Source organism: Salmo trutta, chromosome 17, assembly GCF_901001165.1.
Source record: "Salmo trutta chromosome 17, fSalTru1.1, whole genome shotgun sequence".
NCBI classification, from domain to species: domain Eukaryota; kingdom Metazoa; phylum Chordata; class Actinopteri; order Salmoniformes; family Salmonidae; genus Salmo; species Salmo trutta.
The window spans coordinates 51,873,791-51,945,879 of NC_042973.1; the positions used below are offsets into that span (position 1 = coordinate 51,873,791).

Genomic DNA, 72,089 nt, shown 5'->3' on the forward strand with positions numbered 1-72,089 from the left:
ACAGACCATTTCAAAATGAACAATGTATATGATATCTAACGTGAAAGCAGCAGGACATGATGAACAGGAGTGCCTCACGCCACAAGAGATAATGAAGGTATGAGATAAATGAAGGTGATGACGGTAAGAGTGTTCTAACGTTACCCTTTTTTTGTCTGTAGCAAATGACTCGATCTCTTTACCCTCCTTGACACTTGACATTATTCACTTGGTTCTCTGACAATTTCAAATAGGAAGCAGAGCCAGCCAGTAGGCCTATCTTGTAGTGTGGTTGACAATTGACCACAAAGTTCCAGCAAACAACCCAAATACCTCAATGAAAATATGTGTTGGAAAAGGGAAACTTTTATCAGTTATCAGTTTTATCATTGGAATGTGATACAAAACGACCGAGCGGTCGGGTAAGGTGTTTGGAGTGTTTATCCGACTGAATAAAAACATTTTTATTTCACCCCAACTTCTAAATCTGAAGTTGCGCCACTGTCAACAATACATATTTAGCTATATCCCTCTCAATAGGAAAGAGAGTCATAAATGAGAGTTGAGTGATACAGAATAAACGTGTAATTTTGCTGACAAATGCATGTTGTAACAGCTAATAATATTGGCTCCTGGCTGTCAGTCCATCCAACGATACGCAGGAGGGCAGATTTGAAAGAACACTGGTGGGTCTATGGCACAAAGTTACTTTGACGTTCCTAGGTTGAGCTTCTGAATGAACTGGAATTGTGGGTGTTTTTCATTCAGGAAGGGATATAGCATATTTATCTAGTGCAACACTTGCTTGTTGTACCATACTTCAGGCTTGTCAGCACGCTAGTGCCAGCAGCATGTTGGACACTGTGGATAATAATCACGAAAGCCAGCTCTATCTACTGGTACATGTTTATACAGTAGAGTAACCTACATGCTTGTTGTAGGTTACAAGCAAACGAGAACCAGTTTCTGATACTGACAGATGGAAGGGTGGCTGGCCCAGCAGCTGCTTGAGCACGTTATGACGTCTTGCCTGGGTTTGTTTACATTGTCTTTTCTGGGTTTATTTTGTCGCCCTGACAGTTTAATATTTCATAATCACAAATGACATGAGATTTATTGAGTCTGGCTATAATGTCATAGAAATAACAAATTAGTAGAAAGGCTCTCCATTCAAGTCAGTGGTGGCATAATGGGTGGACTGGCAGCCATTTTGAGTGTACCTATCCCAAGAAGTAAAATCAGGAAATGTACCCTTCAATTTGTGCTGTGATTTCAACTGACATGACAAAAAATGCATTCCATTGCATGAGCCACATCAGTTAGCATCATTTGAATTAACATTCTGCATTACCATGGCAATCCAGCATCAGCTGATAGAATATTCCAAAATTCTATGGCAATTATTGCATCACAATAGCAGGCAGCCATTGTCAGTGTACCCATGAGTTTACCAGTCAATTGCCAGGGTTAGAGCTTCCAAGTCCATTCAATTCATTCTTATTTCTTTTGTTATTGTGCTGTGCATGTTCTCAATCAGGAGGATAGGCCTGTGCTGGGTTTGATACATTTTTCATGAAGATTTCATGCATTTCTATACATAAGCAACAACGTGATACTTGTAACTTCATAGTCTTGTTGTTCTTATGCATTCACATTTTGATTGATACTTGTGTGCTTAGAACTAACTGCAACATGGCGTCTTTCAATGTGACATCAGAAGAATGTGGGGGATTTCGCGCCATGTTGGTTTTCACTGTGGCCGTGTAAACGGTTCACTTTCCACTTGGAGGGTAGGTGCGTCCCAAAGATGCCGACTCTTTCCACTTCATATTTTAGTCATTTAGCAGACGCTCTTATCCAAAGTGACTTTTAGGAGAAATTAGGGTGAAGTGCTTGGTCCAACGCTCTTAACCGCTAGGCTACCTAGTCTTCACCTGAAACACAACACTCTGCCCATGATGCTGTTGCAGACGACAAACAGAGGCATGAATGATGATTTCTATTATGCCGTAGATAGTGAATGCATAGGAAAATATATTGACAGCTAGATAGTTTCAGGCTAACCAAACAATAACAAAGAAGATAGCTAGGTAGCTAGCAAGTTAGCGGCTAACCACAGATAGAGTAATGAGTTATAAATAATGTATATTTGAGCTAAAGTTAGCTGACTTGCCACTGAATGGTGTGTTGTGTTGTTTGACAGGTGACAGCTGATGTTTACAAAATCCTGTATGAATTACATTTTTAGCAAAATTGACATTGTTGCAATCTTGAATGGTTGGTTTAACCAATGAAACCTAGCTATCACAATATTCATGCATTTAAATTTATGTTTTTGTTAGAAATATAGCTAAGCTTATTTTATTTCATAAGTAGCTACATGAAACCACCATTCATGAGTGAGAATGTCACAGGAAAACGATTGTCAGTTTAGCCTCTATCTGGAAAGTGTGGCTGGTCTTTTTGAATGTCAATGCTGCTAAGTGAGATCAGGCCAGCAAGTTTTAACTGACGGGGTGCATTTCTGTGTAGTCAGGTGGAATTACAGTCAGGCTGGCAGCAGCATACTGAGTCCCGGTTAGCAATGAGCAATCGGGAGGCCGGCGTCCCTCCAGAGTGGTCGTGTACCTTGCAATTTTTTTTTATTATTTAACATACATTGATGCCATGTCCATTTGAAAAACGGTTTGTGATTTCCTATAAGTATTTACAAGTACTATAAATTATTGGGTGTACAAAATATATCAGATAACGAGGGCCAGTCCTGGTTCCCCAGATCAACAGGTGACCAGACATAAATTCAGTCAAATCAAATTTAATCAAAGTGACATTGTAAAGCAATCAAATAAGTGACATTGAAAATATACTAAAAATAACACTAAACTAAATCAAGTACAAAATAAACATGCAGATCAAAGAAATAAGATAAAACAAAAATAGCCTAAAGGCATATAGTATGGAAATAGTTTACCAATGTGCAAAATAACTTCAGTGCATTAGCAGGATAGAATTATAAAGTATATCTACATAGTGCTGTTAGGTGACATAACTATTGCACTAAAGTGATTTAAGTGTGTCTATTTATAAATGGTAAGTGTGTAGTAGGGTGCAATAGTCAGCCCAGGGTTGAGCTGTTGGATCAGTCTTGTGGCTTGGGGGTAGAGGCTGGTTTAGAGATAGGTGATCCAAGACTTGATGTTGACCCTCACTGTACATAGAGGTGTTTTGGAAATGTTGAATGGGTTGTGAGTGTGAGGATCTCGTTGTCTACGATACACAGAGAGGTAATAGAAAGTGTCAATCATTGAGCTGCTCTCGCCTGGCACAGATATAGCACACAGTATGTTTTAATATGAAGAACTGCTTTCACGAACCCAGATTAAATCTAGTCCTGGACTAAGGTGCACTTTCAATTGAGATTCTCCAGCGAGACGGATTTAAGTCCAGGACGAGGTTTACTCTGTTTCTACTATGGCAGGGGTTCTCAAAGTGGGGTCCGTGGACCTCTGGGGCCAGATGTCAAAATACATTATTATTTGTTAAAAAAAAATTACATCAGATTTTTTAAATTAATTTGACTAATAACAGATTAAACAAGTTTTGGCCAAGGGATACTTTAAATAAGTTTAGAGGGTTTAATACAATACAATATGATTAATCTCCAATTTAGGTTCTTATCCCTGGGCAGGCTCACAGGGATATTGGTATCCACAATACTCCACCAATTATACATTTCTTCCCTGACCCCTGCTGCAGTGTCTTTCTCTGGGGCTGATGACACCATTCTGCTGTTCGAGGGACGCTTCGAGTGTGGCAACTTGCTGAAAGCAACAAGAGTGTAAGTACATAACATCCATAAGTATTGTCTAACCTCTCACGCTGTCATTCAAAGTTCTGAGTGATTTACAATTTCTATTCTGTGTTGTGTGATTTCATTTCAATCCTCTAATATTGTCACTCATCCTAGTCATGAGTGAATGAATGCCCACAGCCATTTACGTTCTGTCTAATCTTATTTAATTTAATTTCAGTGGTGAATTTGATTACGAGCTCTCTCTGCGCACCAACTTGTACACTCGGTGGTTCTACTTCCAGGTGAGGAACACCAGCGTGTAGGTGCGTTACCGCTTCAACATCACCAAACTGCTGAAGGTAGGTTGTTATTGCCATTTTTACTGTGACTCTTTTCCCTCTCCCCTTTTGATTTTTGTTGTTGTTGTGTTTTACCAGATTTTCATGTGATATAGCTAAGACTTTAAATACATTTTGATTTGAAGGTGACCAGCCTGTATGAGGAGGGGAAGCTGCCCCTGCTCTACTCTGAGGAGAAGGCCCATGTCCAGGGGATGGGCTGGCATCTTGTGGGTCAACAGGCCTCCTACCAATGTAACGGGCGCAAGCATACCAACCTGCCCTGCTACACCCTCTTCTGGATCTTCTGCTTCTCCTACTACCAAGTAAAGAACATGAGAGAACGTGCTCCAGCGTGGCTTCCGGGTTGGATGTGAAATGTGTGAAAAGAAGCAGTGAGGCTTGGTTGGGTTGTGTTTCGGAGGACGCATGGCTCTCGACCTTCGCCTCTCCCGTCTAGTTGCAGCGATGAGACAGGACTGTAACTACTACCAATTTGATACCACAACATTGGGGAGGAAAAAAAAGACTGCATGTTATTTCAGCCTGTTTTGGTGGGATGGAGTTTTAGCCTGCCTGGTGACATCACCAGGAGGTACAGTATATTAGTTAATAGACCCTAAACACGGTACTTAATTGTTACCCAGAAATTATATGATATTGAGATAAAACAGCTGCATTGGACCTTTAAATTAATTGTCTTTATCTTATTCAAGCAACATGTCTTAGAAGACATGTCTTTACTACCCAAAAATGTGTATACATTTCCCCTTACAACCAGGATACCTGCTACCTTTCCCACTGCTACCCCTACACCAACCTGTGGGCTGGCATCTTGTGGGTCAACACACCCTAGGTTGTGTGAGGAGCGAAAGTTGCTGCTGTACTTTGATCTCCATGGACACATCCGTAAACACAATGTCTTCACCTACGGCTGTGAGAACCCCCGGCCCGCTGACAGACACCCTGAGATAGTACAGCACTCCTCCTCATTGTCTCTGTGTTTTATCCCCCTCAGTCAAGGCCAGGGCGCATATCCACAAAGCATCTCAGAGTAGGCGTGCTGATCTAGGATAAGATCGTCCCTGTCCATATAATCGTATACATTATGATCTAAAAGGCAAAACTGATCCTAGATCAGCACTGCTACTCTAAGATGCTTTGTAAATACCAGCCCAGTTGAGATGAAACAGCCAACAGAAGATCAGACAGTTAAGCAGTTTGAGAATTAGTTTTCCTTGATTTGAACTGCCTAGCTTCTTCTCATGTTGGCTGCTGGGGTTTCCAAGATTCAACTAATCTTAGCAAAAGACTGGTCTCTCAAACATCCGATCTTTGTTTGTCCTCCCCACATGAAAAAATATTATAGCATACTATGGTATAAATACTATAGTACTAACTGTAGTGTTTATGCAGACTTTACTGTAGTATCCACTGTATTCCACTGTATTATACTGTAGTATTTACAGTTAACTATAGTAAAAAAAACTGTACAGTTGAAGTCGAAAGTTTACATACACGTTAGCCAAATACATTTAAACTCAGTTTTTCACAATTCCTGACATTTAATCCTAGTAAAAATTCCCTGTCTTCCCAGTTAGGATCACCACTTTATTTTAAGAATGTGAAATGTCAGAATAATAGTAGCGAGAATGATATATTTCAGCTTTTATTTCTTTCATCACATTCCCAGTGGGTCAGAAGTTTAAATACACTCAATTATTACTTGGTTGCATTGCCTTTAAATTGTTTAACTTGGGTCAAACTTTTCAGGTAGCCTTCCACAAGCTTCCCACAATAAGTTGGGTGAATTTTGGCCCATTCCTCCTGACAGAGCTGGTGTAACTGAGTCAGGTTTGTAGGCCTCCTTGCTCGCACACGTTTTTTAGTGCTGTCCACAAAATTTCTATAGGATTAAGGTCAGGGCTTTGTGATGGCCACTCCAATACCTTGACTTTGTTGTCCTTAAGCCATTTTGCCACAACTTTGGAAGTATGCTTGGGGTCATTGTCCAATTGGAAGACCCATTTGTGACCAAGCTTTAACTTCCTGACTGATGTCTTGAGATGTTGCTTCAATACATTCACGTAATTTTCCTACCTCATGATGCCATATATTTTGTGAAGTGCACCAGTCCCTCTTGCAACAAAGTGTTACGCCCCTGAAAAAGGGGAGAAATAATCACGAGAGTGATACGGTATTGTTTCCTCAATGAGAACTTTTACTGTAACACATTTTACAAAAGTAACACATTTTACAGAACAACAGATCTACAGGAAAGAGCTAGTGTTGTAGGGTACAAGGCTTATTCAAGTCACAACAGTATACTCTGTAATTCACTGAAACATACACTCATTTCAATATAACTGTCAAGCACAAAGCTTTAACTCAGTAAACCATAACTCAATTTATCAACAGTCAATAAAGTGTTTGAAAAACCATTACACAAATAACACCGCAAAATATCGTATTAGCAACGCACATGTTCATTCACGATCGACATAAAATGGCAGCTACTCTCAGAACGAAGCTAGCCTTAGCTGCAACCGAGCAGGGCTCATATTACTCTGCAAACGTAACTCTAACTTTCTCAAGATGTTACCAAGACACACCTTAAACACTCTTGACATGTTAGCGAGTTATTACATTTAAATGACTCTGTTTTATCATCAATAACGTACCTGAAGAAGGGGAGAAATAATCACGAGAGTGATACGGTATTGTTTCCTCAATGAGAACTTTTACTGTAATGAGGAAAAGACCGCGATTTCCCCGCGAACTTGGGTGGAGACCAGAGCAATCGATCTCAGGCTCATGGATTAAAGAGCATTTAGTTGATCACAGATTAACACTTTTCCCCTTCAATTAGGCACCACAAAATAAAGTAATCAATATAACGTTTACACATTCCTTTTACAATTCTTACCCTTTGTACACTTGATGGATTTTAACTTTTTAACACAATTATATGAATGTTATCCATCTCTATCAACTAATACAGAATGCATGATCTTTTTAACCTTAGATGTTTTAAGATCCTCACATACTATGAACTTACTAATACTTTTTAATGTATAACAGGCTATGAGTATTTCCTTTAACCTGTCACACTCTCCCCGACAAAATAAATGTTGTCCCAACATTACCAACATTGTCTTCTTCAACAGTCTGTATGCACTGGACCTAGGAAATCCTCTTCTGTAAGGTAGTACTTGAGCAGAGGTCAAGGGTCACAGTTAAAATATAACTAACAAGTTATTTTCACAGTCCATATCTGTTGACCAGCTGTATAAACAGTCCTTAAGCAGTCTTTTCTCATACTATTGATCAACAGTCCATCAATTTTAATGATCTATATGCATAGTCTGCAAATTGTCTCTTGTGACAGTCTGAAATCAGTCAGTAGTCCATGGTCAAACATGTCAACTCTGTAGCTTCATGTTTGCTGAAGCCCATACATGTAAGGTGGCTGAAAGTAACATTGCTGTAGTGATGGCAGCCATGGAACCATTCCTGGTGCAGAGTAGACAGGGAACAACTGTGGCTGTGGCTGGATACTGTAGCAGGAAGGGATACCAAGATGATCATAGGTGATACGTCTTGGAGGGTGTCTCTCTCTTTGTGGCAGCTGGTAGGCTGGTTCCTCAGGTTCAGCAGCAGTTAATGAAGGAAAGGCACTTGGTGGACGATCATCAGGCAAATTTTCAGCAGGCAAGTTCATCTCCTCAGCAGGCAGGTCTTTAACTGTTGTTGTCTCCTCCAGCCGCTTTTCAACAAGAGGCTGTGCTGGTAGCGTATCAGGGACTGGCAGTGCAACTGTCTGTTTCACTGGCGGGGGCCTGTGTTCCCACTCTCTCGCTGGTTCAGCATCCCTCTCCTCAGGTACTGTAGGAGATGTGGGAACCTGTAGCGGCTCATGATGGAGGTCATATTCATCCCCGCTGTCGTCATCAGAATCTAGAGGCTCTGATTCAGGCTGATGTCTCCTTTTTTTCTGACTTTTGTCATCTTTGGTCATTTCTGGTTGCGTCTCAAAAGGTAAGTGGTCACAGGACATGAGCAGGTTTCTGTGCAGGACCCTGGAGCGTCCCCTACCCTTTTCTGGTCTCAATTCATAAATCGGCAGGTCTGAACCCATTTGTCTCACTACTGTGTGAATTGTATCTTCCCAATAGTTACGGAGTTTTCCTGGTCCTCCTCTTGGTGTCAGGTTTTTAATCAGAACTTGCTCGCCAGGCTGTAGCACTGAACTCCTAACTTTAGCGTCATAGTACTTCTTACTTCTTTCAGCGGCTTTCTGAGCATTTTCATTTGCAATGGCATATGCTTCTTCCATCCCTCGTTTCCAGTTCTCCACATAGTCTCGCTGGTTACTGGAACCTGCCTCTGTGCACAATCCAAAGAGCATATCAACTGGAAGCCTGGGTGATCTCCCAAACAGAAGATAAAATGGTGAATAGCCAGTCACTTCGCAACGGGTGCAGTTATAGGCATAAACCAGTTTGTTCAGAGACTCCTTCCAGTTTGACTTTTGTCTCTCATTTAGTGTCTTTAACATTTGCAACACTGTTCTGTTCATGCGTTCCACTTGACCGTTCCCCATCGGGTGATAGGGTGTTGTTCTGGACCCCGCCATGCCACTGAGTTTCTTTAACTGATGGAACAACTGATTTTCAAATTCTCCCCCTTGGTCATGGTGGATGCGGGACGGGAACCCGAACTTCAGGGCAAAGTCATTGAAGATGAGATTTGCAGCAGTTTTACCTGACTTTGATGTGGTGGCATAGGCTTGAGTGAAACGTGTAAAATGATCAACAATCACAAGGATGTACTCATATCTCCCTTTGCATCTGTCGAGATGAAGGAAGTCTATACATACCAGTTCAAATGGCTGTGTTGTCACAATGTTCGTCAGAGGAGCTCTTGTTTCATGGGCTGGCTTTTTCTGCTTGACACAGCAACAAGTTTTAGTCACATAGTGCTCGATGTCAGATTGCATATATGGCCAGAAGAAGCGGTCACGTACTAGTGATACAGTGCGGTCAGTACCTTGGTGTCCCATGTAATTGTGCAACTCTTCCATCACCTTACCTTTGTACTGCTCTGGTAGAACTAACTGCTTGCGGGCTGTAGTGATTCTGTACAGAATGCCATCACTGTCTATTGTCAATTTGTCCCATTCCCTGAATAGGCATTTTGTCTTTGGACTGTGTCGTGTCTTTGGCTATGCCGGATTAAGTGATATGACATGCTAACTTATAAAATTATTTCTCTGTAATTGATATTACCTGATTAAGCTAATCATGTAAATGTAATTAACTAGAAAGTCGGGGCACCACAGAAGAACGTTTATAGAGCTGTTATCCTCTGAATAAACTCTTAAAATACTTAGTAATATTTTACATCGATAGCAGTCAATCTTAACCCGTATGTTGTTTCAGTCTCATCATGAAAGTTGTAATTCTTGGTTATCTGCACGAACCCAGTCTTTACTAAAATCATCCATACATCAATTGTCTTAAAATCATTTATTTACTACACTAAGTAATTAACAGAAAACATACAAACAGTAATTATCGTCACCAATGATGGGTAGAGGAATGTGCCCTACTGGCTAACAAGCATGGCTGGTCTGTTAGACAATGGGTCATAAAACGGTAAGCTGAGAAGTTACACAGAGTTCATTAATATTAACAATTGCCAATTGAAGGCTCACTCATTCGGGAACCTTTGCAATCAATATATATTTACGCTCATGTGTCGTCGGGATTCTTGTTGGAGAGTTTTGTTCTGATGGAGAGTTTGTCAGCGTTCTCTCTCTCTCTCGGTTAGAATGGATCTGTCAGAGCGACATTCATGAATGTCGTCATAGAATGGATGTGGTTGGTCTTCGCGTTCGATGATATAATTTACTTAGCTGCAGACTAATAATTAATATCAAAGACTTGTTCTTATTCTGTCGATATCGATAGTCTAAAAGTTAACCACGTGGTATGGTTCACTTTCAGTAGAATACTTGGCTGGTCAAACCTCTGGGCCAAACTCACGATGGAGTGGAGGCCTGGTCTGTAGAAATGTAAATCAGGGGGTGTTTTATAGGGCCCAGAGAACAGGCTTGTCAAATGACGCCTGGTCCTGTATGTGTCCCTGGGGGCGTGCCTATGACTGAGCTAGACTTGGTTACAGAAATATAATTCTATCACATTAACATCAGTACATAGCATCTCAATGTATTACAAATAGCTTTATCCTTAATAATACATTGTATACAACCATGTGGATTCAGTCTCATCGCTGAGGCTATCATGTAGACCGTTTTAGGGTAATATGGCTATATTGTCTCTTCTGAGTATCACAAAATTGTACCAAGCGGATCAGTTCGTAGCTGGAGTCTTCATCAATCTTCCATATCTTCTCCAGAACACACATGTCGCTAGGTTCTCCAATTCTATGAGTTGGAAGAATTTCCGTTGTCTCTCTATGAAACATGTTGTAGTAGATTCTCCTCTTGGAATTTTTACAACCCTGGGTTGGGGGGGAAGGTAGGTTGGGTGATGGTACAAAGGGGAGGGGGTCAACTGTCCTTCCTGTACCCAAAGAGGCCAACGTCATGACAACTGCATTCCTTTTGCTCTTTAACTGGTGGTTTGGAACCAGACAGTTTGAAATTGAGCACAGGACGGATGACCGGATCAGATTCTTGTGCTCCTCTTATCCCATCTTTTGGGATCGAGCTGATTGTTGCAGTGGTTGTCTCACCTTCAGCTGATACTGACATAGATGCAGCTGAAAGTGACCAAGGTACAACAGCCTCTTTCTGTACCTCAACTGTTTGTATCGTGGCGGCAATGGTGTCTGGTGGAAGCTCCTCAGAACATTCTTCCATCAGTGACTCTACATCCAGTGGCATCCTTGACAAAGCATCTGCATCACCGTTCTCTCTGCCTGGCCTGTACTTTATTGTAAAGTGGAAATCAGCCAATTCTGCAACCCACCTGGAAGTGGTTGCGTTCAGTTTTGCAGTAGACAGAATGTAGCTGAGCGGGTTGTTATCGCTGTATACAGTGAAGGTCGGAGCATAGTACAAATAATCACGGAACTTATCAGTGATTGCCCATTTCAGAGCTAGAAATTCTAGCTTGCCCGAGTGGTAGTGATAGTTCTTCTCAGCGGCTGTTAAGGTTCGAGAGCCATAAGCAATGACCCTAAGCTTCCCATCTTGCTTTTGATACAGAACTGCTCCCAAGCCTTGGTGTGACGCATCAGTGTGTACAACAAATGGCTGAGTGAAATCAGGGAAACCTAAGACTGGTGGGTGAAGCAAACACTCAATCAGCTGTTCAAGTGCCTGTTGATGCTGGTCAGTCCACAGGATTGGCTTGTTTGAGGGCACCACATGACTTGCTTTCTTTGTTTTTGTTTTCCGTGGGTGGTGAGGTAATTTCTCTGAATCTGCTTTCAGGAGGTCATACAGGCAGCTGGCCCTCCTAGAAAAGTCTTTGATGTACTGTCTGTAGTAAGTGAGTAAACCAAGCATTTTTCTGAGCTGGCCCACAGTCTCTGGTCTGATTTCTTTCAATGCTCTTACTGCTTCAAAATCAGCTGGGTCAACTCGGCTGCCCTCTGCAGACACTATTCTTCCCAAATAACGGACCTGGGGTTTAAAGAGATCACACTTACTTGGTTTGAGTTTAATGCCATACTCTCTGAGACGCTGCAAAACTTTTCGCACATCATTCACATGGCTGTCGAAGGTTTTACTGAAAACTAGCGTGTCGTCCAGATAAGGAATGCAGATGTTATCCCGGAGCCCTTCCAAACACTCCTCCATACACCGCTGAAAAGCTGCAGGAGCGTTCATGATGCCGAATGGCATACGTATCCACTCATAGAGTCCCCATGGGGTCACAAATGCTGTCAGTGGTCTGCTTTCTTCAGAGATGAACCCCTGGTGATACGCTTTTCCCTGGTCTAAGAGGGAGAACCAGGAATTACCACCTAAACTGTCCATGATGTCTTGGACCCGAGGGATAGGCTGGCGGTCGGGATGTGTCTTTCTGTTCAGGTCTCTGTAATCTATACACAACCGGAGGGTCCCGTCCTTCTTCCGAACGCACACAACAGGTGAAGAATATGAAGAGTTTGACTTCCTAACCCAGCCCTGGGCTATGAGGTCATAAAGGTAACCCTTCATCTCCTGATACAGTGGCCTGGGCACTGACATGTATGTGCGCTTGACTGGTTCAGAGTCCTTTAGAGAAATAGTCATTTTCAATCGTTCAATGCAGCCAATGTCATTGTCTGATCTGGAGAAGGAGTGGCACTCTTCTCTAAGCATTTGCCTAACAACTTCTCTCTGCTCTTCGGTGAGGTGATTTAAACCTACTGGTGGATCCCACTGTTCAGTAGCAGTACATGGGGTTCGAACGCTTGTGTGATTCACTGTGGCTGGGGTGACAGTTTTTTCAAAGACCTGGGCAGGTAACACAGTCATAATGGTTTGTACTGTACCAATTATTGTGCGTCCTAGCAGGGCAATGTCATGGTCAGTGGGGTTAGAGACATCAAGCATGACAACTGGAAAAACACCTTTCCTGACTCTGACTAGTGTGTCAAAGAACTCAAGGTCGTCTGGCCACTGCGGGTTCAGGTCTGGCTGGAAAAGCATTGTCATGTCCTCTTTGAAAGGCTGGGAAGCTACACGGCACTCAATCTGAATGCTACTGTGTTTTGGTACAGCAACCTTCTCTTTCTTGGTTTTCACTGCATATTCATCTGTCTGTTCTGCGCTAACAGCCTGTATAAAAGCTCTCACCTTGTTTCTTTTGAGGCTTGGGAAAGCTGTTTTTACTGTACTGTATTGTTTAGTCTTTTCAGTCATTGTCAGGATGTGCTCGATAACATTGAAACCTATGATGGGATGAGATAGGTGGTAGCCTTTCATTACCAGCACTGGGATGATCAGTTCCTTTGTTTGGTCAGTTTCAGAGGCTAGCCGAAAAGTTGTTTCAATCCATCCCAGGTACGGCATTTCAGTCCCATTTGCTGCAGTCAACCTTAGATCATCAGGTGAGTCCAGGATTTCTGAAACATCTCTCAGCCTTGCGTTTGGGAGAGATTTCTCTTTCCATCGTTCATCGATGACCGATACCTGAGAGCCTGTGTCCCATAGAGCTTGGAGGTGGTGGTGATTCAGGTGACACTCAATAAGGCACTGTCTGCCGACTAGCGAGGTGACCTTACGGGGGTGGCAACCTTGAGTTAGGGATGGTAAAGAGTGGGCATTTTCCTCTGTGCAGGAAAACCTTTCACTTGTAGAGTCAATTTTCAGGTGAGTGCATTTTTCCCTATGTTTTGTCCAATGTTGGTTTTGACATACTTTGGAACAGTACAGTGTCTCTTTACATGATGAACATTGTTTCAGGTTCTCAAATGAATCTTCTCTGGCACAATTTGCACATTTCTGGGACTTTTTGGTAGCTACGGTTAACACTCGTCCCTCAGCGGTAACCCTTCCCCGTTTAAAGGGGCCTCTCTTGATGGTCTGACTCCCCGGATTTTACATCCAGCTTGAAAATGTTCTCCACTCCCACATCGGAAGCAGTGTGTGCAGCGTGCATCTGTTCTGGCCTGCTGGCAGACAAAACACCTCCTTGGAGCTTGAGCAGAACGGTTGGTATACAGGTTAGGTGCATATTGATGCTGCGCAGGGTCAGGTGCATGGGGCTGACTGTAGTTGCTGTAATACTGCTGATGGGAAACAGGTGGCTAGGGGTCCCTATCTGGCCTCCTAACTGGAGGTGGGGCATAGACACAAGGCGGTGACTGAAACATAGGCTGCTGTAATGTCTCCTTAATCTGAGCAATCTCTGCACTGAGACCTTTTAGAGAAGCTACACCTGTCTTAAGTTCAGCTAACTCTGTTAACAGTTCTGCGGGTATCTTAGCTTTGGCTTCCTTCACAGGACTCTTTGCAGATGGCGTATCTTCTAACTGTACTACACTTACCATTGTAGCAGGCCGTGGGGAATTAAACCGCCTTTTGTTTCGTCTTTCTATCTCATTAGCACAAGCAATGTTAAGCTTCTCTAGCAAAACCTCATCTGATGTTTCGCTATCTAGCAGGAGAGGCTGCATGTCTATCCTGATACTGTCACTCTGGAGACCTGTAAGGACTGTGTGTAAACAAATGCGCTGGACTAGAGCAGGGTCATACTTAAACCCTGATTCTGACTCCTGGGATGCAAACAGTACTTTCTGCCTCAAATCTAAGACGCGCATCAGGAAGCTTTGAGGGGTCTCCTTGCTATGCTGTGCTTCTGAAGCTAGCTGTTTGTAAAGCTCTGTGGCACTCTTCTCTTGGAAGTGGGAACGCAGGATACATCTAAGTGTGGTAAGAGTTAGCTGGGGTTTACCTTCCAAGTAGCTGCGTAGCTGTGAGCCTGGAGAAATAGCCCTGACTACTGCGTCTACTATTTCTACCTCAGGATAGCCTCTGTTAAGTCCATTCTCAATCTGATGGGCAAGGCTGGAAAAAATCAGTTTATCTTTCTGGCCCGGTTCACCTATCTGACCAGAAATTTTAAACTCTTTGCGCCAGTATGAGCTGGGCTGTGCACTGGGTGAGAGCGGCACGCTCACCTGAAGATTAGCATGGGGTTGGGGCTGACGCAGAGAATCACTGGCTTTGGCTGCAGTAATCTGCTCAGTTCCCACCCCTTGTTGTGGGGTTGCAGTTCTCAGTTCCTCTATTCTGTGATGTGTTCCGGCTGTTTCAATATCATGGTCAGTTTGCCCTGTTTTGTTATCTATGCCACTGATCATCTCTGTCATTTTGTCTTTAAGTAGCAACAATTCCGACATGCCGCCATCTTCTAACTCTGCAGCTTCCTCTCTTTCAAGGAACATCATAATGTGAGTCATCAATGATATGCGGGATTTGTCTTGAACATCTCTTCTCTGTTCACCTGAGATGTCAAGGAAATCACATATCTCTAGTAACTTGTCTTTAGTCAGGGTGTGCAATTCTCCTACTACCTCTTCCTGTAGTTCTTCCAAGGCGGTCGTCATGTTGACAGAACAGGAGGAACTTTTACTGTGCAGGAGTTGACTCTGAATTAGATGGTCCTTACTGTCTCTGATGGTCGATCAATGGCCTCAGCTGACACGTACTTAACCACCAACTTCCAGCCCTCCTCGAACAGCAACACTTTCCTCACTGCAGCCTGCCTGAGTTGTTATGTGGAGATTTAGCTGGCTCGGAATTCAGCGACCAGGATGTGGAAACTGGACATCTGAGCAGCAATCTCAGCGGAGCCTCCAAAAATGTTACGCCCCTGAAGAAGGGGAGAAATAATCACGAGAGTGATACGGTATTGTTTCCTCAATGAGAACTTTTACTGTAATGAGGAAAAGACCGCGATTTCCCCACGAACTTGGGTGGAGACCAGAGCAATCGATCTCAGGCTCATGGATTAAAGAGCATTTAGTAGATCACAGATTAACACTTTTCCCCTTCAATTAGGCACCACAAAATAAAGTAATCAATATAACGTTTACACATTCCTTTTACAATTCTTACCCTTTGTACACTTGATGGATTTTAACTTTTTAACACAATTATATGAATGTTATCCATCTCTATCAACTAATACAGAATGCATGATCTTTTTAACCTTAGATGTTTTAAGATCCTCACATACTATGAACTTACTAATACTTTTTAATGTATAACAGGCTATGAGTATTTCCTTTAACCTGTCACAAAAGCACCCCCACAACATGATGCTGCCACCCCCATGCTTCACGGTAGGGATGGTGTTCTTCGGCTTGCAAGCCTCCCCCTTTCTCCTCCAAGCATAACAATGGTCATTATGGCCAAACAATTCTATTTTTGTTTCATCAAACCAGAGGACATGTCTCCAAAAAGTATGATCTTTGTCCCCATGTGCAGCTGCAAACCGTAGTCTGTCTTTTTATGGCGGTTTTGGAGCAGTGGCTTCTTCTTTCCTGAGCAGCCTTTCAGGTTATGTCGATATAGGACTCGTTTTACTGTGGATATAGATACTTTTGTACCTGTTTCCTCCAGCATCTTCACAAGGTCCTTTGCTGTTGTTCTGGGATTGTTTTGCAGTTTTCGCACCAAAGTACGTTCATCTCTAGGAGACAGAATGCGTCTCCTTCCTGAGCGGTATGACGGCTGCATGGTCCCACGGTGTTTATACTTGCGTACTATTGTTTGTACAGATGAACGTGGTACCATCAGGCATTTGGAAATTGCTCCCAAGGATGAACCAGACTTATGGAGGTCTACAATTTTTTTCTGAGGTCTTGGCTGATTTCTTTTCATTTTCCCATGATGTCAAGCAAAGAGGCACTGAGTTTGAAGGTAGGCCTTGAAATACATCCACAGGTACACCTCCAATTGACTCAAATGATGTCAATTAGCCTATCAGAAGCTTCTAAAGCCATGACATCATTTTCTGGAATTTTCCAAGCTGTTTAAAGGCACAGTCAACTTAGTGTATGTAAACTTTTGACCCACTGGAATTGTGATACAGTGAATTAGAAGTGAAATAATCTGTAAACAATTGTTGGAAAAATTACTTGTGTCATGCACAAAGTAGATGTTCTAACCGACTTGCCAAAACTATACTTTGTTAAACAAGAAATTTGTGGAGTGGTTGAAAAACGAGTTTTAATGACTCCAACCTAAGTGTATGTAAACTTCCGACTTCAACTGTATATGTTGTGTTTTGCAGATTGTAGTATACTATAGTATTTACTGTAGGTTTTATGCAGACTGTACTATACTGTAAAAACAGACCAAGGCTCCAGTCTCACCCGTCTGTAATGTTTTTCCTGTACATGTGTGAGAGAGTACGTGTGTGAGAGAGTTGCAGGAGATTATGAGATCGGATGCAGGTCTGCCCATAGACACAGAACCAACTGATTGACCATGAGGCCAGCCACAGGCAGAACTTCCTTTAGGGCCCGATTCAGAGCTGAGTTAATCCCGCGCATTTTGGATTTTGGCATAAATTATTAATTGATGTGAATAGTTGTGTTTCAGCACCAAGTGGATCCAACAGCTTAGAGTCAGATGGACCTCCTCTTCACCTCCAGGCCTTCAACAAGGTAGTAACAGTTGTAGTAAGAACTAACAGTAGTGTTATTGTATCATCAACAAAAAGTCTAGTACTGTATCTAGTCTGATAAAAAGGAAAGCATGTCAGGTGAATCAGGAGCTAGCGGACAAACAAGCTTGCACTGCTCTCCGACCAGGGAGAGATAGAAACGAGTGGTGTCACCTTCACTCCCTCTCTCTCTCTAGCCCCATACACACTTTGCAGACGTTGTTTTACACAAACATTGTGTTGTCCCCACTACAGTTCTGTTAACATTTTTGTGCAAACTCAGCAAATAATATATGTTACCAACCATTGTGTCAAATGCATTGTACAGTTGTAGAACCTGAGAACCTGTTTGTGTTCCAGCTGATGGCTCCTCCAGCAGCACCCAGGAGGGAGCCTCCCAAATGGAGGGAGAGACTACTAGTCCCCCCAGAGCCCAGCCTTCCAAATAAGAAGGTAGTCTGTTGTGGTAGTCTAAAGAGGGTGAGGCTTAGCAAGGCTACATTTCATAATTCTCTTACCTCCCTCAAGTGGTGTAGGAGAATACTGCATCTTCACATGCCCACAATATGATACCATGTTCATTTAAATCCCTGAATGAATTAAATCCCTGCATGAATCTCTGAACATTCCTTGAAGCATTCAGCATGTATCGCTGTTTTCTCCAGGTGTCTGTCCTATACCTGTTCTTCGATACAGAGGGGGGCCATGACATCGAAGGTATATCCTTCATCTAATTACCTCCTCCATGTAGTTATTACTACACAATTCCCTCTATCTCATACTCTTATTCACAGCCAAAGCCAAAAACAAGTATGTTTTACAGTGTAGTAATAACTGTATATATATATATAACAGTATATATATATATATATATATATATATATATATATGTATGTGTTTTCATAACTGCCAAGGAAGGGACATCTCTGTTTTTGCTGAGTATAGAATGTTTTATGTATTGAAGCGAAGAAAGAAGAGAAAAGAGGACAAGCAGACCTACAGAAATGATGTCTACTAAAGGTAATTACTCTACCGTTGAGGGTCGGGCCGAGGGTCAACTGCATCCTGCTGCTCACGTACTCTGCCATCAGATGCTGCTGGTGTTAGCATCGCTACTAAATAAATGTTGTTATTGTGAAAAGGGTTCTTAATTTCAAACCCAGGTTGGGAAATCTGATTATTTGTTTGTCTTGTTTGCAGTCAGAATACCAGCAGCATCTGATGGCAGAGTACGTGAGCAGCATGATGCAGTTGACCCTCGGCCCGACCCTCAATGGTAGAGTAATTACCTTTAGTAGACATTTCTGTAGCTTATAGCCCTCAAGGTCTGCTTGTCCTCTTTTCTCTCCTTTCTTCGCTTCAATACAGAAAATATTCTAAACTCAGCAAAAACAGAAATGTACCTTTTTCAGGGCCCTGTCTTTCAAAGATAATTCGTAAAAATCAAAATAACTTCACAGATCTTCATTGTAAAGGGTTTAAAACCGTTTCCCATGCTTGTTCAACGAACCATAAACAATTAATGAACATGCACCTGTGGAACGGTCGTTAAGACACTAACAGCTTAGGTAGGCAATTAAGGACACAGTTATGAAAACGTAGGACACTAAACAGGCCTTTCTGCTGACTGAAAAACACCGAAAGAAAGATGCCCAGTGTCCCTGCTCATCTGCGTGACTGTGCCTTAGGCATGCTGCAAGGAGGCATGAGGACTGCAGATGTGGCCAGGGAAATATTGCAATGTCCGTACTTTGAGACGCCTAAGACAGCGCTACAGGGAGACATGACGGACAGCTGATCGTCCTCGCAATGGCAAACCATGTGTAACAACATCTGCACAGGATCGGTACATCCGAACATCACACCTGCGGGACAGGTACAGGATAGCAACAACAACTGCCCGAGTTACACCAGGAACGCACAATCCCTCCATCAGTGCTCAGACTGTCCGCAAAAGGCTGAGAGAGGCTGGACTGAGGGCTTGTAGGCCACTTGTAGGCCTGTTGTAAGGCAGGTCCTCACCAGACATCACAGGCAACAACGTCGCCTATGGGCACAAACCCACCATCACTGGACCAGACAGGACTGGCAAAAAGTGCTCTTCACTGACGAGTCGCGGTTTTATCTCACCAGGGGTGATGGTCGGATTCGCGTTTATCGTCGAAGGAATGAGCGTTACACCAAGGCCTGTACTCTGGAGTGGGCTCGATTTGGAGGTGGAGGGTCCGTCATGGTCTGGGGCGGTGTGTCACAGCATCATCGGACTGAGCTTGTTGTCATTTCAGGCAATCTCAACGCTGTGCGTTTCAGGGAAGACATCCTCTTCCGTCATGTGGTACTGCTCGTTCTGTGCGGGATTTCCTGCAAGACAGGAATGTCAGTGTTCTGCCATGGCCAGCGAAGAGCCCGGATCTCAATCCCATTGAGCACGTCTGGGACCTGTTGAATCGGAGGGTGAGGGCTAGGGCCATTCCCACCAATAATGTGCAGGAACTTGCAGGTGCCTTGGTGGAAGAGTGGGGTAACATCTCACAGCAAGAACTGGCAAATCTGGTGCAGTCCATGAGGGACTGCAGCTAGTGGCCACACCAGATACTGACTGTTACTTTTGATTTTGACCCCCCCCCCCTTTGTTCAGGGACACATTATTCCATTTCTGTTAGTCACATGTCTGTGGAACTTGTTCAGTTTATGTCTCAGTTGTTGAATCTTGTTATGTTCGTACAAATATTTACACGTTAAGTTTGCTGAAAATAAACACAGTTTATTTTTTTGCTGAGTTCATGAGTGCCTAAAATCACTTTATTTCTCTCTGAAATACCACATACACACTTGTTAGAGCATCATGTTTTTGAGTATCTCTTCCTATACATGTTGTATCCTAGGCTACGACTGGGGCCCTGTTCAGTGCCCCCAGGCTGCCCGCCTGCCCCCCCACCATGTGCCCTCCTTCCTGCATCCCACCGTGGCCACTTCACAGCTGCCCAGGGACAGCAGGGACAGGGAGCGCCTTCCCAGTCATCCTCAGCGACTGCCCGGCCTGGCTGACCTGGCCGCAGGGGACAGGACCATCGGAACGCTCTCCCCAGTCCAGTGTAAGCAGAACACTGAGCATGGACTTGGTTACTGGTACAGTTACTAGTACTGGTCTGAAACTGGCTGGCCTTAACTAATTATGTCTAAGATGTTGCCGATAGCAGCTATTTTGAAGGTTTTACTTGCAATTATCGTAATATGATGTTGGATTAGCTACTTTAGTTGAATGCACATATTGTAAGTCTCACTGGATAAGAGTGTCTGCTAAAAACTTTTTCTTCTTCTGAACAGGGAGAGGTCCCCATTCCTATACTGCCCCTGCCAGTATGCAACTCAGATCCAATCGGTAAGAAAAACACAACATAAACTAGGTTTCCATACAACCTTTTTATTGGAGTAAAGTACAATGTCAGATAAAAAAAAATGTAATGACAGGCCTGAGGGAAACAGAAAATTTGTCGGGAAACCTTCCAAATTTTGACAAAACTAAATATACTAGACAAGGTGTCGGTAAAAGTTATTATTCGAGAAATGTCCATGGAAACACTTTTAAGCTCAAATATTGATATATTAACCATCATAACGAAGTAAACTTGGTGTCACGCGATGACATGTTGTGTGGTCCTCCCTCTACAACTCGTTGTTACAGCATACAGTCTATTAGGGTTCAGATTAAATCAATGCGATGGAAAAAAAGATTTCCGGTAAATGGGAATTTAACCGCAAAAGGTGATTTTATGTGCACTACGTCATCACGCACAGCATTTTATCCCCAACAAGTTAATTTGATGGAACCATCTCTGGTGGGAAAATGTGTATATTATTCTATGCCGATTTTAGAATATTCGCATGAAAATCTGTAGCCAATTGGATGGAAACCTAGCTACTGACTAGATGTATGACTAGATATTGATCATTATGCTGTAGATATGGATAGATGTACAAACAGACAGGTGTACCTAAACATACAATATGTTAGACATTATAGATCTGTTGAAGTCACACACTGACTAAATCAATGTAGTATCACAGATGTGTGTGTTTGCGTATGTGTGTGTGAGTCCATACTATGTGTGTGTAGGTGTGTAGTCAGGGGAAGTGCAGCACAGCTCAGAATACAAAACATTAAGAACGCCTGCTTTTTCCATGACATAGACTGATCAGGTGAATCCAGGTGAAAGCTATGATCCCTTATTGATGGCACTTGTTAAATCCACTTCAATCAGTATAGTAGATGAAGGGGAAGTGACCGGTTAAAGAAGGATTTTTAAGCCTTGAGACAATTGAGACATGGATTGTGTATGTGTGCCATTCAGAGGGTGAATGGGCAAGACAAACAAATGAAGTGCCATTGAACGGAGTATGGTTGTAGGTGCAAGATTTGTCAAGAACGGAGTATGGTAGTAGGCGCACCGGTTTGTCAAGAACATGGACATGCCCTGTCAAATTTAGGCTGTTCTGAGGGCAAAAGGGGTTGTGACTCAATATTAGGAAGGTGTTCAGTGTATTATATTACATTACTCTAAAACATTTCTAGGATGCCCAACCTCTTTCCCTCTTGGGTACATAGCCAATATTGGACCTGACTTCAACTTTCCCCAAAATACTGTGCTGCAGGATGACACACGCTCTGAAGTGCAGTCATGACCAGCAAAAAAAACATTAGTAGGACCTTTTAAAATTTTTTGTATTTTTTGCGTATTTGTGTTTTTTTTTCTCCATATAACATTTTCTCGGTTTAGTTTTTCCAGGTTTCTCACACTTTTTTAATAGAAAAACAACCGTTTTAAACTGCATCAGGTGACAACTTTTGAGGTCTGCCAAAAATCTAAGAACTTTTTTTTGTGTAGTTACCCTTTAATTCAGAGCACCTGCACTGTTTTTCGGTTAGCGGTGTTTCTGTACTGCAGTAAGTGCACGTGATGGAGATCACAAATCAAATGCTTGTCATGCCAAATAGTGTCCCCTTGACAAAAAGTGTCATCCCCCCGCGTCACAATGGAATTCCGTAAACTATTAGCGTCCATCAGCTCTCTCAACGGTGTGATGACCTAATACGTAGAATTTTGGAAATCATTACAGCCTAAATTACGTTCTTTTCATCCCAGCTATGCAAACAAAGCTGATTTCCACAGATCATTTTGCTGTTTGAACGAGATTTGTTTAGCTAAAAATATTTAAATATTACATTAACATTTCAACAACATGAAATCAATGTCTTGAATGTTGCTACGTTTCGGAAAAGGCAAAGAAAACCTCTGCTTGGCACATTGTTACCTACCTTGAAGATCACAAAGTCAGCTAATTTCCACTCAATTCACTTGCAAATACGTTCGATTCATACACTGGCTTGTCCGGCTGGCATGTTTCTATTTTAAACTGACTTTCCCTTATCTACACTGAAATAATATTACTTCAGTCTTCCTCTATTATGATAAAAATGTGTCTATCTCGCATAGCTCATTAGTACACCCATGTGGTTGAATATATATCTAGGCTCTCTATTGTAGGTCCTAGGATACTAAATACAATCAAGGGATTCCTTACAATTTACTCAGTACTTTTGAAGCACCTTTGGCAGAGATTACAGCTTCAAGTCTTCTTTGGTATGACGCTACAAGCTTGGCACACTTGGGGAGTTTCTCCAATTCTTCTCTGCAGATCCTCTTAAGTTCTTTTAGGTTGGATGGGGAGCGTCACTGCACAGCTATTTTCAGGTCTCTCCAGAGACAGGGCCACTCAAGGACATTCAGAGACTTGTCTCAAAGCCACTCTTGCGTTGTCTTGACTGTGTGTTTAGGGTCGTTGCCCTGTTGGAAAGGTGAACATTCACCCCAGTCTGAGGTCCTGAGCTCTTCGGAGTAGGTTTTTATCAAGGATCTCGCTGTACTTTGCTCTGTTCATCTTTCCCTCGATCCTGATTAGTCTCCCAGTCCCTGCCGCTGAAAAACATCCCCACAGCATGATGCTGCCACCACCATGCTTCACCGTAGGGATGGTGCCAGGTTTCCTCCAGATGTGACTCGTGGCATTCAGGCCAAAGAGTTCAATCTTGGTTTCATCAGTTTGTCTTTTGGCAAACTCCAAACGGGCTGTCATGTGCCTTTTACTGAGGAGTGGCTTCCGTCTGGCTACTCTACCATTAAGGCCTGCTTGGTGGAGTGCTGCAGAAATGGTTGTCCTTCTGGAAAGTTCTCCCATCTCCAAAGAGGAACTCTGGAGCTCTGTCAGAGTGACCATCGGGTTCTTGGTAACCTCCCTGACTAAAGCCCTTCTCTCCCGATTGCTCAGTTTGGCCGGGTGGCCAGCTCGAGGAAGAGTCTTGGTGGTTCCAAACTTCTTCCATTTAAGAATGATGGAGCACACTGTGTTCTTGGGACCTTTAATGCTGCAGAAATGTTTTGGTACCCTTCCCCAGATCTGTGCCTCATCACAATCCTGTTTCGGAGCTCTACAGATAATTCCTTCGACCTCATGTGGGACCTTAACTGTGGGACCCCAACTGTGGGACCTTGGGCTCCCGAGTGGAGCAGGAAGCTCAATCATGTCCAATCAATTGAATTTACCATAGGTGGACTCCAATCAAGTTGTAGAAACATCTCAAGGATGATCAATGGAAACAGGATGCATCTGAGCTCGATTTCGAGTCTCATAGCAAAGGGTTTACAAAAATGTATAAAAACCTGTTTTCGCTTTGTCATTGTGAGGTATTGTGTGTAGATTGATGACGAATTTGTTTAATTTAATCAATTTTAGAATACGGCTGTAATGTAACAAAATGTAGAAAAAGTCAAGGGGTCTGAATACTTTCCGAATGCACTGTATATTTATTGGAGGGACAGAAAATAAATTAACAGAGGACAATCATTTTTACCTGGTCAAAAACCTCCACATCCTTCTCAGCCCGTGGCTGAAGGTGGTACTCGAAGGTTTTCTGATCTGGTTTGACAACTTCCAGCACATCAGGTGGTTTCAGTGATCTGAAAGTACCTTATACAAAAATACCAATAGACAAACAACAACACTAAGTAAATCACAAATTTGAAAGACTACAGTATATGCAATAATTGTACAATATGTACAATTACATCGTTTACCGCAGTCAACAGCTGTGGCTACCGTCCGTACAGCAGGTGATAGGGCGAGTACTCAGTGGAGGCCTGGACGCTGCTGTTGTGTGCAAAGAGAATTACCTTCAGGTTGTCCTCCCACCGTTCCTGGTACCCGTCCAGGGACTTGCCCATGGCAGTCTTTAGGGTCTGGTTGGTCCATTCATCCAAACCTGGAAGAGGGGGTAGGAAAGAGATATCTATTGACAATGTAAGATATTGAAATATGTACCATGGAAAAACAAAACATTACTGACAGAATATAACCTATAACATCCGTACCTTGTTCCGGAGTTCACAACCTTGGTCACTCAAGATGACCTGAGGAGAACCATGTGTTGAAGATGTCCATTAGCTTGGAGTTGGCCTCGCCAGTCATGTCCTTGATGGGTAGCATACAAAACTAAAATAAATGTTTGGGTCCAAGCACCCTTTTTAATGGGTTACAGAAGGGAATTTAGAGTTACGCACATTCTCTTCCTTTACTGGCCTTAAAAAAAAATTCAACTTCCGCCTAAAATGACCTAAATCTAACTGCCTGTAGCAAGGATATGCATTTTCTTGATACCATTTGAAAGGAAACATTTTGAAGTTTGTGGATATGTGAAATTAATGTAGGAAAATATAACACATCAGATCTAGATAAATATAACACATTAGATCTAAGCTGAACGTAATTTAAAGCGAGACCGGTTAGGGTCAAGGTTTTTAAATAACTTTTTCTTTAATAAGACTTAATAACACTTAGTTTATTTAGGGTTAACTTTTTTGAACTCGAACCACAAATAGGATAAATGTAAATTAATTTCTAGGATAAATGTAAATTAATTTCCTTAGGCATTAATCATGCAAACCTATTCGTTTTTTTATTGTGACATTGCCTCAGTGAGATTCCAATCTATAATCTAATGTTGTTTATCCATGAAATTAGTCCACTTCGCCACCAGGAAGGAGCTAGCATTCCATGATTTTTTACACTTGCAAAGCTACTAATTTTAATTTTAATTAATTTCAAATAGACCCCATTTCAAAGTAAACAAGCACTCATTAAGTTTAGGTGTGGCCAACACACCTGAACACAATTAACAAGATAAAGTATAGAGAGTAGTGATGCACCGATATGACATTTTTGGCCGATAGCGATATCCGATATTTTCCTTGCCAAAAAAAACGATACCAATAACCGATATTAAAAAATGTTGCGGCCTATTAAGCATTCTAGTACAGTTAAATGGTTAACATACACACATGGACAAAGCGGTCTAAGGCACTGCATCTCAGTGCAAGAGGCGTCACTACAGTCCCTGGTTCGAATCCAGGCTCTATCACATCTCGCCGTGATTGGGAGTCCCACAGGACGTCGTCCGGGTTTGGCCCGGGTAGAATTTGTTGACTTGCCCAGTTAAATAAAGGTTACACACACACCACACTGACCAAAACATTATTTTGTTGGCATTTACGTATATCCCCATTACCAGTAAAACATAATCAAAAACAATGTTTCCCTTTGTGCTGTTTCGTTGCTCATTTCTTCAGTCGTTTCTATGGAACGCAGTTTGGGTCTTTGCGTGTCAATTTTTTGTTGTTGTCAAATAAGCTTGTTGACCAATCAGGATCTGAATATGACTGCAGGTCACATAATAATTGAACACGTTCATACATTTTATACGTAGTTATTACACATTGATTACACTATCACTCGTATTTCATGTCACAATTCATCGATACGTATGCTATGATGCTGGTAAAGTTGTCTCGCGCACCTACAGTGCTGGTCATTTTTTTTAAAAAGCGCTAGCTAGCTCATGGATCCAAACAATGTTCTTCCCCAAAAACATATCAAAACGACATAATCTGTTTCAGTAGCTATAGTTAGCTAGTTAACTATATAGCTAGGTGTCATCGTCTGAAATAACCCTAATTTATAAAGATCTGATTTAATCAAATCAAATCAAATTTATTTATATAGCCCTTCTTACACCAGCTGATATCTCAAAGTGCTGTACAGAAACCCAGCCTAAAACCCTAAACAGCAAGCAATGCAGGTGTAGAAGCACGGTGGCTAGGAAAAACTCCCTAGAAAGGCCAAAACCTAGGAAGAAACCTAGAGAGGAACCAGGCTATGAGGGGTGGCCAGTCCTCTTCTGGCTGTGCCGGGTGGAGATTATAACAGAACATGGCCAAGATTAGAGGTCGACCGATTAATCGGAATGGCCGATTAATTAGGGCCGATTTCAAGTTTTCATAACAATCGGTAATCGGTATTTTTGGCCACCGATTTGCCGATTTTTAAAAAAACAAAATTTTTCAGCCTTTATTTAACTAGGCAAGTCAGTTTAAGAACACATTCTTATTTTCAATGACGGCCTAGGAACGGTGGGTTAACTGCCTTGTTCAGGGGCAGAACAACAGATTTTTACCTTGTCAGCTTGGGGATGCAACCTTAGTTAACTAGCCCAACGCTCTAACCACCTGCTTTACGTTGCCAAGGTAAGTTGCTAGCTAGCATTAAACTTATCTTATAAAAAAACAATCAATCAATCATAAACACTAGTTAACTACACATGGTTGATGATATTACTAGTTTATCTAGCCTGTCCCGCTTTGCATATAATCGATGTGGTGCGCATTCGCGAAAATCTTTGCTCCGATGTGTACCTAACCATAAACATCAATGTCTTTCTTAAAATCAATACACAAGTATATATTTTTAAACCTGCATGAATTTCTTTTAACTAGGGAAAATGTGTCACTTCTCTTGCAAACAGAGTCAGGGTATATGCAGCAGTTTGGGCCGCCTGGCTTGTTGCGAACTGTGAAGACTATTTCTTCCTAACAAAGACAGCAGACTTCGCCAAACGGGGATGATTTAACAAAAGCGCATTTGCAAAAAAAAAGCACAATCATTGCATGACTGTACCTAACCATAAACATCAATGCCTTTCTTAAAATCAATAGACAGAAGTATATATTTTTAAACCTGCATATTTAGCTAAAAGAAATCCAGGTTAGCAGGCAATATTAACCAGGTGAAATTGTGTCAGTTCTCTTGCGTTCGTTGCACGCAGAATCAGGGTATACAGAATCTGGCTCGTTGCGAACTAATTTGCCAGAATTTTACGGAACTATGAAATAACATTGTAGGTTGTGCGATGTAACAGGAATATTTAGACTTATGGATGCCACCCGTTAGATAAAATACGGAACGGTTCCGTATGTCACTGAAAGAATAATGTTTTCGAGATGATAGTTTCCGGATTTGACCATATTAATGACCTAAGGTTTATTATATTATAGTTAAGTCTATGATTTGATATTTGATAGAGCAGTCTGACTGAGCGGTGGTAGGCAGCAGCAGGCTCGTAATAGTCAAAGGTATATGGTTTAGAGAGAAATAGTCGACGCGTCATAATTCCTGTAATAACTTGCGGCTGAACTTGAAAGGGGTTCCTTCGTTATTTTACCGTTCATGTCTTCCATAGATAATGTCTTGATCTACTTCAAATAAGGTATGTGTTTGTGCTTAAACCGCCTCGGCGTTTTGATACCCGTGTAAATCTCACTAGGTAACGTTTGTCAACATATTTTCATAAATCCACTCTACAAAAAAATGTATCTTAGCTTATATTGATCAGAGTTATATCCTATGGATATCTACACAGTTATAAAATTGGCAGGGTGGTGTAAGCCTAAACCAAACACAGACCTTATTTTAAGTTAATCTAAAAATATCCTATGGAGTAAATGAAGGAACCGCTTTTCAGAAGGTGTCATGGGAATTATGACTCGCACTTTGGTAGTCAATTCTTACCATGCCCATTATTAAAATAGGATTTCCTGCATATAGAAATTACAGTTTTTGTTTTCAGCATTCATCACAGGTAACTTAAACTCTATTTTTATTATTCAAACAGTTGAGAGTATTTGTTTCCTAAGCAGACTCTTCAGTATCGTTGTCACTTCAGAGCTGTGTGTGTGTGTGTGTGTGTGTGTGTGTGTGTGTGTGTGTGTGTGTGTGTGTGTGTGTGTGTGTGTGTGTGTGTGTGTATATATATACACATATAAAAAATCATAATAATAATCGTCCGATTAATCGGTATCGGGGTTTTTTGGTCCTCCAATAATCGGTATCAGTATCGGCGTCGAAAAATCATAATCGGTCGACCTCTAGCCAAGATGTTCAAATGTTCATAAATGACCAGCATGGTCAAATAATCATATTCACAGTTGTCGAGGGTGTAACAAGTCAGCACCTCAAGAGTAAATGTCAGTTGGCTTTTCATAGCCGATCATTGAGAGTATCTCTACAGGCAGAACAGTTGAAACTGGAGCAGCAGCACGGCCAGGTGGACTGGGGACAGCAAGGAGTCATCATGTCAGGTAGTCCTGAGGCATGGTCCTAGGGCTCAGGTCCTCCGAGAGAGAGAAAGAAAGAGAGAAAGAGAGAATTAGAGAGAGCATACTTAAATTCACACAGGACACCGGATAAGACAGGAGAAATACTCCAGATATAACAGACTGACCCTAGCCCCCCGACACATAAACTACTGCAGCATAAATACTGGAGGCTGAGACAGGAGGGGTCAGGAGACACTGTTGCCCCATCCGACGATACCCCCGGACAGGGCCAAACAGGAAGGATATAATCCCACCCACTTTGCCAAAGCACAGCCCCCACACCACTAGAGGGATATCTTCAACCACCAACTTACCATCCTGAGACAAGGCCGAGTATAGCCCACAAAGATCTCCACCACGGCACAACCCAAGGGGGGGCCCATCTATGGTGGTCGGACCCATCTATGTGAAGCTAACCATAATAAGGATTAGCCACAATAGTGGACTATGTAGTTAGCCTTCAAAATAAAAGTATGGCATAATTCTTCTATTGTATTCATTTGCATCACAGTACATGATATACTTTTATTTTGAAGGCAAACTGCAAATTCCACTATTGTGCCTAATCCTTATTGGGGCCAACTTCACAACACATAACTCGGTCCGGTCGAGCTTCACTAGCCAGATGAAGCTAGCTGGCTGCTTATAACGTTAGCTTTGGGCAACAGGGTTAAGTAGCTGGCTAGCTATTTATTTTCATGAACTCAAGTTCAATTTCAATAGGCAAACTACAAGTGGCAACCTAGCTAATACTTACAAGGATTCCTAAATCATTGCTAAGAATAATGAAAATGACTGCAGGTTCTACTGGTCATTGTTTTCAGGCTGGTTGTATTGGTGCTAGCTAGGTACCAAGCTAAAGCTAGCTACCCCAGAAGTTGCGGTCGAACAAATGATGCTTTATTACCAACGCAGTATTGTAAACACATCGTTCGTGGCCGGTGTTTGCAGACTTTTTTTGTACAGCTCTTTGACAGTGCTACTGTGTCTTTTTTGACACGCAAAGACCCAAACGGCATTCCATAGTATCTATGTCATGAAGCTAATAGCAGTGACACTTACCGTGTAACTCCGGTAGGGCAACATCTGAAAAATAGCGCACTTGGTAGGGTGTACCCAGTGCTCGACCAGTCAGCGAAAGCCAAAAAAAACAGTTGATTTTCAGGGGCAATGAATTCCGTTATCTTGGCTTTATTGGATTTCCCTTTTGAGTTGTCTCACTGAAATGTTCTTACTCTTTCAAATGACTGCTCAACTTGTTGACTGCTTGATCCACACAGCATACATTGTGGGCTAGGTTAGGGATGCTGTGTTGCACGTGTAGCGCAACATTTTACGTGGCGTCATATAGGTATGCACGGCAGCTTTGACATCGGTTTTTAACATCGGCGTTAAACTAGATATCGCGCCGATACCGATGTTGCCATTTTTAGCTAATATCAGCCGATTCCGATATGTTCACCGATATATCGTGCATCCCTAATAGAGAGAGCTTTGTTGATGCTGAGAATGGAATGTATACATTTTAAATAACATTCTTAAAACGTTCTCTTTTGGTTTTTATGGAAAGTTTTAACGTCCTCGGAACAATTTGAGAATGTGACTTTAAAGAGTACCATGAATAAACCTTTTGGAAATGTTATGCTCAAGTACTGAAATTCCTACATAAGATTGTTGTATCTTAACGTTCTTGGAACAATTTCAGAGCATTCCCAATGTCAAACCAGTGTGAGAACATTCCTAGAATTAAATGTAACCTTGTGTGAACTATAAGGAAACGTTCTGTTAAAGTAATGAAATACCAACAAAATATCGTTTTTTAAGTTGCTTAAATTTTCTGAGAATGTTCCAAAGCCAAGCAACTGTTTTGTACCATTCCCAGGAAGTTGTGGGAAGGTTGTTTGCAAAACAACCATAGGACAACCACACTCTCACCAAGCTCTAAGAAACAAATGGTTCTCAGAATGTTATATGCTAATGTGACCTTCCTGGTCCCGTCCCTCAAGTCAGTGAGTCAACACAGGAAGGAGCAATGGATGGATAGTTCATTTATTTCCAAAGCTGCAATCATTACTCGACAGGATATAAATAGCACTCCCAAAGCAATTCTCCATAAATCTGCTGTCTGACATACTAACAAAATAAACTATCAATGTCTATCAAAGTCATTGTGAATGTATAGTGGATTTAACCATTTCTAATCATTCCTAATTTAATACAAATAAATACATTGTTTCCATGTGTAATCTGATATTTCTAACATCAGAATAAACTACCATCTATTTTAGTATTCAAAATATATCAAATTATCCAGATATTACTCAATGTCACACTCTCGTGGCGAAGAAATATAATACACCTAGAATGTACCACATATTTTCCTAAACTAACAAAACCAGGCTAATACGCTGGCTGGTGCTTTATAAAACATTCTTTAAACGTCATAAATTACCTGCAATGATGGGACACACACAGTATAGATGGGTGATCATTAGTCGACGGGGTATAAATAGCACTCCTAAAGATCATGCATTTTTGAGTTAGCTACCAACTTCAAAGAGGGAACTTTAGCTAGCGTAAAATCCACATGGAAAACGGACATTCGGCAAATAACATATAAAGAGTGGTTTATTTGACGCCAAACCAACAACAGTAGTTACTTATAACATAAATGACTAATGTACGATGTAAAATGTGGATTTTATGATTTAATGTCAACTTTTTACATTTCTATCCCGGGACCATTCAATTTTCAACTCACGCAGAGCAATTCCCCATGCAATGGATGACCCAGAATCCCATACCTTTATCACAGTGTGTTAGACCATGTAAACACACTAATCTACCAGGAGGTGGCAGAATACCCATTTTTATGCAGGAATTTAACAATGTAATTACGCTGTTCCACTAGCTGGGGAATTCAATAGTCTGGTCCCAGATCTCGTTGTGTTCTAAAAGTAATTTCAGCATAAAAAAAACCATCTGAAAATCAATCATAAAATCAATTTAAATGTTTTTTTGGGGAAAAAGTTTTAATTCATTAATCGAATTCATGTAAAAAAAAATTCCCTGATTGTTTGAACACAATGGAATTTCAATTCAATTTTTTTTATGTCCTAAATGACAAAGTACAGAATATCAGACAACAGACAATACAACAATTTTAACATTAAAACAATAACATTTTACTCCCTTTTTATCCTGAATACAGTACATGTCAATCTGTTCCGGCAAGAATGAAACCCAAAAAGAAGAAGCGGAAAGTAACTGTACAAACTAAAATAAACAGATCGGTAAAACACCAACACAAAAAGACTGCATCAGGAACCTCCCCGATGAATGTGAGCTAATGTACTGCACTGCAATGTAATGTGCTGTATTCATATTCAGACTGTATCAACATCATGCAATAATACGCACACAATATTTCGTCCTGGATTAGACTTTCCACCATGTCAAAGCAAAGCCAGCTCCCCTCGTGACCAGTGTGTCTACATAGTCTCTGTAGTGATGCTGACAACCTGCGGCTGCACCCTATTCCTGTTGCAGTTAAACAACCAGGCACTCCTGCGGTGGCGGTACCTCTTGGACAGCAGCACATAGAGCACGGGGTTAACACAGGGATGGAGGTACTGGAGCACGGTGCAGATGAAGTAGAACATCTCCCAGGACTGGCCGTGGCGGTAGAGCCCAAGGTACACACACAGCTCCAGGATGTACCTAATAATGAAGACGAGTCAGGAGAAGCGGTATAAACTAGAAGAAGTGTTAGAATGTCCTAACGTATACAATCAAGTCATCATCATCTTCCTCATCCTCTTCATCATCATCATCATCATACCCGGGAAGCCAGCAGATGGAGAAGGTCCCGGCCGCCAGGAACACCATAAAGGAGGCTCGGCGTGTGTTGCGGGCACTGGCCACAGACATGACTGGGCTCTTGTGGAGGAAGCAGGCCAACCGGACGTAGTTGAAGGCGATCACCAGCATAGGGACGAAGTAGTAGAGCATGAACTGGCTGAGGACCACCTGGTGGAGGAATGGATGGATGAATGGATTAAAAATGTTGTGTTTTCTCACATGAATTGGACACCATTTTATTTTAGCAAATGAAAGTAACAGTAAAAAAAAGCTACAGACCTGGTTACTACCAGTGACATTATTTTAGCTAAACATAATACCTTTTGTTACACATTGTGTGCATCTCAAATGGCACCCTATTCCCTCTAGTACACCAGGTCAAAAGATGTGCACTATATAGCAAACAGAGTACAATTTCAGACCAAGCCATTGTTACCTGATAGTGGTGTTCCTGTATGGTGGGCAGGCAGAATGTAAAATTACCCAAGCCGGGGCCCAGGCTCTCCTTGGTGGCGAAGATCCTCAGAGGCAGACTGATGAAGAAGGCTGATGCCCAGACCAAGACGAACATCAGAACCACCAGGTCCATGGTAGGAGGGCGGTAGGGGTTGGTGATGATCATGGCGCGTGTCATGGACACGGCACACAGGCTGTAGGTGCTGGCTGCCAGGGAGAAGGCCAGAAAGAACTGGTACACCTTGCAGGAAGTGTCCCCCAGCGGCCACGAGTAGCTGAAGAAGAAGATAGGAGATGATGAAAGATTATAAGATTATTGTCACAGAGAGATGGTAATCCTGCTTTTATACCAAATCCTCAGAGACAAACACAGTGCTCATATCCCACAAGATTCTTCTGTTAGTCAAACCTGGGTTTTGATCTGCTGGCAACACTGCAGGTCCAGTGGCCCCTCTAACCTCTATGGCTATTGGCTAGGCTACCTGACAGTTGAGTAAACTAGCACAACTGATTCAACTAGTCAAGGGTGTGATAATTAGACTACAAGGTGAATCAAGTGTGCTAAGTCTTTAATAGATTAAATACATGGCACAGATAGGGGTCCCCGAGAAGAGGTTTACTAACTGACAACGGAGTGCAAGGTGAATGGTATCAGCAGCAGGGTGAGGAAGTCTGCCAGGGCCATGCTCTAACCTCTAACCTACCTGACAGCAGAGTGCAAGGTGAAGGGGATGAGCAGCAGGGTGAGGAAGTCTGCCAGAGCCAGGATCTCTGATCTGTAACCTCTAACCTACCTGACGGCAGAGTGCAGAGTGAAGGGGATGAGCAGCAGGGTGAGGAAGTCTGCCAGAGCCAGGATCTCTGATCTCTAACCTCTAACCTACCTGACGGCAGAGTGCAGAGTGAAGGGGATGAGCAGCAGGGTGAGGAAGTCTGCCAGAGCCATGCTGAGCAGCAGGATGTCCAGACAGTTCTTCCTTAGGGTGTTGTACTTGGCGAACAGAGAGAACACCAGTAGGTTGGCACAGAAACCGATGCCCAGGATCACCCCGCAGGTACAGGCAAAGATCAGGGAGAACGTGTTGGGGACAGCCTGTTGTGTGAGCAAAGATTTAGATATATTCTCAATCTCAAAACGGTTAGATAATCTCAGTTATTGGAAACGTTTCAATATAGTTTAATTGATATCAAATTTGCCAATCCACTTTTTATCAGTGGAGGCTCTTTAGGGGAGGAAGGGGAGGACCGTCCTACTCAGGGAATTTCATAAAAATACAAATAGTGAAACATAAAATATATTCAAATGTCACCAAATAACTTTTTAAAACACACTGTTTTGCAATGAAGGTCTACAGTAGCCTCAACAACACCCTCTAGGGTAGCACCATGATGTAGCCGGAGGACAGCTATTTTCCATCCTCCTCTGGGTACATTGACTTCAAAACAAAACCTAGGAGGCTCATGGTTTTCACCCCTTCCATAGACTTACACAGTAATTATGGTGACCTCCGGAGAACGTCCTCAAAACTCTTGCAATATGAACTGAGCACATCCAATAAAAGAATCAGAGACTGAATCGTGTACTGAAAGCATAAGCTACAGTTAGCTAGCACTGCAGTGCATGATGTGTGGTGAGTAGCTGACGCAAAGAGTGAGAAAGACAATAGTTGAACCATTTTGAACAAATTCATTTCTTGAAAAATTAAGGAGAACCAGCAGAGAGAGAGAGAGAAAGAGCTATTTTCTTAGTTTACCTTTCACTTAGCTAATGCAGCTAATTTAGCCTACTCAACAACCTGACTCAGAGAGGAATGCTATTTATGTTAGCTAGCTAGCTAGCTGGCTAAGGCTATCCAAACACTGTAACTCTTCCAACTGTTAAACTGCTTGCTGTACACTGTACTCCGTGATTGTACACATGGATTGGATTGTGGGTTTACTAACTCGTTAGTTCTAGTTTGTTGACTATAACGTTAATACGGTGACAACGAAGTAGGCTGTGTAGTGGTTAGCGGTTATGATATGAAGGTTTGGCTTGGAGGTTTTTTGCGCCTGGTCACAGTTGTGTTTTGCTCTGAAGCCTACAAGCGAAGGGAAAAGGTGAGAGGAGGACAGCGCGTAGATGCGAGAAAGGAATTATACAACGAGCAAAGTGATGATGCTGTTTATGAAAGTGAACTGTGTGTGCGGGTGGTCAGGGGTGTATTCATTTAGCCGATTCTGTTGCAAAACGTTTCTTCAACGGAAGCAAACAGAATGAAACGGGGAGTGACTTACCTGAATTTGTCCAATAGAAACTCTTGTTTTTCTTTTTGGACAAATGATTATACCCCAGATCAGCTAGATGCAGCCAAGAGTGAGCAATGTGGTATTGAATCACGTTGATTACTTCAATTTGTCTTCGGCCTGTGCATTATAAACTTTCATTTGTAGGCTAGGTTGATGTTACATTGAGCTGGGTGAATTTAATATGATTGACAGTTATAGAAATAAGGCCATACTCCCCCCCCCCCAAAAAAAAAGCCGGCATATTCTTAAACGGCATTACCGCCACTGAGTTTTATATACATTTACATTACATACATATACATCAAGCTTGATCTAGATTTTATAACCACAAATAGCTAACAAAATTATTATTATAGCTTTATTATTGTATTTAAAAAGTTTACCTACTACTGGACTACAACTGACTTTCTCTGTACCTGAAATAATTATTTGGATGACCCTGTTTAGCCCTGTGTGTTACTTACCATACTCTTGGGTTATTGAGTGAAGTATCCTCATGTGTACCAAGATAAACAGCAGTATTCTCCGTCATGGGTAAATCCATTAGCCATTCTTTGAATTTTAGAGTATCCCCATAATGAAAACTGTTAAAAGTGTCTTGCATGTGAAGTCTATGACTCTTAGTTTTTGTTTGCTGACTATGGAGAATGGCAAACATCACTCACTCAGGTCAAATTGATTCTGGTTGGATGAGTTTAAAGGGAGAGTACTCACATCCGACTCTGAATTTAGCACAGTTACAGTTTTTGAAGGACTGAGGTGTATGGCTATGTTCATTCATGTTGTCTGTGTTGTGTTGCTGTATCTTATAGTTTTCCAGAGAATGTGTTTTTGGCAATTCCAATGGTTATTATTATGTACATTTCATACAGTAGCTTCTGAATGTAAGTGTGTGGGTTTATTACAAGAAGTGAACAACCTGTCACAGACCTTTTCTGACCTTTCATACGAGTAAAACGTAGACATCAGAGAAAGATAATCCATATTTTATTGGTGTGTGTTCTGTGGGGGTTTCCATACAGCATGTGTTATGTGCAGCATATTTAACCTCCATGCAAACAGACCCTACCCTCAAAAGAAAACGTTCCACTTTCCTTTCCGTGTATTGTTTTCCGTTGATTGTCTCCCGCCCTCTCCCTCCCTTCTCTCCCTCTCAGTGAGTTATTAATGCCTTTTCCATTGTCACATTGATTTCTTCAGTACAGTAGTGTGGAGCGCCAGTCTTCTGATGGGCTCTTTATCAGGCCATTCCACTGTGTTTATGACTCTGGCTCTGGCTAATGGCCTCAGTACTGGCTCTTAGGACAGGATGTAGCTACGGTACTAACGCTGCTGCCTGGTGCATTTACTCTCTCCCCTCCCAGCAGGTCCATAGAGTGTGTGACCCAAATGGCACCCTGTTCCCTACATAGTGCACTGATTTTGATGGTCTCGCTCTGGTCAAAGGTAGTGCACTATATAGGGAATAGGGTGCCATTTGGGACATGTCGATTCAGTCAGAGACTGTTAAAACACACCACATGGTTCTCTAGTGTGACGTTAACAACCTTATAAGGTCCTTTGTTCATGCTGAATAGTCAACAAATAGGCTATATTGATGACTTTCTCATTGGTGATAGGCTACAGTAACTCAATGTAACTCATTGGCGCAATAATTGAATTTATATAAGAAAATGGTATGGTACAGTATTTGATTGGACTTCATCTTCTGTAGAGAGAACACAATGTATTCATGAAGCTTTAATTGTTAGATTTTTTTGTTGTTGTTGAAATTATGGTGCTCTCAGTGCAATAAATCTGTGATTATACCAACAGTTTAAACTCTGTCTTCTTTGATCAAAAAATAGTTTCTAAAACTGGAGAGAGGGAGTTTTGATGGAACAATCCAATAACACACACGTCAATGAGATGATAATGTGCAATACTATAAATGGAAGAAAACAAAATAAATACAAATAAAAATGAAGCATTTATCAACAGGAAGGAAGGAACATTTTTCTCAACAAAAATCAACCACAAAGGAGAACACTTATGTAACTTAACAAAAACATAAGGATATCATCATTATATCTAAAGTGCATTATATTGTTATTATACAATTACCGAAAGTCAGCAGCACCGTAGTACATTCACAAAATAAATACACAGTTCAAATTAAATAAATTATGGTAGAAATATGTGTTATGGATGCTAACTACAGATCAAAAAAAATATTCACAAGAGCCACCAAGCATTAAAAAGAATAATCCTCCCTCATTTTGTGAATTTAAGTAGGTATAGTTAACAAATATTTTATGCGTAACGTTTACAGCGTAGCCTATGCCCTACTTTACATATGGGCATCTGGTTGGATGAGTGTGTGATCAGCCCCTGAAAGGCACCTGTCGTACATCGTTTTCTTACTAATTATAAAGGAGAAGGAGTAAAGCATAGTTTGTCATATCTCAATATCTGCATATTATTCACCTAATAAATACGAATACAAAAGTAATATGTGTTATTATAAAGTATGAAAACACCTCTGATCTCTGGATATACAAGTACTTTATATCAAGGCAAAAAAATAGAAAAAGCAGCTGATTAAAACAAGAAAGGCAAAGAACAACGTCCACTATGGTATGGGGAGACTGTTATTTGGTTGAGTCTTTGAGATCTCAATCAGTCGTGCTGGAACTTCTCTGTCTGTCAGAGTTATTAGTTCAGCACCACCCAAAGGCTACATGATGTGGTCTGTCTGTCTGTCTCACCCAATATCTAGCGTCCTCCTTGACTCCCTATGTGTCTCCCATGTCATGACGATGGTTGTGTCGCGAGCACGCCGCCTCCTCTTCTCGCTCTCCCTCCGTCTCCCTCTCTCTCCCTTCACCTTCTTTTTCCTCTTGGTGGACACCTTCAGCGGCTGGTCCTTGTAGGCCACAGACTTGTTGGTCTCCTGGGGGAGGTTGCCCACCTCCCCTCCCTGCTGGAAACTCAGAGGGAGGTTCTTGGTCCCTCCGGGGGGTTTGGGGGGGCGTAGGGCGCTCCCGCTGAAGGTGATGTGGCCCCCGTTGGCGTTGTTCCTACTCTGGGGAGGCGGGACTCGCTCGCTGTCGGCTGTGTGGACTTTATCTAGCAGCCCCTGGAGCCAGAGGCGTCTCTTGAACTCCTCCAGAGACCGGCCCTTGTCGTGCATCAACTGGGCGTGACTCACTGACCTCCTCCTGAAGGGGGAGAGGAGAAGGAGATTGTCCATGAGTGTTTAAACTGGACTCACTCTCTTTGTAAGAGTAGATGGTAAAAAAAATAGTATCTTTGTGCCACACCACATCAGAAGCTCCATAGGGGTAACACAGGCTCTTTTCATTAAAACAAATAACAACCTTTAACTACTCTTTAAGAGAGTAGTCCACCTTTCCCACTATCCTCTCCTGATCTATCTCCAAACAACCTATCACTTTCTCTTCTAGCTATTATTTTGTGGCACCTACAGTATAGTCTATTACAGTATAAACCGACAGTATAGTGACTGACTAAACCTACTTGTGAGGTGTTGATAGTTGAATGACAGCCAAGGTCATGTTCCAGTAGATCTCAGTAGGTGGCAGCATAAACAAAGACATGTAGTGCCTGGGAGAGCTCAAGGCTATCCATGTTACTGTATGAATGCTGTGTGAAGCCATCTGACCACCACAAAATGTACAAGAGAAACATAAGCTAACAAGCCACATATTCAACCACAAAGCATGTCACCTGGGCCACAAAAGTCAATCAAAACCTTGCCATGCACAGGGCTGAGTTTGACAGATGTTTTGTAGGCGTGATGCAAATCTATGATCTTTATTAAAGGCTAACAATGTTTTACATGAGAAAACACAATCCATGCTGGTCCAAAATATGTACAATTGACCCATTTTTGCTTGGTTTATTCTATATAATTTCAGCATAAAACTAAATGTAACAGAACTACAAAACTTAGTGCTGTAGTATGTAGTTTAATCTGTAGTTACTTTTGATTTTAGGTTATCATTATTTATACCATTGACATCTATTTGTACATCGATACCACGGTATACTTTTCCGAATATCTAGACCTCTTTTCTCAAATCATCAAACAGCAGATTGAGTAAACTGTGTACTGTATACTGTAAATGTATTATAGTACATCAACCTTACATGTGATTCAAGTGATCATGGTTTACATGTTACCATTGGTTGATATACTGCCATTATTACCAGCCTTTTCCGGGCGCTATTCAACATTCAACAATGGAAAACCATGATGCTTTACCAAATGGTTTCTTAGTTGGTGCATAAAACCATTTTTTTTTGTGTGTGTGTCTTGGCTATTCAACATAGACTTACATTCTGTTAGTGAGAGCATCGATGGGTCTTCCGTAGAGAGGCACTGGGGAGCACAGCAGGAACACAACTAGACTCAACTGCTGGAACATGCCTCTGGAACACAGCATTCTGGAACACTGACTCTGGAACACCCAACAGACAACGTTCTGTCATTCATTGTATCACCATTCGCCGGGAACTATGTACATAGCGTGGTTTATTAAGAATGATTTAGTTGAAAATGACCACCTGCAAACTTACATTGAAAACAACAAAAAAAACATTGAAATGGAAGATGCAATGCCTATTTCGTTGAGATCTAATACATTGAAGATACACACATTGAAGAACAAGGTTTTATGAGGTACTGTAGGTGGTACAGTAGGTCCTCAGAGGTTTGCAGCTTAGCTTACTGCTACTTATCTAGTGGTTTTACTTGGCAGCATAGATACAGTTGCTGACAAACTCGACTACTTTCTGAGCCCCCTTTGATTCCTTTGCCTGACATCATTTGTATCTACTGAACAAGACCACCTGGTAATACTGAAATACCAAGAAAAATACTGAAATATCAACAGCAAAAATATCATGCAAGTAAAGAATCCATCGAAGCACATAGAGAGGCTTTTCTGGTACTTCCAAATACACATCAAATACACACAATACAAAAATACTCACATGGAGTAGATTCCCAAAAGAAGTTATCCACAAAAAGGTTTGGTTAAGTCCACAAATTCCCCAAAAGAGATATCTTTCAAGCTTTCCAAGATCCCAAAAAGAGATCTCTACAATATAAAAAAAAAAAGAACAAACTCACATTTATTCTGCCAAATTCTATTTGGTTCAGAGTCAGACTTTAAAAAATCTGTCTGTCCGTTAGCGAGAGACAAGAGGGTAACATGGGGAAACCCCCTTGAGACAGGTCCAGCCAGAGATCTCCCGATACCGCATGTATATTTAGTTATTTATTTCTCTCAAATCCCAATGAAAAAGGAGAGGGAATATGAAGCAAAATGTGAGGCACAGACTGCAGCACATCAGCTTCTCTTATGCTGATAGCTCCTGTAACAATCTTGTGAAGTGCTCTCCTGCAGCATCATGTCTGTATGGCTCGAGCAGGAGCAGGGGAGATGAGAAAGTGTGAAGCATGCTGCTGCATTGCCTGACCACTCCAAGCAACCGTGTGTGTGTGAGCGTGTGTATGTGAGTGAAGTGAGAGTGCTCCTCGGTGTGTAAAGCTGCAAACACTGCCCCTGCCCATCTCGGTCCAGAGCTCCTGACACCCCCGTACACACACACACACACACACACACACACACACACACACACACACACACACACACACACACACACACACACACACACACTCTCTCTCACATACACTCACATACGCACACTCTACCACACACACACACTCTCTACCACACACACACACAGACCAGAACTGACAAGAAGGTGGCGATACACTCATAACAAAGAATAGAAGATATTAACAGCAGAAGAGTTCATTGGTGTAATTGTGTTATATGACAGCCTTATGGCATTTTAAAAAGGTGGACTTCAAAACTCTTGTCATCTCTGTCCCTTATTATCTAAATAGTTGGCTAAATAGTTGGTAACCAGGATGTAATATAATGGATTCTGATGACACTGTTGCATTTGTTCATAGTGACATGTCATCTCATGATGTGATTAATAAAAAAGACAGGTATCAGGTGCAACAACAGAAGCCCCCATGCGGGAGCCTCCCTTGGTTCCCGAGGTAAACAAACAGGCCTCAGGCCCCAGGCCCTCACCACCGTCCCCTGGGAACATGACCGTAACCTCAGAGAAACCCAACCACACACTACATCTGACTACAGGCCTTCATGTCAGTAACCCAGACTGCCACATAATGGTCACAGTGGCCAGGGAGGTATCTTGTCTTTATTCCGTTTAGTAGTCCACAAGGTTGGGGTCAATTCTATTTCAATTCAGTGAGTTTCAGTTTGTGTCCTGAATCGACTGAGTTGAAATGGAATTGACCCCAAACCAAGACTCAAGATCCTAGGACTACACTCTTAGAAAAAAGGGTTCCAAAACCCATTTTGCTTCCTTGGTAGAACCCTTTTTGGTTCTAGGTATAACCATTTTTGGTTCTAGGTAGAACTCTTTTGGGACCCATGTAGACCCTCTGTGGAAAGGGTTTTACATGGAACCCAAGTGTTCTACTGGAACCAAAAGCGGTTAGTCAAAGGGTTCCCCTGTGAGAAAAGCAGAATAAACCTTTTGGGCAATTTTGTAGGATAAATGTAAAAATCCAGGTATTTCTCAGTCAGAAATTTGTTGAAATCTGTTACAGGTTTTTGCTAGATGTCAGGTCTGCTACAAAGACAGCATTGATCAGAAACTTGTAAAAGGCTCAGTGACCTCGGCATCCAAATATTGCAATCATTCAATCAGTTTTATTACAGCATGAACACAAGTATATAAATATATTATATAGATAAAATATACAGGCGTTATAAAATCGGTGTAGTATATTTTACCAGATGAAAATAGAATGATATTGTCACGTCCTGACCATATGGTAGAGTAGGTCAGGGCGTGACAGGGGGTGTTTGTCCATTTTCGTATTTCTATGTTTAGTTTCTAGTTTCGTATGTCTAGGTTGGTTTTTGTTTGGCATGACCTCCAATTAGAGGCAGCCGGTTGTCGTTGTCTCTAATTGGAGGCCATATTTAAGTTGATGTTTGTCCCACTTGGTTTTTGTGGGTGATTAATTTTGTGAGTAGTGTTTGCCTGCTCTGCGTCACGGCTTTCTTGTTTTGGTATTTCAAGTTTATTGTTTATAGCATTAGTTTCATGATTGAATAAATGATGTGGAACTACGATCACGCTGCGTATTGGTCCGATCCTTCTGAAAGCCCTGACAGGTATACATTCGAGCTCAGAAAGTTCCAAATATATTGCTAGTTGTACATATAAAACATAGCATCAAATACGTCAACATGCAGCTTGATATTGCCCAAAATCTGGATTTTATAACATGCATCTCTTCATGTATAAAACTCATAAACCTGAATTTTGTAAGTGCTTTAGCTAAGTGAACATTAGTAAAAAGAAACACACGAGGGTATGTACCCGGTGGGTGGTGGATTACTTAATACATTTTACAAGCAACCAATTCAGCAAGGGGTCCTACTATAAAGTAAGTTAAATTGGGGACAGAACAGAATTATGTTAAAGTAGGACTCCACTCCCATCCTCCCCAAAAATCAACTTGCTATAGTTTCCAACTGGTCTGTCTCCCCAACCCTTACTAATAACGCTTTCACATTCGGTAGGAAAAAATACCTCATTTGATTCCGTTCTGTAAAGTCCAACTTTTACCTGCAAAAAATATGAGAAAAAAATCTTCCCATTTCCTGGCAGACTCAGACCAGCATGCAGAATCCGAGCCAGGAAAGCTGCTTTTGATTCAGGCTAAATTGCTCGCTCAACACAGAACATCATTAGGTAGCTGTACGTTCTTCATCCTACAGTTCTTGAACAACACTTTTTCTTCCCACTTTTACACTCACCCACATACAGTTCAGACGGGAACACATACACAAACACACTTCTCTCACCCTATTCAAAATAATGATATTCATTTTACTTCTGTGCTTTTCCAAAACAGCTCATACCCCATGTTGAAGCCAAAGTAACACCCTCATTTTATTCATCACTAATCCAGACGTCATCATTTTTATTTTGGGACCTGCTCTAATCTGGAATATATTTGTATACTTGTATACTTTCTCTGCACTGTCCTATATTTGGAGCATACATTATCCAGTATCCTAAATCCTAGCTTTGCTCATTGTATGCGTTCTGTATTCCACCTTCTGTTGTTGAACTTTAACCAGATACATTTGAGAGCTCCATATCTTTTTATTGTCTCCTCGTCTGACTGACTGAAGTACAAAGCGGTTCTTCTTCTTCTTCTTCTTCTCATATACAGTAGGTTTGCATGTCAGTTTGTCTTTAAAAAAGCTAAAGATTACACTCATTCACAATGTTTAATGCATGTTTAATCTAACCACTGTGTACATAGAGGTTATGGTGTGTTGATTAAACCCGTGAAAAATGGGTTTTGCAGAGGACTTTTACTTTACTTTCCCTCTCAGTGGTCTCTCAGAAATAAATGATAGGCAACTATAACTTAGTTCATCTAAGGTATGCTGCTGTACTGTACAATGTCTCACTATGGCAGTAAGAATAACGTTTTGCTGCTCCCGCTCTACAAATCATTCACACCCATCAATCTTAGCTTTCAACTGGCAAAATCTATTTTTTTATCTAAAAGAAATGTCTGTACAGTATTCCCCCTTGGCCTCTTGCAACTGCCCTCTATTCCAACCCTTCAGTAACTTTGTAATTATATCTCCACATGTTTATCCTGAGACATTGGCATTGTGGTACCTAATCTATAGTATACTTTCTAACGTATGGATTAAATCTGAAGTGGATATCAAAATGTGAGTAAAAATCTTACTTTGACACGTTTCAGCGTTCCCCGACAGCGTTTCAGTGGCAACAGCAATGTCTTTCTTTATGTTCTTTCTCTTCCTCTTCTAACAAAACCAACTCAAAATAATCTAGTAGACAATGAACTTTACGTACTGTAATAGGAACAACTATTCTGTCCATACTTTCGCTACTACATGACAAGAGTCTGAGTTTTAGGGAAAGAATATTTGAACATATTCCAAGATACTGTAGCACTTTGACAATTCTTTCTCGATCTCTCACACACACACACACACACACACACACACACACACACACACACACACACACACACACACACACACACACACACACACACACACACACAATCTTAATTAATTACTTTTGGTATGATCGACATAACATCCACAGGATGTCATTCATTTCAGTGTGTTTTACCTAAAATTACAACAGGTTACAATACACAATGGGTTGGCTTGGCAGTCCAGGATGTCAAAAGCAGGTCACTCTTCTAGTCTCACTCTGAAGCTCTGAAAGCCTTACATCCTGAACATTACCTAATGCCTGTTCAGGGTTACCATAACATGGGCTGCGTCCCAAATGGCACCATGTTCCCTATACTTTATAATGTTCTATACATGCACTGTACATGTATGGACTACACATGTACAGTGCAACGAAAGTATTCAGTCTCCTTGACTTTTTCCACATTTTGTTACGTTAAAGCCTTATTCTAAAATGGATTAAATAGTTTTTCCCCCTCATGAATCTACACACAATACCCCATAATGACAAAGCAAAAACAGTTTTTTAGACATTTTTACAAATTTATTACGAATAAAAAATGGAAATATCAAATTTACATAAGTATTCAGACCCTTTACTCAGTACTTTGTTGAAGCACATTTGGCAGCGATTACAGCCTCAAGTCTTCTTGGGTATGACGCTACAAGCTTGGCATACCTGTATTTGGGGAGCTTCTTCCATTCTTCTCTGTCGATCCTCTCAGGCGCTATCAGGTTGGATGGGGAGCATCGCTGCACAGCTATTTTCAGGTCTCTCCAGAGATCGGGTTCAAGTCCGGGCTCTGGCTCTGGCTGAGCCACTCAAGGACATTCAGAGACTTGTCCTGAAGCCTCTCCTGCGTTGTCTTAGCTGTGTGCTTAGGGTCGTTGTCCTGTTGAAACATCAAAGATCTCTCTGTACTTTGCTTCGTTCATCTTTCCCTTGATCCTGACTAGTCTCACAGTCCCTACCGCTGAAAAGCATTCTCACAGCATGATGCTGCCACCACCATGCTTCACCGTAGGGAGGGTGCCAGGTTTCCTCCAGACGTGACGTTTGGCATTCAGGCCAACGAGTTCAATCTTGGTTTCATCAGACCAGAGAATCTTGTTTCTCATGGTCTGAGAGTCTTGAGGTGCCTTTGGAAAACTCCAAGCGGGCTGTCATGTGCCTTTTACTGAGGAGTGGCTTCCGTCTGGCCACTCTACCATAAAGGCCTGATTGGTCGAGTGCTGAGAAATGGTTGTCCTTCTTGAATGTTCTCCCATCTCCACAGAGGAACTCTGGAGCTCTGTCAGAGTGACCATCGGGGTTCTTGGTCACCTCCCTGACCAAGGCCCCTCTCCCCTGATTGCTCAGTTTGGCCAGGCGGCTAGCTCTAGGAAGAGTCTTGGTGGTTACAAACTTCTTCCATTTAAGAATGATGGAGGACACAGGATGCACCTGAACTCAATTTCGAATCTCATAGCAAACGGTCTGAATACTTATATAAATAAGGTATCTGTTTTTTGTTTTTTTATAAACTAGCAAACATTTCTAAAAACCTGTTTTCGCTTTGTCCTTATGGGGTATTGTGTGTGGATTGATGAGGGGAAAAAATGATTTCATAAATTTTATAATAAAGCTGTAACATAACAAAATGTGGAAAAAGGGAAGGATCTGAATACTTTACAAATGCACTGTATGTGGAATAGGGTGTCATTTGGTTCGCAGCCATGCACTCCTCTGTAACTCATTCTACTGATCTGCAGTAGCTGGGCATGGGTTTTGTGGTTTCTCATTTATGTCTTTGCTATTTGATGTATAAATTATCAGTTGTATGTAAGGCAATACTCTGCTCTGAGGCCGATTTCTCATTTCTAGCTGAATTTGTTTTACGTTGTCGTAAATGTCAGGCTATTGGAGACAGTAAGCCAAGGAGATCTTAGTGGGACAAAAGCAGGTTGTTCAGAATCAGACCAGTGTAGAGCCCAGGCAGCAAAGGCAGGTACATTATATACATATCTGCCATGGGACATTTCGCCTGTAAAAGGTTTGGTTAAGAAAGAGTAGGCTATTAACTGTAGTTAAGTTTCAATTATTCCTGCCTGGAATACTCTTTCTCTCTTCTTCTGTGATTCATAGGCTTAAAATATTTTTGGTTTTACCTTAAATTAAATAGTATCAATAGAATGAGATTGTAGGCTAAAATTGTATTGTTCACCCTATCATGTCTTCAAAAAGCACTGATCCACCCATGCATTTTTGCAAAGAAACCTCTTTGTAGTTGGTAAAAGCACCAACAACATGGCTTGGATTGGAAAATTATGTCTGCTATTTAATGCGTCCAAGCTTGTCATCAGATCAAGCTCAGATGAAAAATTCTCTGTTTTGACTGCTGTTGAATGTAGCCTCCACCCAGTAAGTGGACTGGGACAGGGCAGAGAGAGGAAAGACGTCTTGCAGTGAGTCAGTCAGGTTCTATAGCTCATCTCAGCAGGCTATCAGGCTTTTGCCACTGGAGGATGGACAGCACAGGAGCTGAAACCCTTCCTGCTGCTTTTATGGAGCACAGTAAAAGGACTGGTGTTTCTTCTGGCCATTCTCTTTCCTTCTCAATCCAATCTCTCTCTCTCAGCTGAAGTGAAATCCATGGGCATAGTATATTCATTTTATAGCAATTCGCTCACTCATTGTATAGATGTAACCCTAACCCAATCGCCAAGCCACGATCCATCCATTCTTCCAGTACACTCTTCCAGCCGGTCTTTCATTCATTCTACTGTAGAATGTTGTACGGTACTACATTGTTATAATGTACTATGCTTTCCTGCCCTACGTTATTCTAGGTCATCCATCCCCAAGTCCACCAATTATTCCAGCCGCAGGGCTCCACAGGCCGCAAACCTAAACACTCTTACCTCCGAGTCAAGCCACAAAAGGAGCTCAACCCCTTCTTGATCAAAACACACTGTAAAGGTTTTAGAAAAACGGCACTGGGCTCCAAGAGACAAAGCCAACTTTACCACTGAAATAGATTTCAATAAATTTTTATTTCCACAGCTACTGTCCCCCATATTCCATAATGGTAATGAATTAGCAAACAAAAGCCTCAAAAAGAAAATAGGAATTCTCTTCAGTTTTTCTTTCTTGAATGAAATACCATCAACCACACAAGGAAAACAAAGGGGCCTAGATTATTTTTGTGTGGTTTATTCATTTTCTTAAAGGAACAGTGCAGTCAGAATTCTGTGTTTCCTGTGTTTTGAATCATATTGTACAACGGATGATGAAACTAAATTGTAAAAGCGTGAAACAACTTGGTCAGTGTTATTTCCCGGTAGTTGCTGGTTAAAAGTACAATCTACACAGGACCTTCTAATCAGCACTTTGCACGGGCAGTAGTTCGGGCTTTCCATGGTGACGGAATAGACCATTAACAAAGTATTTTCTCCACCTCGCGCTGAGCGGCTTTGCCGACCGCGCCGCTTGGATAGAATTTCACCCCCCGCCTAGGCTTCATTGAAGATGAATGGGCAACCCCGTCCACCATGCACTGTCTGTCAGTGCCTTTACAGTAAGGTACTTCATCTTTACCCAGAAATGATTTGATATTGATATAAAAAAGGCTGCATTGGGCCTTTAATTGGGGTGATTCACTGGCACCACCGTCAAGGCTGCTTCAATCAATGGTTTTCAAGCACCATTGATTATATTCTTAAGAAATGTGCAGTTTGCAGAATAATGTTTTTATTTCCCTTTTACCAATCTGCAAAATGTAAAGCTCAACGCAATCAACAGCACCATGGGTGATGTGGAGCTGGTGAAATGTGTTTTACACAGAGAGATGGGGATGATTGTGACTTTTTGTGACCAAATGATTGTGGCCTACAATTTTATACAGCAAATTGTATGTGTGTCTGTGAGATTTAGAGTCAGAGAGTGCGTGTTGTGTGAGAGACAGAGTGGGTGTATATGTGTGTATAAGTGGCCTGTGTGTGGCCGGTTGGCTGGACTCAGCAGCCCTCTCTAGGCTGATCTTGGCCCCTGGCTGTTGCTTGGCATTCAGCTTGTCTGTAAAGAAACAGCTGGAGGCAAAGCCAACACCAGTCCCACTATGAGAGCGCCCTGCCAGCAGTGACAGATTCCAGAACTTTCCATGGTACGGCGTCGCCATGCCAACAGGGCTTTGGCAAGCCACTCGCCCGTCCTGATCTGCACACCTGGCCCACCTAGAGTCCAGAATCACCTCTCCTGTCACTGCCTGATGAACAGGTCATTTACAACCCAAGTGTTTGTGTGTTTTTAAGAGTTATGGGCCCAGGGAAAGAAAACAGTGTGGTTCAGGACCTCCTGTGTGTTAGGCCCTAATCAAACAGGGTGGGAGAACCTGATAGAATAGCTATATGAAACTTTAGGGCCAGAGTCAAGCAAACCTGCAATTCACAAATTCAGAGCATTTTATTCAATAGGGTTGGGCAGCATATTGTATCCCTGGGTATTTTGAAATCACAGGAGTTTGGTGGCACCTTAAGGAGCCTTTTGGACCTAGACTTGGCGCTCTGGTACTGCTTGCCATGCGGTAGCAGAGAAAACAGTCTATGGCTTCGGTGACTAGAGTCTTTGACACTTTTTTGGGCCTTCCTCTGACAACGCTTTGTATATAAGTCCTGGATGGCAGGAAGCTTGGCCCCAGTGATGTACTGGGCCGTACGCACTACCCTCTGTAGCGCCTTACGGTTGGATGCCGAGCAGTTGCCATACCAGGCGGTAATGCAATCGGTCAGAATACTCTCGATGGTGCAGCTGTAGAACTTTTTGAGGGTCTGGGGACTCATGCCAAATCTTTTTAGTCTCCTGAGGGGGAAAAGGTCTTGTCGTGCCCTCTTCACGACTGTCTTGGTGTGTTTGGACCATGATAGTTTGTTGGGGATGTGGACACGAAGGAACTTGAAACTCTCAACTCACTCCACTACAGCCCCGTCGATGTGAATGGGAGCATGTTCGGCCGTCCTTTTCCAATAGTCCACGATCATCTCCTTTGTCTTGCTCACATTGAGGGCACCACACTGTTGTCCTGGTACCACACTGGTCTCTGATCACTGTTGTCCTGGTTCCACACTGGTCTCTGATCACCTCCCTATAGACTGTCTCATCGTTGTCAGTGATCAGGCCTACCACTGTTGTGTCGTCAGCAAACTTAATTATGATGTTGGAGTCATTTTTGTCCATGCAGGTGTCGTTGAACAGGGAGTTCAGGAGGGGACTAAGCACGCACCCCTGAGGGGCCGCTGTGTTGAGGATCAGCGTGGCAGATGTGTTGTTGCTTACCTTTACCACCTGGGGGCGGCCCATCGGGAAGTCCAGGATCCAGTTACAGAGGGAGGGAGGTGTTTAATCCCAGGGTCCTTGGCTTAGTGATGAGCTTTGAGGGCTCTATGTGTTGAATGCTGATCTGTAGTCAATGAACAGTAGTCTCACATAGGTGTTCCTTTTGTCCAGGTGGGAAAGGGCAGTGTGGAGTGTGATTGAGATTGCGTCATCTTTGGATGGATCTGTTGCGGCGGTATGCAAATTGGAGTGGGTCTAGGGTTTCCGGGATTGTTGTTGTTGATGTGAGTCATGACCAGCCTTTCAAATCACTTCATGACGGGGCGGTAGTCATTTAGTCAGGTTACCTTAGCTTTCTTGGGCACCAGGACTATGGTGGTCTGCTTGATACATGTTGGTATTACAGACTCGGTCAAGGAGAGGTTGAAAATGTCAGTGAAGACACTTGCCAGTTGGTCCACGCATGCTCTGAGTACACGTCCTTGTAATCCGTCTGGCCCCGCCGCCTTGTGAATGTTGACCTGTTTAAAGGTCTTGATCACATCGTCTATGGAGAGCGTGATTACACAGTTGTCCTGAACAGCTGGTGCTCTCATGCATGCTTCAATTTTGCTTGTCTCAACGCGAGCAGAAAAGGCATTTAGCTCGTCTGGTAGGCTCGCGTCACTGTGCAGCTTGCGGCTGAGTTTCCCTTTCTTAGTCCGTAATAGTTTGCAAGCCCTGCCTCATCCGACGAGCGTCAGAGCCGGTGTAGTAGGATTCAGTCTTAGTACTGTATTGACGCTTTGCCTGTTTGATGGTTTGTCTGAGGGCATAGCGGGATTTCTTATAAGCGTCCGGATTAGTGTCCCGCTCCTTGAAAGCGGCAGTTCACTACTTCACTACTAATGTTTGTCAGCTATAGATCTTATGACTATTAAGGTAACTATCTAAGATGTGCCAAATAAATTCTCTCCAGCTGGGTTTCGCTAACTTGCTAATGTTAGCTAAGTGGCTAACGTTAGCATGCAAAAGATCTTCTTGCTTACAGAAGCAGAGGCAATTCCCTCCTGGATTAAGATTCTTGCTGTCTAATATTTGTTTTGTGTTTTGAGATGCTTGCATAAATTGAACTGGGTTGTCTGTCTTAGCGCGCTCATTAGCATTTACCTAGAATACGCTATGGGAATTCCTTAATACTTGTTAGCATTTTGTTACCATTCTGTCAACTGACTTTTTTGGCTTGATTTTACATTTGAAAAATAAATGCCCCTTGTGTCTACTGCTGGTAATAACGGTAATGGCACAGACATGGTATCAAGGTAAGGAAATCTGGATACTGCCCAACCCTATACCAGCTCCTGCACTGCAAAACAAACACCCATTCATTCAAATCAAAGCTTGTTTTGTCTCATCCAGTAAACATTGTTTGAGTAATTATATTATTTAAAATTGACTTTATGTGGCGCAGTGAAGGTTTCCTACACTGTGGGTTTGACTGAATTCCAGCCTTAAGCATTCTTGTAAATGTAAACCATTTGGAGTAGGCTATATCATTTCCCATGTGATGTCACATTATGTGTGTTTAATATGTAATGCTCTTTTGTGTAGCGCTGATAAAATGACATAATCTTATAACATTAGACCAGTCAGTCACTATTAATGAAACAACTTTGTCCACTGATCTTGATATGAACTCTGATGATACTGTATCTACAGCAATTTTCGGCTGGTCTGTAAAGCTATACTGGAGCCACTGTGGGTTGAATGACCTTCTATGTGAAAAAGCGCTCTTTTTCATCGTCATTTCGAGACGTATTTGAACCAGCGATCTAAGGATAAACTCCTTGGCTAACTGCCTGGGTCCTGCATTGGTAGACTTTTGTCCTCTGACCAGACCCACATTACTGTTCATATCAATCACACCCTCTCTTACTGTAACCTCCATCCCAGATAGCTTCTAGTGCCAACCCTTACAGGGGCAATCTGTGATTGCTACATCCATTTAATATATACTATGTGAAGAATATAACTTGAACTTCAGATTGGCCCCTTAAACACTTCCTTTTCCAGTGAGTGTGTTGATAATATTCAGTCCATGCTTCCCTGCTGCACTTAAAATATATATATAGACAATACATCTTATAGGCTACAGAAACAGGCCCCTCAGTCTGGACAGGAAAGATATCGTATCCCATGATCTTATACAGAAGGTGATTACTCAAGTTATTTCTCCTGATAACCCATGGTATTTTAGCCAACATATTTCACAGCTTTATGATCCCACAAGGTTCTTGGTCAGTGAATGGGGGCAATCTTCTTGAACAACCATGAACTTGTCCATCTGCCTGCACAGTAACAGTGCCCAACCAACTCTCTGCCCTGTCCTGTTCTGGCCTGGCCAACCAACTCTCTGCCCTGGCATGTCCTGACCAGCCCTAACAACTCTCAACCAACTCTCTGCTTGGCAGCATTTGGGCTGGAAAGTCTCTGTGGATGTATTTTCGAGTCAGTTGTGACTAACCACTTTAATTCAATTATGGAAAAAACATTTCAAAATCTGATATTTAATAAGGAAAAATAAGGAGATTATGCACATCATAAAAATGTACATTTCCACTGGTGTATTTTGGCCGGACGTTTTAAACAAGAGGCCAGAAGTTATTGCTATTGGATAAATAGTTACGATTTGTAAAATGCCCTTTATGTAGAAGGTATTGCTGTATTGCTTCTCATGTTGCTCTCCTCTTTAGATTCAGCATGGACACCCACAATGTCTGAACTGACACTGACACTAACACCCAGATATCAAACATACTAATGACATATTCATGAATGTAATAACTTTTAAGGGGTAATATGCAGTTTGAACAATAACAAAGTGCCTGCCCCAGCACTGTTTTGATAAAAAGCTGAGGGATGGGGCTGGAGAAATATAACCATCCATGACCATTCATGATATCAACATTATAATTCTAACCATGTTGAGGCTATACAGTGTTTGTTTACATTTACATTGTTTACAAACATTGGAGTAAAATAAAGTGATATATTTTGAGTTCTGATGGGGTACGACAGTTGAACTAAGCTCATGAGGCATATTCTTTAAGACTCAATGGGCATACAGTATATAATTCATTGAAATGTAAAAATATGGAGGTACCATTCACAGATTGCCCCTTTAACACTGCTCACTGTTAGAGGTCACAATGTCCTTATTAGACACTGTGTGAGCCTGCCAGGTCTGAGCTCCACTGTGAGGGATGCGTGGGCATGTCCACCTCAGTCCAGTAAGTGATCAGGTGTTTGACTCTGTCTGGTAGGAAGGAAGTTCTTATTAATGCTGAGACAGAAGGCAGAGTCTCAGCAACCTCAGGCATGCCTGCCTGCCTGCCCACACACACACACACACACACACACACACACACACACACACACACACACACACACACACACACACACACACACACACACACACACACACACCACACACACACACAAATTCAGATCCAAACAGCAGCAGGCAGGCGCTCGCTGTGGCTCATTACTGGAAGAGGGTGTAATCCAAGGTGTGCTGTTACAGGAAAAGGGGTGATTGGGAACAGATACAGTATTTAAAGCTGTGAAGGTGTCTGAAAATAGATGTGAAGACTGGACAACCACCCTTTCTCCCTACAGTATGTTACTCTGGCTTTCCTTATCCATCCTCTTTTCCTCCCACCATTTCTCCCTGCCACCTCTTCTCCCCCATCTCTACCTTCTTGCATTCAAAGCAGCTGCGTCAGTGTACTGTATCTCTACATCTCTGAGCTCAGTCTGAATGAAACACTACCTCGCTCTGTGCTGACTTGGGAAACCCCTACTCTCTTCACAAGCAGACTAGCTATTTATTGGCTATTTACAAAACTTGTTTTATGTTTTACTCCAATAGGTTTTCTTCAGTATGAAACATGAATCAGTGAAAAACCAAATCAGTGAATAGGCCTGCCTAGCCACAAACAAAAGTCAGATAATGTTGAATACAAGTTGGCACCGACAGACATGATCACCATGTTTCTAGCTCTTAGCCATCTTTAGACATTAGATCGACGGTCACTCGCCAGAAATTCGAGCAGAAATTTGACTTCCCTGACCTGGGTCCTTTGGTCTGAACTTTTCGAGGCAGCTCTATTCATCCCGGGGGCTGCACCAAAACGCTGATGCCGGAGAAGAGGAAGAAGAAGTGGGGCCCTGCATACCATCCATCGCTTCCGTGTATATTTCTCGCTAACGTTCAGTCCCTGGACAATAAAGTAGATGACCTCAGGGTGAGGATCTCCTTCCAGAGAGGCATCACGGACTGTAACATACTCTGTTTAATGGAATTATGTCTCTCTCCGAATATATTCTCCCTGTCGATTCAGCCAGCGGGGTTCTCCGCCCAGCACGCGGACAGGAAGAAAGAACTCTCCAGGAAAAAGAAAGGCGGAGGGGTATGTTTCATGATTAACAACTCATAGTGTGATTGTGGTAACGTACAGGAACTCAAGTCCATTTGTTCTTCTGATCTGGAATACTTAACCATCAAATACCGACCACATTACGTCCCGAGATAATGTTCTTCTGTCATCGCCGTGTACATTCCCCCGCTAGCCAACACCGCAACAGCTCTCAAGGAACTACATGTGCAAACTGGAAACCTAATTTCCTGAAGCCACATTTACAGGTATTGTAACTGGGGACTTTAATAAAGGAAATCTGAAGAAAACACTACCGAAATGATATCAACACATGTCCTGTGCGACACATAGATCACAAACTCTTGATCATTGCTACTCTCCCTTACGGGACGGCTACAATTGTTTTGATCACACTGACTGGGAAATGTTCCGGGTCGCCTCTGAAAATAACGAGGGCAGTGTACTCTCATCCCCTGTGGCCGACGTGAGTTAGCAATTTAAGCATGTTCACCCTCGCAAGGCGTGTTTACGGACATATTCAATCGCTCCATATTCCAGTCTGTCATCCCCACTTGCTTCAAGATGTCCACCATTGTTCCTGTACCCAAGAAGCGAAGGTTACTGAACTAAAAGAATATCGCCCCATAGCATCATGAAGTGCTTCGAGAGGCTAGTTAAGGACCATATCACCTCCACCTTACCCAACAACCTAAACCCACTTCAATACGCATATCGCGCCAACAGATCCATGGATAATGCAATCACCATCACACTGCACACTACCCTATTCCACCTGGACAAGAGAAATATCTATGTAAGAATGCTGTTCATCAACTAAAGCTCAGCCATCGACTACTAAGTTCAGGACCCCGGATCTGAACCCCTCCATGTGCAACTGGGTCCTGGACTTCCTGACGGGCCGACCACAAGTGGTGAAGGTAGGCAACAACACCTCTGCCACGCTGATCCTCAACACGGGGGCTCTGCAGGGGTGCGTGATCAGCCCCCTCCTGTACTCCCTGTTCACCCATGACTCTATGGCCACGTAGGTTTCCATGCCTCTCCCTCAACATCGACAAAATGAAGGACTTGACGTGGACTACAGGAGAAAGCAGAGACAGCATGCCCCCATCCACATAGACAGGACTCTCACCCTGCAGTGGTAAGAGTCAAAAGCTTCAAGCACCTCTGCGTGCACATCACTGACAACCTCAAATGGTACCTTCACGCAGACAGTGACGTGAAGAAGGCGCAACCGTGCCATTATAACTCCTCCACCACACTTTAAAGTTGGCACTGTGATTTCAGCCAAGTAGCGTTCTCCTGCCATTCGCCAAACCCATATTTGTCCGTCAGATTGCCAGGTGATGAAGCAATATTCATCACTCCAGAGAACGTGTTTCCACTGCTCCAGACTCCAATAGCGTTTTGTTTTATACCACTCCAGCCGATGCTTGGCATTGCGTATGGTGATCTTATGCTTGTGTGCGGCTGCTCGGCAATGGAAACCCATTTCATGATGCTCCGACGAACAGTTCTTCTGCTGATGTAGCTTCCAGATCCAGTTTGGAACTTGGTAGTGAGTGTTGCAACTGAGGACACCTTCCAACAGGACAATGACCCTAAGCACATAGCCAAGACAACACAGGAGTGGTTTGAGGACAAGTCTCTGAATGTCCTTGAGTGGCCCAGCCAAAGCCCGGACTGAAAATAGCTGTGCAGCGACACTCCCCATCAAACCTGACAGAGCTTGAGAGAATCTGCAGAGAAGAATGGGAGAAACTCCCCAAATACAGGTGTGCCAAGCTTGTAGCATCATACACAAGACGACTCGAGGCTGTATTGCTGCCAAAGGTGCTTCAACAAAGTACTGAGTAAAGTGTCTGAATACTTATGTAAATGTGATATTTCAGTTTTTAATATTTGATAAATTGGCAACAAAAAAAATAAAAAATGTTTTTGCTTTGTCATTATGGGGTATTGTGTGTAGAATGATGAGGGGGAAAAAATATTTTATACATTTTAGAATAAAGCTGTAACCTAACAAAATGTGGAAAAAGTCAAGGTGTCTAAATACTTTCCGAAGGAACTGTAAAATAAATACAGTTAAAATCTCAAGTTTACATACACCTTAGCCAAATACATTTAAACTCAGTTTTTCACAATTCCTGACATTTAATCCTAGTAAACATTCACTGTCTTAGGTCAGTTAGGATCACCACTTTATTTTAATAATGTGAAATGTCAGAATAATAGTAGAGCGTGATTTATTTCTTTCATCACATTCACAGTGGGTCAGAAGTTTACATACGCTCAATTAGTATTTGGTAGCATTGCCTTTAAAATTGTTTAACTTGGGTCAAATGTTTTGGGTAGCCTTCCACAAGCTTCCCACAATAAGTTGGGTGAATTTTGGCCCATTCCTCCTGACAGAGCTGATGTAACTGAGTCAGGTTTGAAGGCCTCCTTGCTCGCACACGCGTTTTCAGTGCTGCCCACAAATTGAGGAATGAGGTCAGGGCTTTGTGATGGCCACTCCAATACCTTGACTTAGTTGTCCTTAAGCCATTTTGCCACAACTTTGGAAGTATGCTTGGGTCATTGTCCATTTGGAAGACCCATTTGTGACCAAGCTTTAACTTCCTGACTGGTGTCTTGAGATGTTGCTTCAATATAGCCACATCGTTTTCCCGACGTCGTGGGGGTCGGCTCCAGTATCTGGTGGACTGGGAGGGGTATGGGAGGGACTGGGAGGGGTATTATGATTCACACCTGGACTCCATTACCTTCATCATTTCCTCACCTTTATATGTCACTCTTCCATGTTCACTCACCAGTTGGTATTGTTCTTGTGTATCGGCGTACTGCCTTGTAAGTGTCGTGTTCTTGGTTTTGTTGTTTTATTAAAATGTTGCACCTACTTCCGACTCACCGCCCCATCATTACAGGTCCTCATGAGAGCCAGCTTCATCATTGCGCTTAATGGTTTTTGCGATTGCACTTGATGAAACTTTCAATGTTCTTGACATTTTCCGGATTGACTGACCATGTTCTAAAATAATGATTGACCTTCATTTGTCTTTGCTTATTTGAGCCGTTCTTGCAATAATATGGACTTGGTCTTATACCAAATAGGTCTATCTTCTGTATACCACCCCTACCTTGTCACAACATAACTGATTGGCTCAAACGCATTAAGAAGGAAAATTCCACAAATTAACTTTTAACAAGGCACACCTGTTAATTGAAATGCATTCCAGGTGACTACCTCATGAAGCTGGTAGAGAGTATGCCAAGAGCATGCAAAGCTGTCATCAAGGCAAAGGGTGGCTACATCGAATAATCTCAAATATAAAAAAATTTTTTTTAATACTTTTTAGGTTAATACATGATTTCATACTTTTGATGTCTTCACTATTCTACTATGTTGAAAATAGTAAAAAAAGTTGGTGTGTTGAAACTTTTGACTGGTAATGTGTGTGTATACACATATTTCGGACTCTGACATTGCTCGTTCTGATATTTCTTTTTTTTACTTTTTGGATTATGTGCATATTGTTTTGCATTGCTAGGTATTATTGAATTACATTTATTTTGGCAACAGACAAAATGTGCAATGTGGACCCAGAGGATATCACTTAAAAGTATTAAAACGTTTGTTTCCAAAGTGGTCCTTGACACTAGAATAAATAACACATATAATGATTAAAATGCAAAACAAAATTACAAACAACGATAAATACATTCATTTATATTGACATCCTAGAAAGTGGCACTATTAACTGCACTTTTCTCTAACCTTAACATTATTTTGCATGACCTGCATTCTCTTTTTCAGCTTTTTTGATAGCCCACTATACCAAGCAGAGCAGGCATAATCAAAATAAAACTGAATCAAGGTTGAGACAAGCAGTTTCTAAACGTTGATGTTAAAATATCTAGTCTTACGATAAACTGTACCTTTCAAAAGTTTGGGGTCAATTAGAAATGTCCTTGTTTTTTAAAGAAAAGCACTTTTTTTACCATTAAAATAACATCAAATTGATCAGAAATACAGCGTATATATTGTCAATGTTGTAATTGACTATTGTAGCTGGAAACGGCTGATTTTCTATGGAATATCTACATAGGCGTACAGAGGCCCATTATCAGCAACCATCACTCCTGTGTTCCAATGGCACGTTGTGTTAGCTAATCCAAGTTTATCGTTTTAAAAGGCTAATTGATCATTAGAAACCCCTTTTGCAATCATGTTAGCACAGCTGAAAACTGTTGTGCTGATTTAAAGAAGCAATAAAACTGGCCTTCTTTAGACTAATTGAGTATGTGGAGCATCAACATTTGTGGGTTCGATTACAGGCTCAAAATGGCCAGAAACAAAGAATTTTCTTCTGAAACTCGTCAGTCTATTCTTGTTCTGAGAAATGAAGTCTATTCCATGTGACAAATTGCCAATAAACTGAAGATCTCGTACACCGCTGTGTAGTTCTCCCTTCACAGAACAGCACAAACTGGCTCTAACCAGAATAGAAAGAGGAGTGGGAGGCCCCGGTGCACAACTGAGCAAGAGGACAAGTACATTAGTGTCTTGTTTGAGAAACAGACGCCTCACAAGTCCTCAACTGGCAGCTTCATTAAATAGTACCCGCAAAACACAAGTCTCAATGTCAACAGTGAAGATGTGACTCTGGGATGCTGGCCTTCTAGGCAGAGTTGTAAAGAAAAAGCCATATCTCAGACTGGCCAATAAAAATAAAATATTAAGAACACAGACACTGGACAGAGGAAGATTGGAAAAAAGTGTTATGGACAGACAAATCTAAGTTTGAGGTGTTCGGATCACAAAGATGAACATTCGTGAGACGCAGAAAAAAATGAAAAGATGCTGGAGGAGTGCTTGACACCATCTGTCAAACATGGTGAAGGCAATGTGATGGTCTGGGGGTGGTAAAGTGGGAGATTTATACAGGGTAAAATGGATCTTGAAGAAGGAAGGCTATCACTCCATTTTGCAACGCCATGCCATACCCTGTGGACGGCGCTTAATAAGAGCCAATGTCCTCCTACAACAGGACAAAGAGCCAGAGCACAGCTCCAAACTATGCAACAACTATTTAGGGAAGAAGCAGTCAGCTGGTGTTCTGTCTATAATGGAGTGGCCAGCACAGTCACCGGATCTCGACCCTATTGAGCTGTTGTGGGAGCAGCTTGACCGTATGGTATGTAAGAAGTGCCCATCAAGCCAATCCAACTTGTGGGAGGTGCTTCAGGAAGCATGGGGTGAAATCTCTTCAGATTACCTCAACAAATTGACAACTAGAATGCCAAAGGTTTGCAAGGCTGTAATTGCTGCAAATGGAGGATTCTTTGACGAAAGCAAAGTTTGAAGGACACAATTATTATTATTTAAATAAAAAAATATTATTTATAACCTTGTCAACATCTTGACTATATTTCCTATTCATTTTGCAACTCATTTCATGTATGTTTTCATGGAAAACAAGGACATTTCTAAATGACCCCAAACTTTTGAACGGTAGTGTAAAAATGTCAGTTTGTTCGCCAGGTCTCCAGAAAAGGATTGATCTATGGATAAAGATAAATTACACTTGTCTTTGATTCAATCTCCTTGCCTGCACAGTTTACCTTTATCTTGTCAGCCCTAAGCAATCTACGTTTTGTTCCAAACAAAATCGATTCAGTTTTTCCCAAATGTAGAGACAATTTGTTGTCAGTGAACCAATCTCTAACAGAATGCAATTCCTTACTCAGGGTCTCCTCTATGTAAGCCGTATCCTTCCCTGATACCAGTAAAGCTGAGTCATCAGCATAAATCAGGAGTTTGCAATTTACTGTATCTGGCATATCATTGACGTATATAACAAATAAGAGAGGCCCTAAAATGTATCCCTGCGGTGCTCCACAGGATATTTCTTTGGCCTCTGACAGAACATCATCAACATTACTTACTTGTGTTCTGTTGGTCAGATAAGACCTAAACCAATTCACTGCTACATTATTTAGACCCATGCATTTCAGATTCATCAGGAGAAGCTTTCTGCAAGTCTAACATCACCATACCTGTAAAGTTCCCCTTTTCACTTTCCTGCTTGATGTGGTCAAAATGGTGGATAAGGCAAGTATCTGTGGAATGAGCTGTTCTAAAGTCAGATTGGAGTTAATAAAGAAGTTTGTGCTCGAAAAGGTATCCCTCAAGTTGATGAAAAACGAATCTCTCAACAACTTAAGGTGCTGAGGATCGACACAGACCTGTAGTTTCCTACATTTGTTTTACTGTTCTTCTTGTGGAGCAGAACCACCCGGGCTGTTTTGAGATCATTGGTGAATTTACAACTACTAATAGAAAGGTTTACAATATGAGCTATTATTTTAGTAGTGACACAAGAACTATCCTTTATGAATCTTGCAGGAAGGTTATCCAACCCAGTTGCTTTGTTTGTGTTCATTACGCATAGTAGATTGGAAACTTTGTCCTGTGTTACCACGTACAGCTCAAACAAATCATTTGTGATATCTTTGCTATGGTAAAAGTTGTTAATGAAAGACTGGCAATAGTGTCTACAGCAGGTCGGTAACTTCTTAACCAGAGATGAGGCTGTAGTGGTAAAAAAAACTGCAACCTTTGCCTGATCATAGCATAAAACATCATCAATATCCAGGGCAATATTACAAGATTTTACCTTATGGGAAATTTTTGAGCCAATGTCCTTTTAACATTTTCCACAGTTTACGAGGCTGATGTAAATTGCTATTAACATCGTCTATGTAATTTGGGGATTTGGCCTTATCCATTTTTGTATCTTGCCTGGTTTCTACAGTTAATATAACCATCATAATCTTGTTGTAGATTTGTCCTTTCAAATTTGTCCAAGTAGCGATCCCTTTTCCTGATGAGATCTAAGATTTCGGAAGTGATGCATTTTCCTTGATTCTAATTTGTTTTATCGGAGCCAGAGAGTCGAGGGCAGACTGAAGCATCTCTTTAAAAAGATACCAAGCTTGATCAACATCATCACAGTTTAGTACATAAGACCAATCCAAATGTCCAAGTACTTCTACAAAACATTCCTTTGACTATTATTTAATAGACCGTACCTTCATGTAGTTATTACCTGGCTCAAGTAGAATTTTTGATTTCTTACAGGTACAGTACAGTAGGTCACCAATATTTAAGACACCTGACTGGCAGACGTTCTCTTGGTCTGATACAATCATTTAATCCAAAGTTGATTTACTGTCAATATACACCCGGGTTGGCTCAACAATCAGTTGTTTCAGTCCAAATAACTGTTTAAAAGTTATACAGGGCATTTACTAGTGTACTTTTCTTGGGTGGTAACTGCACGTTTGTATTAAAATTGCCAAGCAGAATACATTCCCTGTCAGCAAATTTGATTCTAGTAAATCATAGAAATTATTCTGTTTAGGAGGCAGATAGCAAACACCAACAAGTATAGGACAACATTTAGGAAGGAGTATATCTACCCATGCAACCTCAAGTCCATCCATTTTAGAAGCGAGGAGTTTAAATTCCTCTAAATTTGGCAGCAGGCTCCGTGCGTTCACATGGATGAAGTGAAATCCTCTCCGATTGAAACAGTCAAACATGTAATTTCCCGTGCCCACTGCTGACACGTCGACTATCTCATCTAGATTGCTCTCATCGACCCTGCGTGTCCAGCAGCCCAATGTTTGGTACTGTGTTTAAACAGAATACATTGCAAACTTTACAGCTTCATCATATGATAAGGGTTGGATATCTCCACACTTTGTGAACAAAGAAATCACAAACATCGCAAAACACGAAACATAAGCATTTCACTGAACCTGTGATAACATCTTCAATTCTGTGTATACGGCCAATAAACTTTGATTTCATAAAAACTGTGTTAGGATTGTAAAGCATCTTTGACAGCAGCAACTGGAATGACAGATCGCACCCACTCAGCCACTGAAAGAGGTTCCTCCCATTAACGCTTCGCTTTAAAGGCCAACAACACTTATTTTCCCCGCTGTAATACATCTGTGCCACAAACTCAACTCCCCCTTGGGACAATGTAGTATAAACTTACTTAACATGGCTCAATATTTCCAAAGCCACCCACACAAGCCGTGTGTAGCGTTAGTGTACCCCAGGTAGGGAAATAGAGCTAGGAGCTCTGAATCAGTACAGCTTTATTTACAACCCTTTGAAAACAAACTTTCAAAACCTAATTCCCTTTTGCTCATGCATTGCTGTAGAGGTAATGAAAGCCTGGCCTTATGCAGAGGCTTGAATGGATGAGACAGAGGCCTGAGAGCGTGTGCGGTACAAAACAAACAGTTAGCTCTAGCTGCTCTAGCCTTCCTTCCCCCGGCGCGGCCAGGTTTTACGAGGGGACACAGATTGGAGAAATATGCTGGTTTGTTGTGAGCGAAATTCGGCCCTATGGATTTAGACTGTTGGAAAACCACAGTCGGACAGAAAACAAGTTTGTCTGGCGAGGGCATGCGTTTGGACAACACTGCATGTTGATTTATCTGCTGCCCAGAATGTGTAATCGAATGTCTAATGGACTCACTGTTCATTTGTGAATTAACACATTCTTACATTTACATCACTGACGCTGGACATATGCTTTCAATTTTAGCTAGTACGAATATATTATTTTTGTTTTTTGGGCAGTGGGGTGGGAATTTTTGTCATCTTGACAAGGATTATATTCTATATCCAGTATCCACTCCACCAAAGGCCAACGCAAAGCAGCTTAACTCCTACCCTTGGCCCTCTGTTAGGGTATGTTGACAGGGTAGGAGAAATCAATCTAACTTTTAAAAACAGTATTACCAGTCTTGCAATATACCTGTATTTGAATCATGCTGAAAGACCCAATTAGCTTAATGGCAAAACGACAGGACCTATAAAACTACCTGAAACAGAAGGGAAGCAATTGCGCAAGAGAAGGTATTACAGGGTGCTGCAAAGTATGAGGGAAAGTTATCCTTCACATCGATGTTACTGGATTTAGTGGAGCTTGAGGTAAATAGCACAAAGAGGATAAAATGGAATGTACTTGTTAACAAATATGGGAGATTCTAATCTAGGATGATGATTCATATCCAAACTGAAATTAGCTGGAAGATTTCACTGTTTGAATCATCTCATGTGCTCTATAAAAGCATACAGTACAGTACACCCAGGCCAACCATGCCTCTATAGACAGACTAACTGTAACCATAGTACAGTCAGACAGACAACTCCACGGAACTCCACAGAGCTCTGAAACTCCCTGGAATTCCGGAAATTGTCATGTCAGATAACAGACCAAAGTTTGACTCATGATCTTACAAAATGTTCAAGAAGTAGCGACAAGAGAAACTTTAAGCACCTAAAGCAAATTCTAGCACCACTGCACAATCTTTAACCATTGGACTGATATCAAGATTTTTATCCATTTTGTTGAACATGTCTCCCCTTCCCTTTCTTTAACTGCCATTTACCAACCATGTCTGTCTAAAACTGTTGACTTGATTAAACATGGCACATAACTTATGAAGAACTGAAAAGGAGACATCCATTTTGTCTGTCTGTCTTTATTAAAGTTGAATGAAGTCTACAGTAACACAAGGATATACGACCTCATGGCCTGGTGTAAAAAGCAATGAAGTCATTGTTCACCACAATGGGGATTTTTTCTTAGTTTTAATAATCTGACAAAAATAGTTACCGTATGCTCTAGGGGTTTTCCATGCACCACTCCACTCTTTGAGCACTGCAGCGTCTTTGCCTTTTGATCAGAGACTGAATTATAGCCTGCATGAGTAACCAGGTGAGGGACATCTCTGGTCAAGTGTTAAGTAAGGTACTGACAATTCCTCTGTAGTCAAATCAAATCAAAGTTTATTGGACGAGTACACAGATGTCCCCGCTCGGGAATAAATCAAGTCTTATTGAATTTGAAAAAAAAGTTCAAACTTGATTAGCTAGAGATTTCACTCATCAATCAATGACACTAGACATAAATGAAAAACATGCAGGGGCATCATTTATAAATATATCCTAAAATGTGCATACGTCAGTTTTCACGCAAAAGTTTGCGTTTATACAATTTTTACTTAACGTGAGAATGTGCTCAACTCCCCGCAAACTTTAGACCATGCGTAGACACATCAGCTAGTGGTTGAAATATTGTATTGCAAGCTGGCAAGGAAGTATTTTGTGCAAATGGGGCATATGGTAGCTTTTTACCTTGCCAGCTTGCAATACTCATAAAAAACAAAAACAGCAAAAATATCAAGAAAAATGCAGCCATTTGACATTAGTGAGCATCTAAAATAATTTGACACAGGAATCTTTTTCCTATTTATTTTTATAACCATTGCAGAAGAAATTATACCTTTTCTGGCCGTGATGGGTTCATATTCCCGAAGTTATAAAAATGTTAACATTTTGTTACATTACAGTCTCGTCTAAAATGTATTAAATTGTTTTTTTCCCTTCACCCATCTACACACAATACCCCATAATGACAAATTAAAAAGAGGTTTTTAGAAATTTTTGCAAATGCATTACAAATAAAAAACGTAAATATCACATTTAAATAAGTTTTCAGACCCTTTACTCAGTACTTTGTTGAAGCACCTTTGGCAGCGACTACAGGATCGAGTCTTCTTGGGTATGACGCTACAAGATTGGCACACCTGTATTTGGGGAGTTTCTCCCATTCTTCTCTGCAGTTCCTCTCAAGCTCTGTCAGGTTGGATGGGGTGCGTTGATGCACAGCTATTTTCAGGTCTATACTGAGATGTTTGATCGGATTCAAGTCCGGGCTCTGGCTGGGCCTCTCAAGGATATTCAGAGACTTGTTGGAAGGTGAACCTTCGCCCCAGTCTGAGGACCTGAGCGCTCTGGAGAAAGTTTTCAACAACGATCTCGCTGTACTTTGCTCCATTCATCTTTTCCTTCATCCTGACTAGTCTCCCAGTCCCTGGGGCTGAAAAACATCCCCACAGCATGATGCTGCCAACACCCTGCTTCACTGTAAGGAATGGTACCAAGTTTCCTCTAGACATGGCACTTGACATTCAGGCCAAAGAGTTCAATCTTGGTTTCATCAGACCAGAGAATCTTGTTTCTCATGATCAGAATTTTTAGGTGCCTTTTGGCAAACTCCAAGAGGGCTGTCATGTGCCTTTTACTGAGGAGTGGCTTCCGTCTGGCTACTACCATAAAGGCCTGATTGGTGGAGTGCTGCAGAGATGGTTGCCCTTCTGGAAGTTTCGCCCATCTCCACAGAGGAACTTTCGTGCTCTGTCAGAGTGACCATCGAGTTCCCTGATCAAGGCCCTTCTCCCCCGATTTCTCAGTTTGGCTGGGTGGCCAGCTCTAGGAAGAGCCTCGGTGGTTCCAAACTTCTTCCATTTAAGACTGATGGAGGCCACTGTGTTCTTGGGGACCTTCAATGCAGCAGACATTTTTTGGTACCCTTCCCCAGATCTGTGCCTCGACACAATCCTGTCTCGGAGCTCTACGGAAAATTCCTTCTACCTCTTGGCTTGGTTTTTGCTCTGACATGCACTGTCAACTGTGAGACCTTATATAAACAGGTGTGTGCCTTTCCAAATCATGTCCAATCAATTGAATTTACCACAGGTGGACTCCAATCAAGTTGTAGAAACATCTCAAGGAAGATCAATGAAAACAGGATGCACCTGAGCTCAATTTCGTGTTTCATAGCCAAAGGTCTGAATACTTACTGTATGTAAATAAGGTATTTCTGTTTAAAAATGTTCATACATGTGCTACATTTTTTTATTTTAAACTGTTATCGATTCAACATTATCGGGTATTGTGTGTAGATTGATCAGGATTTATTTTTATTTAATCCATTTTATAATAATGCAGTAATTTAACAAAATGTGGAAATATATAATGGGGTCTGAATACTTTCTGAAGGCACTTAGTGCCACTGTAAGTACTGTAAATGTAAGTACTCTAAATCCAAGATGGTGTAGCAATCGGACATCTGTTTTGTTTGCCTTGTCCCGTACCGTGTATATATCATTTTTCTTCGTATATATTTCGTATATATTTTTTATCTCAATTTCCATCTACGGACTGAAAATACTCTCCTGCAACCCGCCTCACCCAATGTGGTTTGGATCTGCTATTTTTTATACTTTATAACCGGAACCCCCACCAGAAGCTAGTCAGCTAACTAGCTACTAGCTAGTAGTCAGTTAGGCACTGCTAGCGGTCATCGCCGTTAACTCGGACATCAGCCAGCCTCAGCCCGGTCAATTCCTGCCAGTCTACACAGCATGATATCAACCCAGAGCATATTGGACTGCTTTTTCTCTATCACATCTCCGGATTCCTACAGCAAGCTCTGAACCTTTACACAGGATCATCGCAGCTAGCTAGCTGCTATCCGAGTGGCTACTCCTGGCTAACATCTCTGTCCCGAAGCAAGCACCAGTTAGCCTCGAGCTAAGCCCATATCCTGGCTAGCCGAAGAGATCCATCAGACAATTCCTGGGCATCAATACCTCCTTTGCCAATTGGCCTGGACCCTTTGCTGCCGACACGGAGCCCCGCCGATCCATCACGACTGGTCTGCCGACATAACCGTCCGAGGGGGTTTCAACAGGCTCTTCCGTTGCGACGTCCCCGAGGCCCATCTGCTAGCCCCGGCCTGCTAGCTGTCTGAATCGCCATGTCTCCAGCTCGCCGAACTACTCACTGGACACTATGGTCACTCGGCTACACATGCCTCTCCCTAATGTCAATATGCCTTGTCTATTGCTGTATTGGTTAGTGACTTTTGTCTTATTTCACTGTAGAGTCTCCAGCCCTGCTCAATATGCCTTAGCTAGCCCTTTTGTTCCACCCCCCACACATGCGGTGACCTCACCTGGCTTAAATGGTGCCTTTAGAGGCAAAACCTCACTCATCGTCACTCAATGCCTAGGGTTACCTCCACTGTACTCACATCCTACCATACCCTTGTCTGTACATTATGCCTTGAATCTATATTCTCGTTTTATCTGAACGCACTAGACGTCCAGTTCTTATAGCCTTTAGCCGTACCCTTATCCTATTCCGCCTCTGCTCCTCTGGTGATGTAGAGGTTAACCCAGGCCCTGCAGCCCCCAGCATCACTCCCATTCCCCAGGCGCTTTCATTTGTTGACTTCTGTAACCGTAAAAGCCTTGGTTTCATCCATGTTAACATTAGAAGCCTCCTCCCTAAGTTTGTTTTATTCACTGCTTTAACACACTCCGCCAACCCGGATGTCCTAGCCGTGTCTGAATCCTAGCTTAGGAAATCCACCAAAAATCCTGAAATTTCCATCCCTAACTATAACATTTTTAGACACGATAGAACTGCCAAAGGGGGCTGAGTTGCATACTATCAAGGTCTGTGCCCAAACAATTCGAGCTTCTACTTTTAAAAATCCACCTTTCCAGAAACAAGTCTCTCACCGTTGCCGCTTGTTATAGACCCCCTTCAGCCCCCAGCTGTGCCCTGGACACCATATGTGAATTGATCGCCCCCCATCTATCTTCAGAGTTCTTACTGTTAAATGACCTAAACTGGGACATGCTTAACACCCCGGCCATCCTACAATCTAAGATAGATGCCCTCAATCTCACATAAATTCTCAAGGAGCCTACCAGATACAACCCTAAGTCCGTAACCATGGGCACCCTCTTAGATTTCATCCTGACAAACTTGCCCTCTAAATACACCTCTGCTGTCTTCAACCAGGATCTCAGCGATCACTGCCTCATTGCCTGCGTGCGTAATAGAGGTCGACCGATTAATCGGAATGGGCGATTAATTAGAGCCGATTTCATGTTTTCATAACAATTGGTAATCGGCATTTTTGGACACAGATGGTGGCCGATTACATTGCACTCCACGAGGAGCCTGCGTGGCAGGCTGACTACCTGTTACGCGAGGGCAGCAAAAAGCCAAGGTAAGTTGCTAGCTAGCATTAAACTTATCTTAAACAATCAATCTTAACATAATCACTAGTTAACTACACATGGTTGATGATATTACTAGTTTATCTAACTTGTGCTGCGTTGCATATAATCGATGCGGTTCCTGTTAATTTCTCATCGAATCACAGCCTACTTCGCCAAACGGGTGATGATTTAACAAGCGCATTCGCAAAAAAAGCACTGTCGTTGCATCAATGTGTACCTAACCATAAACATCAATGCCTTTCTTTAAAATCAATACACATATATTTTTTAAACCTGCATATTTTGTTAATATTGCCTGCTAACATGAATTTCTTTTAACTAGGGAAATTGTGTCACTTCTCTTGCGTTCCGTGCAAGCAGTCAGGGTATATGCAGCAGTTTGGGCCGCCTGGCTCGTTGCGAACTGTGTAAAGACCATTTATTCCTAACAAAGACCGTAATTAATTTACCAGAATTGTACATACTTATGACATAACATTGCCACCCGTTAGATAAAATACGGAACGGTACTGTATTTCACTGAACGAAAACTAAACGTTTATAGATTTTAATATTTTTTTTCTATTGTGTTATTAACTGTATGTTTGTTTATGTGTAACTCTGTGTTGTTTGATTTTGTCACACTGCTTTGCATTATCTTGGCCAGGTCGCAGTTGTAAATGAGAACTTGTTTTCAACTGGCCTACCTGGTTAAATAAAGGTGAAATATTATTATTTTTTTTTTTTTTATAAATAAATAAAAATACTTTTCCCCCAACCTAAGTATAATAGACTGCCTGCGAATTCTGAAACATTGTCTAGGGCAGGCTACAAAAAAGTGCATATTTTTTTATTATTTCACCTTTATTTAACCAGGTTGGCCAGTTGAGAACAAGTTCTCATTTACAACTGCGACCTGGCCAAGATAAAGCAAAGCAGTTTAGACTGCATCCAATTTGCTGAGTAGAGTATTGGAAGCTATTTTGTAGATGACATCGCCGAAGTCAAGGATCGGTAGGATAGTTTTACTAGGGTAAGTTTGGCGGCGTGAGTGAAGGAGGCTTTGTTGCGAAATAGAAAGCCGATTCTAGATTTGATTTTGGATTGGATATGTTTGATATGAGTCTGGAAGGAGAGTTTACAGTCTAGCCAGACACCTAGGTATTTGTAGATGTCCACGTATTCTAGGTCAGAGCCGTCCAGAGTAGTGATGCTGGACGGGCGGGCGGGTGCGGGCAGCGAACGGTTGAAAAGCATGCATTTGGTTTTGCTAGCGTTTAAGAGCAGTTGGAGGCCACGGAAGGAGAGTTGTATGGCATTGAAGCTCGTTTGGAGGTTAGTTAACACAATGTCCAAAGAAGGGCCAGATGTATACATAATGGTGTCGTCTGCATAGAGGTGGATCAGGGAATCACCCGCAGCAAGAGCGACATCGTTTATATGATGCAAAACAATTCAAACGTTCTGTAGACATCCTAACCAACTTGCCAAAACTATAGTTTGTTAACAAGACATTTGTGGAGTGGTTGAAAAACAAGTTAATGTTTCCAACCTAAATGTATGTCAACTTCCGACTTCAACTGTATGTGCTTTGTCAGTGGATGTGACGTAGGGTTCATTCAGGAGTTGATTTGTATTTTTATTTATTATGGATCCCCATTAGCTGCTGCCAAAGCAGTTGATGGACAGTCGAAAGAGCAAAAAAAATAAAAACATTATTATTTATTTTTTTAAATGGTAGGAGGGACATCCCAGCTTCCATTTCATATCCTTCTTCACACAGGCAGAACCCTTGAGAATTAGGGATATCTCAATGCAAGCAGTTTTTCGGTCTACGGTGTCCCCAGATCGATTTAAGCGCAAATGTTGTTTGGAACCAGTAACAGAATTACGCAGGTCCCCTAAACAGAGGACTTTACATCTAAGAAGTTTTAGATGTGGGAATAGATTCCGTTGAACCGCATTTATCTCACGACCTTGGGGCTATAAGGTTCTATCTGAGCAAAGCATAGTTCTGAGATATTGAATTTTCACATCCCATATCGCTGTAACGTAGACGCTGGGAGTCGGGAAGCAAGTGCAGGTGGTGAGTTTAATAATAAACTAAACGATACAAGAAACAAGAGTAGAGTACGGACATGAAACATCAATAAACCTAAGTGAGTGCCAGATATAGGGGAGGTAATGAGTGAGGAAATGGAGTCCAGGTGTGCCTCATAATGAGGAGCAGATGCGCGTAATGATGGTTGCCAGGACCGGTGGTTAGTAAACCGGCGAAGTCAAAGGCTGGAGCAGGAGTAAACGTGACAGTAGCCCCCCGATGCGGCTGGAGCCAGCCAGGGAGACTGCCCCGAGGGTGAGGAGCGGGCCAGTATGGGCAGCGAAGGTGGAAATCATGGATGATGTTAGAATCCAGAATGTCCTCCATCGGAACCCAACGCCACTCCTCAGGAACGTACCCCTCCCAATGTACCAGGTACTGGAGCTGACCCCCATAACGTCGGGAGTCCAGGAGGAATCAGACTGCATAGGCTGGACCTCCCTCGACATCAAAGGGAGGCACGGGAAGGAACCTCCCTGCTGGAGCATACCGGGGGGATTTTGTCCGAGAACATACTGAGCATGAGTTGATATAGCATGACACGTCCTGCGCCAAGGTGGGCCACCAGTATTTCTCAGAGTTAGAATGAATAGTGCGAGTGATACCTGTGTGTTCAGTGGTGAGGGATGTGTGCGCCCAGATCAAAAGCTCAGAAGAACATGTAGTGGTTGCGTGCTCCCTCTCCAGAGCCAGGCGAATGTCCGAATCTATGTCCCAAACCACAGGGGCTACAACTCGAGAAGGAAGGCATTCGGGTGCCCAGTCCGTGATTTTCATCCTCAACCATGAGATGGTGGGGTTATGGTGTTGGAGCCATGGGAGGCAGTGATCTTGTGAGCTGGAGCACTAATTATGAAAAAAGAAACTTTTCCTGATGAGTGGACTCCACGGTGAGGGTGAGGGGTGTGGTGATATGTATAATGGTTCCGGATCCTAGTGGTCGATTATCCAGGGCTTGAACCAGAAACGGAGGAGGAGAGTGGGTATGAGGTGATGTTCAGAGAGGAGGCAAGGGTCTGGTCAATAAAGTTCCCAGCGGCACCGGAATCCACTTGCGCTGTAGAAACAGTACATGAGGGACAGCAAGCTAGTGTGATTGAAACTTAAAAGGGTTTGGCAGATAATGAAGATGGGATACTCACCCCTGCCCCAGCAGGTGGGACATCATGTGATCGTCCCTCTGCTCTCGTGGATCCAGAGTTGGGACGTATCTGAAACTGCTGAAGCTGAGGAAGTATTCTGTAACGTAGATACTGGGAGTCGGGAAGCAAGTGCAGGTGGTGAGTTTAATATTAAACAAAACATGGAACGAAACAAGAGTGGTGTATGTACATAAAACAACATCAATACTGTCTGGGGAATAAACCTAAGTGAGTGCCAGATATAGGGGAGGTAATGAGTGAGGAAATGGAGTCCAGGTGTGCCTCATAATGAGGAGCAGGTGTGCGTAATGATTGATGACAGATGCGCGTAATGATGGTTGCCAGGACCCGTGGTTAGTAAACCGGCGACGTCGAACGCTGGAGAGGGGGAGCAGGAGTAGGCGTGACAATCTCAGAACTGTTGTTTAGTGAATTCTTCTTTCATAAGCCATTAAGGTCCTCACCTTAAAAGGTACCTAAAGTTCAGCGTATCCAAATCCTAAGACGTTTGTAAATTTTTTATGGAGGGCAGGCAAATCGCAGATAGAAACTTATGGCTCTGAAATATCAATCTGGGTTTAGCCATAAGGTTTATCTGGCACAGCATGTTAAAATGATACATTTTTCAAGAGAAAAGTACAGACATTTAA

At 42.1% G+C, this 72,089-nt stretch overlaps 3 protein-coding genes across 4 annotated transcripts; 1 reads left to right on the top strand and 2 right to left on the bottom strand.

The window, feature by feature from the left end:
* Positions 1-4,325: 4,325 nt before the first annotated feature.
* On the top strand, positions 4,326-32,898 carry LOC115151379 (uncharacterized). The gene is made up of 6 exons (XM_029695287.1): positions 4,326-4,436; positions 17,607-17,699; positions 18,447-18,522; positions 20,132-20,341; positions 20,574-20,628; positions 32,001-32,898. The coding sequence occupies exons 1-6, from the start codon at positions 4,326-4,328 to the stop codon at positions 32,137-32,139; spliced, it is 684 nt and encodes a 227-aa protein (XP_029551147.1). The 3' UTR covers positions 32,140-32,898.
* Positions 32,281-36,963, bottom strand: LOC115151380 (allatostatin-A receptor). The gene is made up of 5 exons (XM_029695288.1): positions 36,913-36,963; positions 33,991-34,199; positions 33,087-33,381; positions 32,631-32,818; positions 32,281-32,509 (listed from the first exon to the last, which is right to left on the bottom strand). Exons 1-5 carry the CDS (start codon positions 36,961-36,963, stop codon positions 32,281-32,283), a joined length of 972 nt encoding a protein of 323 aa, XP_029551148.1.
* On the bottom strand, positions 36,366-44,411 carry LOC115152379 (parathyroid hormone-related protein-like). 2 transcript variants are annotated; one of them, XM_029697197.1, is made up of 3 exons: positions 44,235-44,411; positions 39,737-39,858; positions 36,366-38,595 (listed from the first exon to the last, which is right to left on the bottom strand). In XM_029697197.1, the coding sequence occupies exons 2-3, from the start codon at positions 39,841-39,843 to the stop codon at positions 38,139-38,141; spliced, it is 564 nt and encodes a 187-aa protein (XP_029553057.1). In that variant the 5' UTR covers positions 39,844-39,858; positions 44,235-44,411; the 3' UTR covers positions 36,366-38,138. The 2 variants fall into 2 exon arrangements, with proteins under 2 accessions (XP_029553057.1, XP_029553056.1); XM_029697196.1 differs by lacking the exon at positions 44,235-44,411 and having other exon boundaries at positions 39,737-39,947.
* Positions 44,412-72,089: the final 27,678 nt, after the last annotated feature.

What these genes read in the sequence shown, in the direction of transcription:
- LOC115151380 (XM_029695288.1), bottom strand. Translation starts at nt 36,963, where the DNA reads ATGAACAAAGGACCTTATAAGGTTGTTAACGTCACACTAGAGAACCAT. An exon ending in TCACACTAGAGAACCATGTG is followed by an intron (nt 34,200 to 36,912) that starts GTGTGTTTTAAC and finishes CTCACACAACAG; the next exon opens with GCTGTCCCCAACACGTTCTC. An exon ending in TCCATCTGCTGGCTTCCCGG is followed by an intron (nt 32,510 to 32,630) that starts GTATGATGATGA and finishes CTTCATTATTAG; the next exon opens with GTACATCCTGGAGCTGTGTG.
- LOC115151379 (XM_029695287.1), top strand. Translation starts at nt 4,326, where the DNA reads ATGGGCTGGCATCTTGTGGGTCAACAGGCCTCCTACCAATGTAACGGG. An exon ending in CCTCGGCCCGACCCTCAATG is followed by an intron (nt 18,523 to 20,131) that starts GTAGAGTAATTA and finishes GTTGTATCCTAG; the next exon opens with GCTACGACTGGGGCCCTGTT. An exon ending in ATGCAACTCAGATCCAATCG is followed by an intron (nt 20,629 to 32,000) that starts GTAAGAAAAACA and finishes TCCTGAATACAG; the next exon opens with TACATGTCAATCTGTTCCGG.
- LOC115152379 (XM_029697197.1), bottom strand. Translation starts at nt 39,843, where the DNA reads ATGCTGTGTTCCAGAGGCATGTTCCAGCAGTTGAGTCTAGTTGTGTTC. An exon ending in GATGCTCTCACTAACAGAAT is followed by an intron (nt 38,596 to 39,736) that starts GTAAGTCTATGT and finishes CTCCCCCTTCAG; the next exon opens with GAGGAGGTCAGTGAGTCACG.